The 56,378-nt window shown below is 36.6% G+C and overlaps 1 protein-coding gene and 1 long non-coding RNA gene across 3 annotated transcripts; one reads left to right on the forward strand and one right to left on the reverse strand.

Moving 5' to 3' along the window:
• Positions 1-19,775: 19,775 nt before the first annotated feature.
• wnt4 (wingless-type MMTV integration site family, member 4) lies at positions 19,776-49,760 on the forward strand. 2 transcript variants are annotated; one of them, XM_084100045.1, is made up of 5 exons: positions 19,776-19,949; positions 47,363-47,598; positions 47,685-47,816; positions 48,748-48,890; positions 48,974-49,760. In XM_084100045.1, exons 2-5 carry the CDS (start codon positions 47,475-47,477, stop codon positions 49,442-49,444), a joined length of 870 nt encoding a protein of 289 aa, XP_083956171.1. In that variant the 5' UTR covers positions 19,776-19,949; positions 47,363-47,474; the 3' UTR covers positions 49,445-49,760. The 2 variants fall into 2 exon arrangements, with proteins under 2 accessions (XP_083956171.1, XP_083956170.1); XM_084100044.1 differs by lacking the exon at positions 19,776-19,949 and adding an exon at positions 35,183-35,687.
• Positions 32,696-35,029, reverse strand: LOC311073930. The gene is made up of 3 exons (XR_014604227.1): positions 34,972-35,029; positions 34,446-34,512; positions 32,696-33,658 (listed from the first exon to the last, which is right to left on the reverse strand). It is a non-coding gene; the product is annotated as an uncharacterized lncRNA (long non-coding RNA).
• Positions 49,761-56,378: the final 6,618 nt, after the last annotated feature.

A 56,378-nucleotide genomic window follows, 5' to 3' on the forward strand; every position in this document is an offset into this window, starting at 1 on the left:
TGAAAACGATGACGCATGTTTAGTCATGCGACGCATTGTACTGATAGATGAGCCTGCTATGTGCTGTTTATTTTCACAGTGTTGCTATACTAGATTAACGTTACTTTGTACAATCATATTCCATTCCTGCAAAGAAGACTGAAAAATTGCTGTCCTGTTTCAAAACATGAAGGCGATTTTGTTTTAGACCAGACATGGAATTGCGATTTCTTGGCGAAGTAGTGGGATCCTTTGATAATAAAATGACCAGAAGAATAGCTTGAGAAATGTATTCTCTCTGTATCATCTCACTGAGTTTTACACATATGCAGTAAGATAATTTAAGCATTTTCTGATGCTTGAATTGCTAATGTGGACAGAGAGCGTTTTGAAACAAAAATGCTACTTCAAAATGTATTCGTAGACGTAGCCTAACTTGAAGAGCTTATCCATCATGCTATACTGTTTACATCAGCATCACCGGGTTAGTTGAGCAATGAACGCCATCGGTATCGACAATGAAAACACAACCGCAGGTATGTCCGTCACCGCATGTACCAGGAGGTTTGGAAACACTCTCATCATTGAGTGAGCGCTTCTAATCCTCTGGTACATCGGAGGGGGCCAAAAACACTCAATCCCTCTTCTGTGTTGGCCAGTGGGATTTCCCTCTTTAATTAATTCAGGATTTGTAGAGAGTGCAGAGGTCAGATGTGAGGAGAGACGCAGGATTGATTTTCGCTTGTAAGATCTTGAGGCCTATTGTGTGCCATGCTTAAACGGGGGAAATGTGCGTTTGTATGTTACACGTCTGGGAAGATGTCAGCGAATAAAACACACTTCTTAAATATACAGGTGAAATGGAACTGTAAAAATATTGACTATAGGTTTCTCGACACTTTACCCGTTGTCCATTGAAACTGAAAAATGACAGACAGTAGGCCTACATCAGTTTTTAAAATAAAAATGGACCATTCTTTCAACTTTTTTAATACATTTCCTCTTATCATATTGTGCATGTTTCACCCAGTGCACATTATTATAAAGAGAAATTTTGTTTTTGTTTTTATTAACACATATCAAATATTTGAATTTGTTTCAATTAAAGGATAGACAGAAACTGAATTTGGAAAAGCATACTACTATAACTATTGTTGCCATATTAAGATACTGAATTCCGAATTCACCCTTTATTAAAATATCAGGCTCAAAGAGTAATTTACTCAAAAAAAAAAAAAAAAAAAAAAAAAAAAAAACTGTATTATGAATTTTTAAGGCCAGACAAATAGTTTATTGAGGGTTGATTTGTAAAGACGGACTACATGCCTGCGCACATTATATTCAAACGCGCCTACCTTTGGACTGAACACGTAATGCGCATGTGCGCAACGTCTGCGTTTTTGCGGGTTTGCGCAGGGATAACGGATAATCGTTTGCACCTTCGAACCTATTTGAGGGAGTGCGTTCTCGAGACACCAGGCACTGTTTTGTGCGGATGGGCGGCCGGAGCGCGTTAAGGATTTTGCTGTTAGAACGGTGTCATGTTAGCGCCCCCTAAGTTTATAACTAATGATCTTCACAACGGAAGTGAATCAATCAATCAAAACTAACTTTAGCTGGACAATAACTTTATTCTAGAGCTGTTGTAAAGCCTAAACAATCTGTTAAGGTAATTTCCTATTGTCTCTGTAAAGCTGCTTTGAAACAATCCATATTGTTAAAAGCGCTGTATAAATGAAGGTGACTTGACTCATGACTACACTGGTTGAGCGGCATGTTTTTGATTGACTAAAAGATCCAGTCACTAGGGCTGCATTCAAAATCGCATACTCTCTTTAGCATGTACTTATTTTGAACAAGTAATTACTCCACAACCGTATGTAGCCTATAGAATGCGTGTAGTACACTGTAAAAAATTGTGATTTTAACGGTAAAAATGCTACAGTGAAAAACTGTTAATTGGTTAACAGAAAGTTTCCGTACTATATACGGTAAATAACTGTGATAGATCTAATGGTACATTTAATGTAATTTTACTGTAAAATACCATTAAATTTACAGTTTTTGAAAGTGAAAAAGAACAACTCATTGTAAAATTTACAGTGAAAAACCGTAAATTGACATTCCCACAATTCCCTGCGTGACACTTCACATTTGATCTATTTTTGTTAAAATAAATATGTTTCTTCATAGTTTTCTTAGTTTGTTCTAATCAGTTATGTACATTAGGGTTTTATGTTACATTTAATGTTGTTAAATTAATGTTTATTGCATTTTTTAAATTTCATATGTGTTACCATGATGGTGTTTAATGTTTGTGTGAATGACACTGTGCAGCTTCTATTATATTAGTATTACATTTCTTGTGGAAGAGCTGCTTGTGATGAGCTTTGATTGATCATGTGACTCTCATCACTGCTGTGATTGTTGGTTATCAGTGTATTACAATGGTACAAAACAGATATTAATACTTCAATAGGACGTTAAATTCACATTATATCAGATAATGAATTACGGTTTATTACTGTAAATTTTAAGTTAAGTCTGTAAAACCAATAACATTGCTACCGTATTTTTGACGGTAAAGTACTGGCAACCACAGCTGCCGTTTTTTGACCGTAAAAATCACGGTTTAATTTTTTACAGTGTATGAATGTAATCTGTTGTCATTGTCATGTGACCTGCCAGTTTCAGTTATGTTGCTTCACTGCCATTCACAAATCCTCTCCCATGGCCTCATGGGATAATAAAGTGTCCATCGTATGGGAATCTCAAAGGAAGTAGTAGGTCATCCGGGTCCTTTTCGCCTTCTCTTTTATGTGAATTAAAAAGAGTAGGCGAAACTCGTCCACTGTGAATTCGGACATAATTTTGTTGTGCTGTCTGTTTTTTACTCACTAAAACCCCCCAGCTCATTTGCTTTTGAATTTCACTACACGATGATCTCTATCTATTACTATATAGGAAAGGCGGTATTAGGACAAGTCAGCATACCATTTATTTATTTATTTTTTGCGGTGCAGGAACTGAGTGAGTAACAATGCGCATGTGCAAGAACGGATGCTTTTTGCCATTAAAGTTGAGAACTGCAATGTTCATGATTCTGACTTAATGGCCAAGATAAATGTTCTTTAACAGCTGCTCTATTTTGTGGTCAGTATGGGAGAAGTATTAAAAAATGATTGTAAAGAATGTTATATATAAAAAAACAATCACAATATGGGTGCATGATACAATTTATAGCTAATAATAACAATAAAAGTGAACATCTAGCTTGCTAACACAGAATTGAAGGTGCACTAAATTAATTTAAAGGGGACATGCATATTTTTCTTTACCATATGTGATAACCCTACTGATTTGGTAAGAATGTAATTGCTTCCTGTTTAGTTGACCCATGTTGCCCTTCTCTCTTGCTTCACTGAAACATCAGACAATGTTAAGGTCAGAGGTCAAAGCTATCAAGGGCACTTGTAGAACGATACTGTTGGTCCTCGAGAAAACTGAGCCAAAGATCACAGGGTTGTTTCTTGGAAAGACCCAGTCAGTGCACCAAGCACCGCTTGATAAATACAGTGATTTACGTTGTTAATGACTAGCTGTTAATTAAAGGATGATCAGGTGTTTTGATGTAACAATATCATTTATGTAATGGCTCTACTTACAATTGGGGGTAAACCGACTCCGAAATTCATAAAGTCTATACATAGGATATTAATTAGTGATGTTTTGCCATGGGTTAGAGATTTAAAAAAAACTCCAAGTGTCCTGTCCATGAATAAAACTTCAAATTATGTTATTTATGGAGCCAAATTCTGATATATACTGTGATCAGACTTAAACTTTTGACTTGCGGCCAGTAAAACTGATGAAACAATCTCATAGATTTAGACTGAAGGAGGGACCAGAGATGAAAATATTGCAGTGGCATGTCTCATGTTAATCTTAAAAGGCTATGAAAGACAAATCCTCCGCTGTGCCTCTTCGGATCGCCCATTAAGCGTAACTTCTGGGAGGTGAGGACCACAGAACGTGCAATAAAACACGACAATGCAAATATACACAGTAAGAACATAGTGTTTCCTGAGGGCCAGGTGAGGTCTGGACTAGAGGAGGGGTGAGTTAAAGCTCTCTAAATCATATCAGGCGCCCCTCAAATGCCAGTTCACCCCCATTTTCTTGCTCTCCCAGGTTTCAGGTGTTTTTTTGTCGTGTCATTTCCCATGAAGCCCTTGTCAGTTATTTTGCTGACTGATACGCTACCTTGGGCTTACGATCCCCGGCGTCTGCAGGTCGTAATGCTTCATGCTGAAGGAGGGCAGAGTTACTGCTGTTTGGAGAGTCGTCACTGGTCAAATATGAGCTCAGCCAGATCCACTCACACAATTCACTGAGATTTATGGGAAGTTTGCCAGTGTTGTGACATTTAGGAAAGTATTTAAAGTATCAGTCATGCTCAGGACCTTTTTTCTCCTCTCCTCTTATGGCAGAGAATAGAAATAACCCCAAATCGGTTAAATATTTAAATAATATGTATAGAAGTCTCTGGAAAGAAATTATGGATGGAACCAATTTATATTAATTTAATTCTTATTTATCATATTTTGTTATTGTATATAATAATATTTTTAAAAAAAGAATTAAGATATTTAATTAATTTAGTTATTTAACTGTGTTTGCACCAGTAAACTAAAGGTTTATGGAAGCAACTAATCAGAAATTATATTTAAATTTGTATAATCATTATTAATTTTAAACTTGTGAATGTAAAATTATTTATAACAATGACAAAAAGCATGTTAAAAATAGTAATTATTGTTCTTGATAATATATTCAAATTACTGGTTGGAAACCATTAATTTAATTAATTTAATATTTATTTAGCATATTTAATGTCCTTGTGAATTTATTATATCAGAAGTAATAAACTACTGAGGTCAATTTGGGGTCAATAAGGTTTTTTTTTGTGTATTTTTGAAAGAAGTCTCTTCTGCTCACCAAGGCACCATTTATTTGATCCAAAATACAGTAAAATAGTAATATTGTCAAATATTATTAGTTTCAAATAACAGTTTTCCATTTGAATAATTATGTTTTAAAATGTAATCTATTCCTGTGATCAAGCTGAATTTTCAGCATCATTACTCCAGTCTTCAGTGTCACAAGATCCTTCAGAAATCATTCTAATATGATGATTTGCTGCAGAAACATTTCTGATTATTATCAATGTTGAAAACAGTTGTGCTGCCTAATATTTCTGTGAAAACCATGTTATATATTTTTTTTCAAGATTTTTTGATCAATATAAAGTTCAAAAGAACAAAATTTTATTTGAAATAGAAACATTATAAAACATTGTAACATTATAAATGTCTTTACTGTCACTTTTGATCAATTATTGTGTCTTTACTGACCCACATAATAGTGTAGATTTTTGTGATTATACTATATCAAAAATAATAGCTGGAATTTTGAAACAATTTGAATCAATATTTTATTTATCGTATTTGCTGTTCTTGTGCTTACAAATATTATTTTATTAACATTTATTATTCATATTTCCTATTTTTATGAGTTTAGACTCAGTGGAAATGCTATTTATTACCACTGATGCTCAACCGTTTTTGCTCAAAATATTTTTTCTGTATAAAGGCCAGTTTGAAAGAATGACATAAGAACTGCTTATTGTTGGTGTAGACCAGGATGTAGATGCGTGTCTAGAAGTGAACAGGTGATCCTGTGGACTCCAGCGCTGGAAGTTCTGAGTCTGTTTGGAGTGCAGGAATGTTTGCAGGGCAGTGATTGGGAGATAAGATCAGCGAAAGGGGCCAAGGCGCTGAGAGACAACCAGCGAGGAGATGAAGCTTGAATTAGAATCACCCATGCAGGCAAGTGTGGGGAGATTGGAAGAAAAAGAGAGAGAGAGAGAGAGAGAGAGAGAGAGAGAGAGAGAGAGAGAGAGAGAGAGAGAGAGAGAGAGAGAGAGAGAGAGAGAGAGAGAGAGAGAGAGAGAAGGCGCAGGCACGGGTTTAGGAACAGCTTTCTTTAGCTCACTATTCATTTCCTTGTGACATCACAGGCGCATCACACCTCAAAACTACGCTCTCAGATGTCGAAATGCTGTGATGATCGAGCTCACTTAAGAGGGATTATCTTGACCTGTCTTCGCTGTGCTACCTTTGAGAAATTAATCTATGTTTTTACAGCTGAGGAGCTGCTCGTTGGAAATCCTAAAGATACATAAACCATAAATTACTGTCAGCACCTCTTGTGGATTGTGAAAGCACTTACGGTCTTTATTCACACCTGCTCCGTCCTTCCTCGCACTACCTCTCATGCCTCGCATCTCTAAATCTTACAATTGGGATGCAATAAAAAAACATGTCTTCAATCCCAAATGGCTAAATAAATTCCTAAGTACGGCTCAGAAGAAAATCCTTTTCTGTCTAGGAAATAATGGAGTCACTCTCAGTATGAAATACTAACAAATGAACCACAAATTCATGCAAAGATTTGAACACGGACAATCCCAAACCCTTTACTTGCAACCAATTAGAAACGATTCAACAAAAACTAAAAACAAACAACCGAAACGTAACAAAGGAAATCCCTTTCAATTGTTTCAGAGTAGGGTTTTTTTTAATGCTGCCTCCTAAATCGCATACTGTCTGAGTAGGTACTACATTTGAATTTGAATTTACATTGCATTCGTTAAAAAACTTACGTTCTATATAGTATGAATGAAATTCTGACATACTCTATCAGCCATGTTGTTACTGTCACGTGACCTACCAGAGTCACCTGTTCATAAATCCTCTCCCGTGGCCTCATGGGATAGTAAAGTGTCCATCGAATGCACACTCCAGAATCTCACCAGAAGTAGTAGGTCATCCGGGGACTTTTTGCCTTCTGTTTTTCGAATACTATGCATTCGGACCTACTACTCTGTTGGCACACTGTTTTTCACATACTATAGGAAATGTTCGATTTCAGACGCAGCATTAGTTCACAATGAAGTGCATGCAATATATGCACACTGAATTGTGATTGGACATCATGCTCGTCTTTATTTGCATACTGAATTGTGATTGGTCTTTCCTTTCTTACATATATAGCTGCATTTACCCTGCAAATGCAGTAGACAGAAATTAAACCGCATGATATTAGTCATTATAATAGCAACAGTGGTTCTAATGAAATTTCATATGCCTAAACCTAAGCTTACCTAAACAAAGCATTTGTTATTGCTTAGTCTTACTTCATTACCCCAAACACTGAAAATGATGCATGTGAATTTACAGTCATGGCGTTTGACATTGGCACTGTGTGGTCCCGTGTTCAATTTCACCTCAGTCTAAGATTTACATTTTTGAAACCTGACGCTCAGCACAAACCCTCTGGTGGCCGGGGGAACCTGTGGTCCTCACTGAAAAAAAGCCAATCTCTCCGAATGGAGCAGATGCAGAGTGTTGTTCTTAAATGAATACTGACTTATAATGCGCAGACCTTGAAACTGGCCAACTGTACGACGCCTACACACCTCCTCAGACCGCTGTTTACAATATATGTGGAACCTGAGAGCCAAAAATCTGAACGTTTGCTGAAACACTGTTTTGGGAGGTGAGAGGTTGGAAGTAATGTGGAAAGCTGTCAGGTGGCCGTATCGTTACCTGGGAAGAAGGCAGAGCTCAAATATTTGTGTTAATCCCAGCTCATGTGAGTCCTGGATCTGGTTTCCCTGCGATTGAGTAGACCCGGCTTTTTGCCTGGGATATCGGAATCAGGATATCAGAAGACAGACCTACTATAAGCTCTTGAGGTGGTGTAACAACCAAAGTCCCTGTGAAGACTTACACAATCCATTATCCTCAAGAGAGATCCACCAATCAGAGACGTTGCTGTAACCATGGAAACCAGAACTGTGGCAAAACAGCTCAGCAGTGACTGCCCAATCCCATAATCCACTGAAAATGACGTAATCTCCTGCATCACCGATAAATGTATATATGGGAATATTTTGTAATAAAATTCAAATACTAATCAAGTAATGAAATGCTTTATTTAATGTATCATTTTGAAAGGCCAAATGAAAGTCCAAGGTCTAAAATTATATGTATATATATATATATATATATATATATATATGTGTGTGTGTGTGTGTGTGTGTGTGTGTGTGTGTGTGTGTGTGTGTGTGTTTGTAACTAACACACACGCACACCTTTGTTTCTATATGTAAGAAAAAAATATATATATATTCTTATGCTTTTACATTTTTTTTTCCATAATTTATAATTAAAATCTTGAATTCATAAATTGTTTAAATCATATATAACCTCTATTAGAATTTACAGTTTTTGCTTTGAATTAAATTGTGCAATATTCCTTTTTTAAGATTTGATCTACTGAAGAACATTTTGAATATGAATGAGAAAACGAACGAGAAAGCGGTTCTGTGACGGGCTTTGTGCGTATTTTCCTCAAATCGACCTTGCCTGTTAATAGCAGCGCTAGCATAAAAACATGAGCGTGTCACGTGAATCCGTCTCTTCGCAGGTTAAATGTGTTTAACTGATGAACTGTCCACTTTTCAGAGCTTTAATGGTTTTTGTGTCCCCACGTGAAAAGCCCTTTCTTCCAGTTTAACGTCAATACCTCCCATGATCCTCCTCTCGCCCGCGGCTGCCTGACCCACACGGAGAGCTGGGTTTATTTGTGTGGGCTGCCTGGAGTGTTAAAATATTGCATTGTCTCCCTGCAGGGGGAATGCTGCCCCGGTTTCCCAATTTGTTTTAAATATGTCAAGACTCTGGTTCACGTAAGGGGGCGTTTGGAGGGGCCTGAGACACTTTAAATGTGTTTAATGTCAGACAGAAATGTGCCTGTGGCATGTTGTGATAGCATGAGCCATCCAAACAAGCCCTTACAGACATGACAGGGAAAGAACTTCAGGTGTTTAATGCAAAATAACTCAAAGTACAATTCAATAAAAGCAGCGGTTCTCTTGGCATGACAATCTAAAGTTCACAACTGGCCCATATACTTGTCAAATGTATATATAATTAAAGTGGGTTGCACTTTATTTAACAGTACGTGCACTAACGTCTACTTACAGTGTTCTTATCTAAGAAAGGGTAATAAGGTAACTACATGGATTAAGGTTAGGTTTTGGGGTAGGTTAATAATTATTCCCCTGTTATTGCAATTACTATAATAACTATAGTATGTACACGGGGAACAGGACTGTAAAATAAAGTGCTACCTTAAAGTGTTTTTTTCTCTGATAATCAACATTATGCCACAGATGCTGTCCATAGAGCTTAACGTGAGCCTGGAACATTCCTTTAAGGAGTTGCGTTTACATCATACGCATGTGAACCTGTCGACCCCGTTAGGTTAACAGAAGCTTTACTAAGCGCAGACCAACTCCTTTGTCCGGGCTAATTACACTTGCACTGTCTACAAAACAGCACCTTCATTTTTCATCTGATGAGCTGTTCATACCTGTCTGACAGTGGCCACCTTCACGAGTCTCCTGCTGATCCTCCTTCCCTCCTGCTGATGGCGAAACGGATAAACAGAAATATTTCAGGACTTTGCTGTGCGCAAATGTGTGATACTCTTTCTGATAATCAAGATCATAATATACTGTATCTAGTTGCATTTCATTGCAAATTTGTTGCTTTTAGCAAACCACAATAATTTAGCTATTCCAATCAAATAAAACCTTAAATTTTGGCTTTTCACTGACAGAAAGAAATAACATTCTTTATCATAAATTACTCATGGTCATATCGTTCCAAACCATTCCAAGATCTTTTTGATGAAATCTGTGAGCTTTCTGTCCCTCCATTGACTGCTATGCAACTACCAATTTGATGCTTCAAAAAGTTCATAAAGAGGTCGTAAAACTAATTCATATGAATCGAGTGGTTTAGTCCAAATTTTCTGAAGAGAATTGGTCGCTTTATATGATGAAAAGATTTCATTTAGTCTTTTATTCACATATAAACATTGATCAGCGTACATAAACAGAAGCTCAACCCGAGAATGAACCTCATTGGTTCTTGCTGAAGCTCAAACGTGCTGCGTAACAAGAATGAACCTCATTGGTTCTTGCTGAAGCTCAAACGTGCTGCGTAACAAGAATGAACCTCATTGGTTCTTGCAGAAGCTCAAACGTGCTGCGTAACAAGAATGAACCTCACTGGTTCTCTCACATCTAGCGAACATGCTTGAGCTTCCGTTTACCACAACTGATGTGTGCATTGATGAATGTTTATGTGAATAAAAGCCTAAAATGAATCTGTTGGCAGCTCACTATGCACTTTTATTGGTCAATTTACACAGAAGAAAGGGTTTGGAACAACATGAGAGAAATTAAATTTTTGGGTGAACTATTCCTCTAAAGCAACAACACAATGATGCATAAAATTTACAGAAAGGAACTTTTTGCACCTTGACTCATTCTTTAGCGTGTAAACTAAGTCAGACAGTTAAAACTGAAGCAACTCCTCACACTGTTGTCTAAACAGGTATGTGTCTCCGACTCTATGAAAGGCAGAAGCCCCAGGCCCTGCTTAGCTCTACCACACTGTTTAAGAGTAACCTCATGCTGACCCTTGACCTGCCGTGTGGAAATATGTCCCTCCTCTCTCCCTGACATCACTCATGCACCTTAGACAAATCAGTCATGTTTCACCAACCGCCTGCAGGCCCAAAACACACATCAGCTCATTGGAGATCCAGCGGAGGTGTGATAAAACTGCTGAATGGATCTCAAAAGAGCAGAAGGGAAGCTGGCGAAGGCACCACAAACAGGCTCTCAAAGTCGTGGCCTGGGGATGTTTCAGCGTCCTGGGTGGCGACGTCTCTGGTGGCGACAGAAGCCAAGAAACAGCACCTGGAGTGAGAGATGCTATGTTATCCCGACCGGTTGAAATGCATTAGACTCATTGGGTTTCAAAGTGAAATGCGAGATGCGTTTAATGTGCTATCGCCACTGTTGGCAGGCCCACCCAATAGCTATATGCCCCAAAGAAAAATATCCGAAACATACCTGTACACAAGTGCATATAGTCCTTCTAGCTACGCAAACTTGATTCTGTGCAAAATTCGTAACGCAATGCAAATAGGCAATGCAATCTTTTCCACACACAGTTTGAAGAGAAACCAGCCACTGAAATAATAGCATATCCGGTTTATTAACCGTTAAATTTGAACTCTATCGCCCTCTTGAGTACTGAGGTTTTTTACCGCAAATTTGCAACACATTGCCCAAGCGCATGAAAGGTATGTCAGTCAGTCAGTCAGTGGGTAAGATGTGTCACCTCAGGAATGATTACTGCCTGTGATTGGAAAAAAAGCTATTTTATGCTTCAAACTGTTTTTTTTCCCTTCTTCATATCAAAGTATTTATCTAGGTCTAATAAATACATCATATCATGTTTTGCTAAATGTGTAAAACTACATAATTTACACTAGAATTCAAAAGTTTTTTATGTTTTTGAAACACAGTAAGTATCTTCTACTCACCAAGGCTTCATTTATTTGATAAAATAATACAGTAAAAACAGTAATACTGTGAAATATTACAATCAAAAGAACTGTTTTCTATTTATTTATTTTTAATGTAATTTATTCATGTGATGCAAATCTGAATTTTCAGCATCATTACTCCAGTCTTCAGTGTCACATGATCCTTCAGAAATCATTCGATTTGCTGCTTTCTTATTATTATTATCAATGTTGAAAACAGTTGTGCTGCTTAATATTTCTGTGGAGACTGTGATAAATATGTATTCAGGATTTTTTTGATGAATAGAAAGAACAGCATTTATTTGAAATAGAATTTAAGTATTAATTTATTTAAAAAACAATCTTACTCCAGAATTCTGACACAATTTGACACAACTGACAATTATGATGGGGCAATGGACCTCATTTTCATATTTGATAAAATGTTCATATTTGAATGAAATATTTATGCCATATTCATGTAACTCTATAGAATTTCTTCTAATTTCAGTTGATAGCAGGAATCCTGAAATAACTTGGCATATTAGTTTACTTGACAAAGGACTGCCTAAGTAAAAAAAAAAAAAAAAGAAAAAAAAAAAAAGAAAGTGTCATAGTTTACCCCACAACCCTCTACTTGCGTAAAGTATGTTTCTGGCCTAACTATTCAGACACAGTAAATGTAGTCAGTCCCTTAGACGACAATAAAAACAACAGCAGTGGTTTGGCTCTCAGAATCATCTCTGTACGCTCTTTCCCAGCTGTCTCACAACTCATTGTGTTTTCCGATCCTGTGCTAATCATGTGGGTGCCATGTCAGGGAAAAGTCCTGAAATGAGCGTCTGACCAAGAATGCTTGCCGCAAATCGTGTTTTTTGCGCATTCCGCCGCATTCCAGAATGCTAACAAGCGGAAGGAGCTCTTCACAGTTCTCAGCTATAATAAATGGAAAAAAGAAACGGTCTGTGGTGTAAGCATTATCCCCAAGACAGCAGTTTGGAGGGTGACCGCAATGCTGCAATGAAGCCCTGCATGCTCGTTTTCTTCTTAACAAGTCATCGAGACAGGGAGACCATTAAGATCGATACACAATCAAAACATCAGCGAGGTCCTGCACCCTAATGCTCTCTCAAACCCGAGAAGAGATAGTGCCCGAGGGTGTCGTCACAGAACAAGGGATATATAGGAAATTCCACATGGAAAACTGAGTGTGGACGCACAACAGAGACTCTAAGAGCCACCTGGACATCACAACACACACCTGCACTGACACTATAGGAGGAGAACAAAGTGGAAATAAGCGGAAAATGGAACTAACTCTGCAACATCTACACCATTACTGAACTGAATTGAATCACTGTTGAATTAAATTGAGCTTAATTATGACACTATTACCTTAGAGCTGCTTCATAGTTGAATTGAACTTGATGAACTTTGCAACATTTACTCTGTTTTTCAATTGAATTGAAACAACGCTGAACTAAATTGTGCTGTATAATGATAATATTGTCTTCTGTAGAGCTGCTTTACAGCTCAGACTGAATTTGTTTCATAATTGATGCATTTTACAACATTTACACTATTTTTAGTCGGCATGAAAGCAAGTTGCAATAGTCTTTTCTACCCTATTGTGATGTATATGCAAGTGAAATGGATCAAGAAAAAATAGGCAGGACTTGATTTTGTCCATGGGGAATTGATTGGATGGTTGTGGTTTGCTATTGGTCGATCTCATGTGAGTGACAGGTCGCCCCGCCCCGTCAGAGGAGAGATGCTGCAAGAGGGAGGATAAGTTATTTTGATTAAAGATTACGAGGGCACATGAATTAAAAAAAAAGAGATATGGTCCAATTCTCACTATTAACCAACTATTAACTATGACTTTTGCCTCAATAAAATGCAAATTGCTGCTTTTTAATAGTTAGTAAGGTTGTTGGTAAGGTTAGGTATTGGGTAGGATTAGGAATGTAGAATAAGGTCATGTAGAATATGGCATTAATATGTGCTTCATAAGTACTATAATAAACAGCCAATATCCTAGTAATATGTATGCTATTAAGCAACCAGTTAATAGTGAGAATTGGACCCTAAACTAAAGTGTTACCAAAGATATGTATGGATAAATAATTTCTAGTAAATACTGCAATATTCCATAACAAAAATAATATTTGTCCATTTTGATTTCATGATGACTAATGTGAAACTGCTCTGAAAAAAATCTGTATTGAATAAATCACTATAGAAATAAATTTGACCTGACTAAACCAGCAACAAACTTAACATCACATCTCACAGGAATCTGTTTTTATCAGGAAACAAATGAAAGTTTTTAAAACACATTAAAGGTACAGTTTACCCAAATACTAAAATCATTCACTCACCTTCATGTCAGTCCAAAGCCCTTGACTTTCTGTTTGCAATCGAATACATCAGGAGATGCTCTTTTCCATGCAATAAAAATGAATGGTGACCACTGGTTGTCAAGCATTAAAAATTACAAAAACATGCTTTATTAGTATCACACAAGCAGTCCATTCAAGTCTACTGAAGTCATACGATAGCTTTATGTATGAATCAGACTGATATTTAATTCGATGTTCACTGAAATGATTGACGTGGTAAATTTGACTGTACTATAGTATATTGAATATAAACTGAAAATATAAATCAAATGAAATTTGAGAGTGTAGCGGCAGAGAAGATTGTCAGTATAACGAGCTATTCATTTTATAATAATGGCTATGAAGAACAATACACATCCATACTTTCCCAGCAGATGCCACTCTAGGCAAACAGTCCCAACTCATATTAAAAAAGGAAAGTCTCATCCGGGAGAGAGCAAATAATCATTACCCCAAAATAATCGAACAAACGAACCAGACTTTTACGTCCTGAATCAATGACACTTATGCCTTTGTAATGGACTTACAAACTTTCATCATAGACTTTTCCCAAGTCTAAAGACCAATTTCTATGACATTCTGGTGTTTAGGTATGACTCAGATGCCTCCTTCAAAAGCTTGGTGTCAGATTCAGTTTTTTTGGGGGGAAAAAATCAATACTTTTATTTAGCAAGGATGCTTTACATTGATCAAAACTGACAGTAAAGACATTTATAATGTCACAAACAGTTCTATTTTAAATAAATGCTATTCTTTTGAACTTTCTATTCATCAAAGAATCCTGAAAAAAACTGTTTCAACATTGATAAGCAGCAAATCAGCATATTAGAATGATTTCTGAAGGATCATGTGACACTGAAGACTGGAGTAATGATGCTGAAAATTCAGCTTTGATCACAGGAATAAATGACTTATTAAAATAATTTTTTTAAATAATTTTTCACAATTGTTTACTGTATTTTTATTGATCAAATATATGCACTGGTGAGCATAAGAGATTCCGTTCAAAAACTGACTCTGAAACTGTAATATTTTTAGCCTGCTTTATCGGTGAAATCAAAGTCAAAGTACGATCACTTTGTAAGTCACCGGTCATTCATTCTGAGTGACGCTTTCCTCAGTAACACTGAAATGTAATATTTACCCATTCGCCTAATTTTGGAAATTTCCTGGCAATCAATACTGATATTAACAGAACAAAGAGTCTAACGTTAATAGTGATGTTCCATCATCTCTGTAAAGCAGTCGCTCGTTGCCAGGAATATGAAACATGGCAGCAGAAATATGGCAGTATCATTTACACCTTTAATCTGCTTCCTGTGGAATAGAGTCGATCTGAACTTCTGCCACTTCTTTGAGTCACCGGTTACTCACTCTCACTGCAGTTGCTCAACTCAGCGGGGCCTTCAAACGCCCACAATATTGGGTGTTTAAGAGCTTTGCTAGTAAAATTCATTGCCATTGTAATTTATATAGTCTTGTTATCTTAAGTGATTGTTGATTTAAGCCTCTCACTTGAGCAGATGTGAAAATTAGACTTCCCGCTCGTGCTGAGAGGCATGTTGTTGGACCTGCTTCGTGTTGGCTGCTCCTCCGCTCGGCGCTGAAAGGAAAATGGGAAGACAGATAAAAATAAGCAAAACAATTAGCACAGCCAAAAGCTCCTGTGTGAACATCGGGATGGATTTGAGATTAGCAGTCAAAGTGCAAGAGTTCATGGAGGGCGTGCAGCTGAAACCATGGTTCACCAGATCCCGAAATAAACATCTTGGATATCCAAAATAATTTTTTGAAATATAATACGTGTTAGCTGGAAAGATTATGACGAATGTTTCTAATGAAATAAACAGAGAAAATCAGCCATGTGTTTTGTGTTTGTGATTCATCGGATTAGTGTAATTGTTCCGTGCAATTACGTTCAACAAACCCTCTTGTTGTTCTCGGACGGTAACGCTGCATTTCGTCTTCCTGACATCTATCTCAACTCTGATGTGTTTCCGAGATGGGAAGGCACATTGTGAAAGCCTTCTGGGTCGAACTTCAGCCAAATATCTCTTCCAGATGCACACAGCGCTCGGACCCCCAGGAGAGACACGGGACGCTCGCTGTATTGAAGGCCCTGGAGACTGACTTTTTCTCAGTACTTGTCGTTTTGCCTCGGTCACACACAAACATGTTTTCTGGAGGCGGATTGCTGGGTGGTATAGATCGGAAAAGAAATAATTACATTTCCAGTATTGTACGATTCATCATGTGCTTTAAAACTATAAAGAACTGTTGGTTATAAGTAATGGTTTAAGTCATGTGGTATACATTACCTTTACTGTTAGAGAGCTGGTCATTGTTGTCACACAATCCCCACGTGTGTGATCTGGTATCTGTTTTTTTCTTTTCTTTTTTCGTTTCTTCGAAAACTCATGTCAGAGGTAATTAAGTTCCACTTGACTTGTACCACCCCCTCTTACTTATTTAATAATTTACTGGTACATTAGTCAGCAGACATCCAACAGGGCAATGATAGATCAAGGCCTTTGGATTATCCAGCCCCAACAGTCCAGACGAAGATGAGAAAATACCACAGATCAGGTTACATCCCCCGTGATTTATTGAGAGCATATTTCATGTCTGATGAGGAGGACCATTGTTCACCTGAGCGTGGACCCTGCTAATTGGGACCACTGATGATGATATCTGCTACTGTTAATTCGATTCAGAGTATTATATATATATATATATATATATATATATATATATATATATATATATATATATATATATATATATATATATATATATATATATAAAAAAATATTATAGACTATATTATCTATCTATATTATCTATCTATCTATCTATCAAATATATATATATATATATATATATCTGTAATAAAATATATTAATTATCATTATACATATTTCAAATTATTTAATATTTTGAAAACATCAGCACACCATATATATATATATATATATATATATATATATATATATATATATATATATATATAATATAATTATATATATGTGTGTATGTATATATATATATATATATATATATATATATATATATATATATATATATATATATATAATTATTATTATAAAATGTTGAATTTATAATTATTTTATTAAGTGATATTTAATATATTAATATATATTAAATATTTATATTATATTTAATATTATTATAATGAATATATTTATAAATATTATAAATTCATATATTTTTTTAAATATAAGTTATAAATGTTTAAATGAATATTAATTTAATTTAATTTAATTTAATTTAATTTAATTTAATTTAATTTAATTTAATTTAATTTAATTTAATTTAATTTAATTTAATTTAATTTAATTTAATTTAACTTATAACTGAATTTAATCTTCTTTTTTATTTATTTTTAATTTAATGGCAATCTGTTCCGGGAATATTTTAACCAAAAATGTCTTGTGACTGATGACTGTATATTAAAACTCCTTACAGAAGACAGATGCATGCTGTTAAATCATTCTCAAAATTGGGAACTGGTGAAATATAATTTATAATTAGTGCTGTCAGTTGATTAAAATATGTAACAATTTATTGCAAAGGTTGAAGCTGAATTAATGTCAGAATTTCATATCAGAATTAGTATTAATCATGTTTTTAAAAAATGTATGTGTAAAACATTTTAAATGAATCACAGTCAGATGAACATTGCATGTTGGATCGCTTAGAAAACTACCAACAAACCATGTGATTTGAGCTATCATTCTTGTCCGAAGCACAAACAAGTTTAATACTTAGGGTTAGATTTGTTTAAATCCCTAAACCCAAGAATGAGCAACAGAACTACACAATGACTCCAAACGGCACGAATAAAAACATTTCTAAACCTCTAGCTTGTAAAATAGTAATTTTGGAAGCACGATAATTCGTTTGAATCTCTGTTGGTACAGCAAAGTCACGGAGCGACATATTCTCCTGCCAGACCCTCTTAAGCTGGCCTATCACTTGCCTGAGCAGAACAGTGAAAAGAGAGAATTTGATATTGATCCAACTTCCCAGACACCCACAGTCAGGGATCTTGTTAACAGGATTAGGACACCCTGAATAGACTTACACCAGACACAGAAAATGCCTTCTTGTTGAAGAGGACCCTCCAGCAAATCTCAAACAACAATCTGTACTTCTGCCTACACTTAAGGAGAGTCCTCGTGTTAACCAAGAAAAGTAGAAACGGGATTTGGGGGGCAAAATTTGCACTCATGTTTCCACTAAAGTTTGTACGTGTTGATGTCACAACACAATGCATGTCTCAAACACAACACCGCACAGAAGGAAAGACCTAGATCTTACGTTCCCACAAGACAACATAGAACAACTGCACAGCAAGTTGGACTACAAGTAGGAACAGGAAGTGTTTAGCAAATTTCCCTTGTGTGGTATCAATGCTTTGCAAAAAATAAAAAATGTTGCACCCTGGTTCAAATCCCACTCATGCACATTATTGTTGTTTTAAAATTCATGTGCCCTCTTCAAAAATCTAAATAACTTGCAGCGATATCTCTTTTCTTCTCTGATGACGTTTACTGGAGCGAGGGCGGGACAACTTGTCACTCACATAAGATCGACCAATAGCAAACAACAACCATAGACAAAATCAAGCCCCATCCTACATTTGTTCTTGTTTGAAAAGCCGTTTCACTCGGATATACATCATATATGGCGACTTTTGTTTCATGCCAACTTTTTAGGTATTTCTGTTTTCTGAAAAATAATTTGAGTAAGTCCTTAAAACAAGAAAAAAAATATCTGTCAGTAGGGGAAAGAAAAAAAACTTTAATCAAAGGGAAAACAATGTTATTTTTCTTACCCCTTTGAAACTTGATCTTTTTTAAAAGCATAAACTCACTTAATTTAACTTTATATCTTAAGTAATTTTGCTTCTCAAGTAAATGTTTCTTAATTTAAGAATGTTTAGATATCTGGAGTTGAAAAAAGACAAAAATACTGAGTAAGAAAATAATTTCTTTGCAGTGTACTTGCATATGTACATTTACACACTATACTAAAAGCAGATAAGGTTACACTTTATTTTTGATATTCCACTTTTTACATTCTACAAACTATAACTAACTACGTGTCAACTAACTCTCAGAGTATTAGTAGACTGTTAGGGTTTGGGTTAGTAGAATAAGTTGACATGTACTTGCAAAGTCAGTAGAATGTCTTTTGGGGAGCATCAAAATAAAGTATTAGCAGATATTAAGCAGAAAGTCTACTAATACTCTAAGGACTGCTAGTTGACATATAGTTGCAGAATTACTCATAGTCAGTAGACTGTCTAAAGTGGACTATCGAAATAAAGTGTTGCCGCAGCCCACATTCATTCAAACACTTATTTGAAAGGTGCATTTGAATGAGTGTCTGATGTTTCTTCGTGCTCAGTGTGGCCTTAATGTGTCTATAAGCGTTCGGATGACTCATTCTTCTCCGCTATACCCGTCAGACATCCCGGACCCAGAACCCTTTGACTGGCACCTCTCCTGCGGGCTGCCTCTGCGGTGATAAATCCCAATTATGACCCCTTCCATTAAAGCTAGTGAAAGGTCATGTGACCCAGACGGCATTCTCAGGCGTGATTAGGATTAGCAGGCCATCTTTCCTGGACGGAACTGTCGCCAGTAGCTCTGCTAGTTACTTAGCGCCTAGCCATCCCCGCCAGAGAACAACAAGCCAGTGTCTGCTGCCTCTAAAACCCTCTGGATTAGAGGCAAGACCCCACCAGAGCATGACAAGGCTTTTGTCACTGGACTCCATTGGCTTTAAGACAGCTTGTTGTCTTCATTTTGCTCCCGCTGTATTTTTAATTCAATCACTGGAGAGCTTGGAGAACTGGATTAAGTACTATCGCCGAAAATAGATTTTATGCTGTGGCCAAAGGAAGTGGAGATCGAGAAAAAAAATCTATTTAGGGCACAAGGAAGTTCTTTAAGGTGCGGTCTGTAAAAACCCTGGTTGTTGATTGCAAAGGATATTTGTGATGCTACTTCATCTATTCGTCTAAAGGTAATTGATTATTATTATTTAAAAAATTTTTTTTGGTCTTATTGTGGCTACGTCTACATATGTAATCTTTTTCTCTACATTTTGGCCTAATGTGGATAAAATTAAGTTTGGACTGTGGAAACGGAGGTATTCGAAACGATGACGCATGTATAGCCATGTGATGCATATTGTACCTAGACATATCTATGGTTGTTCTGGCATTGCTGTGCTATTCAATTTCAGTGTTGCTTGCAATATTCCTGCAAAGATGACAGAACACTGACTTGCAATTGCTGTCCTGTATCAAAACATGAGGGCAATTGACCAGACATGGAATCGCGATTGAGTACGATCTGTACGAACAAATAAGTGGTGCTAATAAAATGATCGTGCCAGATAAATAGCTTGACACCTATTATTGTCTCTCGGTATCATTTCAGGGAGCTTTTAATATGTTTTACAAATATTTAAACATTTTCCAATGTTTCAGTGTGGCCGTGAAACTTTTGGAAAACACAGCAGATGCGTTTTGAAACAAAACTGTAATTTTCAAATGTATCTGGATTAATGTAGATGTAGCCTGTGACTTTTATTGATAGAGTATACACAGGGCATAATTGAATCAGGAAGTCATAGCAGATTTAAACATATGTTGCCTGCAACAGCACAAATTGTCAAATGAACAAACAGGAAAACATGATGATGTGCAAAAAATGATGCTCATTCAGTAAATGCACAACTTCTAGTTCAACCTGTCTCATTTGGGGTTGGGACTATACCTACAGTATCTGTGCAAACCAAAGAGTTTTAACGAACATGGAGAGAGTTATCAGTAAGCATTCCCATTCATCTTGATTGGCTGATGCATGCAGTCCTGGAAGTATGAATCCTTGGTTTCTTCCATCTATTGGCACTCTTTGTAGCCGAAAATGTCTTATGACTATCAATCTATATTAAAACAGAAGACAGGGAAAACATGCTGTTAAAAGCCTTCTCAAAATTGGGCACTGGTGAAATATAACATTTATTTTTAGCGCTGTCAGTTAATTAAAATATCTAACAACTACTAATTGAAAAAGGTTCAAAATTCATTAATCATATTTTTTTTTAAATTGTGTTGAAATTAATCACATGCATTCCTGAGTCAATTTCTATAGCTCTAATATTAATTTCAAAATAATAGTGATTTATATGTTGCTTGCAAAAATTGCGATTTTTTTTTTTCAGAATACTGTACATGGATACTTTGAAATGGCTGTCAAATGAGAAAAAACACAAATTTTTTTACTTCTTAATGTAGTAGTCAAGCAGGGGTTAACTTGACCTCAACAACGGCTCGAACCGGTCATTATTTGGCATTTGTTGTAACAAGTGATGCAAAAATTACACCTTTAAATATACTAATATTATCTGGATCGTTCTGTCAACTATTCAAGAAAATGTAGACACAATCTGAATCAGTCAATCAAAGAGAACAGATTCAGCAGATTTCTTATAAGCGGACAATAGAAGTTCACAGAGAGGCAATAATAACAAGTTCTGTTATAACCATTCATGACTTGCATCCATGTCAATCAAGTCTCTCCGTGGGACTTCAGAGGGTCCGATCCGGCCGGGAACAGAGACACACAGCCTCACCGTCGGTGAGCTCATCCCTCGGCCCATTCCACTCTGATCCCTCTTGGCACCTCTTTCTGATGGTATCTTAATCTTTCCTGTGAACGAAGGTCTCCCACCTCCCCTGATGGGGTCTGTTAAAAGGCCTCTGCTAACCTATTTTGGGGACATATGGTTTCAGAAGCCTGATGGTATTTCCAACCTCATTGTTGACTCGCAAGAATTGCATTGAACCCGCATCCCATGGCCGCATTTTAATAGGGAATGGAAGTGCTGGGTTGTGTCACATTTCCACAGGACTCCGATTCCACTGGGAATTCCAGAGGCATGAACTAATGTATCAGAGACTGTGATCAAGCTATTGTGGGCTGCTGGAAACTAGCGTGGTCTGGTGTAGTGGTTCTAGTTTAAGGCTGGCAACCAGAAGGTTGTCGATTTGAGCCCCAGAATGGGCCACAATTGTGCCCCTCGAGGAGTCAAAACATTCAAAACATATACACATACACAACTTTATACCGAAATGTAATATCTTACCATCGGGATGCGTCGAAATGCTCTTGAGGGTGAACTTGACCTTCAGCCTCCACGTCTTGGTCAAAGGCTTCCTCAAAAGTGAGTGCAGGTGGCGTTTGCGATCCAATCATTTTGTGATGGGTTAAATCAAGTCAACCCTGCACTTTCTATCATTGAATATCCGGTTTCATTTGGAAATGTCACATTATGGAACTATAAGCCCTAGGTTGCTACTGTAAGGTGCTGTAGATAAAAGCACCTGTTAAATAATTATATATTGCATCAACAAATGGGATGAACATTAAATATTCCTGATATAACTGGCAAATAACTGTAAGATGCAAGATTGTGTTTGTGTGTCCTGGGCAGTTAACACCAAAACTAAACTGTACTTAAAAAAATAAAAAAATAAAAATCAGCTAAATGATTTATTTATAAAAACAGATACTCAGAAAATGTTTGACTTCTATCATAAACTCTGGTTCATACTGCAGGTGCAAAAAATTGGCTTTTTTACCACAGCCATATCTGTGCTGAAGAAATTAGTGAATGTGTGCAGGCTTTCAAAAAAATAAATAAAATGTTTAACTGTAACAGGTGCTGATTATTTCACTGTGCTCATAAATATCTTCACATGCTATTAGGTGCCCAAATATGTGCTGATGTCTATAACAGGCTTCTTAGCTTAATGGGATAGTTCAACACAAAATGAAAATTCTGTCATTTACTCACCCTCAAGCTGTTCCAAACCTGTATGGATTTCTTTCTTCTGTTAAACACAAAATTATATATTTTAAAGTATGTCACTAACCAAAAATACTACCTTTTTTTTTTTTTTTTTTTTTTCATATATGGAAGTTAATGGGGCCCATCAACTGTTTAGTTTCCCATATTCTTCTTCAGAATTTTCATTTTTGGGTGAATTAATTCTTTAGCCATAAGAGTTCCACAAAGTTTTTTGATCACGGTCCCCAGCTAGTTTTTTTTTTTTTTTGGCTAATCTGATCCACCAATACCCAAACTAGATCCAGGATTCATGGATTCAAGAATTCATTTTCTTTTTTTTTTAAAGCAAACTAATCCCAGTTTTTGCATTCTCATACCAGCAGCATCTCTTCTTCCAGAGACATTCACATTCTTGCTACAGACGGGGCATGTTTCAACTAAAACTCTTATTTCATAAATTCTCTAATTTTATGAGCCTAAATTATGGTTCTTTTCATGTGAGGACTAGAGATAATTCCAATAGATTGATTGATCTCGTTAACTTGGATTCTTGTCACATTACTCATGAGCTAACACTGAATCATGCACTTCAAATAGTCCGTTAAGGCAACCGTGATAAAACATGACTCCTTGCATTCCTAGAAACGCTCTCCGCTGATGCTGACCCACCTAAAACTTCCTAACACTGCAGCGTCGAGGCGTTATGAGGTGTGACGCGCAGCTGGGGTCTATTCTCTCAGAAATACGGTGGTGTGTTCCTCGGATCATTGGGCAAGGGGATATAAGAGGTGGTGTTGCAGGCACAGAGCACTCGCTCAGAGACAATCAGCACCTGTTCCCTCCCTGATCGCTCTAAGCTCAGTGTGTAATTAATGGATGTTCTTGCTTTTCAAAGGGCTTATATTATGTTTACAGAAATAACAATAACTCTCTTTATCATGTCATAATTCAAAAAGGACTTGCATACACATGGTGACCAAAGCTACATCTGAATTACTGTACAAGCTGTGTATCTGAAACCTGCACAGTTTTAATCTACAGGAAAAACTGCCAGCTGAGCCAGACATTCACTGCGAACAATAAAGGGATAAAGTGTAATATTGCAACTTGGTGCCTGCGTATTTTATAGTTAATGTATAATAACCTGATTTAATGTTCTTACTATTGCAAATGGTAAATTGCATGACTTGCACAACTACTAAAATGCAATAAAAAACTACATAAAATCCACACCACATACATATCTGATAAATGCAGGTTGTTTTGGAAGTAACATGCATGGTATTAATACTGTGAAATTACAGCCATTTACTGTAAAAAAATAAATAAATAAAAAAATACATGCAGTACATTTCATGTATGTATGTTTTTTACAGTACATGGCTGTAATTTCACAGTATTGATACCGTAGAATTACAGTATATTGCTGGCGTCTCGGCTGCCAGTATTTTACTGTAAAATAAAATAAAAATACAAGAAAATATGCTGTAAATATTATATGCGGTAATATATGCGATAATATGCTGTAAAGCAATTTCACAGTATTCATACCGTAGAATTACAGTAGATTCCTTGTGTCTCTGCTGCCAGTATTTTACCGTTATTTTACAGAAAAATATTTAAGACTCCCAAAAAGAGATTTTTATGCCAAGACATAAAAAGTCACTTTGGGAACCTTCAGTAACAGAAATGCTGAAATAAAATGTATTCAAATTATGCATCAGCTAGGGACTTATTAGGAACTTCTATCTGTATTTATCACCATAAATTATAAAGTTACTAATTTTTCCTTCCAAAACAACCTAAATTTACACGAATGTACAGTAAAATTACATGTATTATATTGTTAAATCTTATACAGTTTTTCACCATATTCGTCCTTAAAATTAAGAAATTAACGTTTTTAGAATTTTTACAATCTTTAATGATAATTTTCAATAAAATTCCAAACATTTTTACACTAGGTTAAAGGTGAAGCAAGTGTGTACAGGAGAGCCAGAAACTGGGAAATGTAGGTCACAAATGTGTTAATTAGTGAACTCGAAGTGAATCATATACCATGAGGCCGACGGCACTGAATACGAGGGGAACAGAGACCTGGGGGAGGGCCGAGAGCAAAGGGAGTCTACCGCTGGCAACCTCTGGCCCTCACTATATCACAAACACTGAATAAAACACAGTCTCAGCGCAAAGCTTATCTTAATCATTAATTTGACAATGTGTGTGAACATCTGCTTGACAGCACTTTGCTGACATCCAGTCTGAAAAGTGTCATTGTTCTCTGTTACACATTTCTCTAATGCTCCCGCCCAGAACCTCTCGTCAATCGACGGCAACACAGGAAAGAGTTTAGATGTGTTTTGCTTCTCTTTTTCATCGCAAAAGTTATTCAGGTAAGATTACTGCACTAATGATTTAAATAGTTCAATTATTAGTAGCTGTCGCTAAGGCTAATTATTAAACTTCCCCCGCACTGTTTGAGCGACATACATTCACAAAGTCTTGCTGAAAAGAGGTGTTATATTCATTTTCATAGTGATCAGACTGACAAACGATAAAACGCACCAAAAAAATCCCACAGACTTAGTTGACAGGACACCGTTTTCAACAGAGTTTTGGTCGTTCATTTACACGACAACAGTGTTTTGGGGACCTGAAAATACAAACTTCTGAATACGGGTTTCAAAGTGCAAGTTTTTGAAAACGATACCGTTATCGTCTTAGTGTAAACCACATCATGCGTATTACATCTTCAGTCTGTAGGTGTGTAGTGTTTCTTTACAAAGAGACATCGCCATCTACTGGCCTGGCAGCAGAATACAGCATTTTTAATCAGTTTGTTAATCCGTGTGAAAGGGGATTGTTTTGACATCGTTGACAACATTTTCTGTCCTGACTGAAAGATAATTCCTTTTATTCTTTGTGTTATAAAATACACTTCTGTTTGTGTCACATTTTAAAGGGATAGTTCACCCAAAATTAAAAATTTTGTCATCATTTGCTCATCCTCATGTCGGGGAAATATGTAAAAAAAATATGAGATGGGAGGAAAAAAATATATTTCAGTGCTTTTGCGTTCTCTCGCAAAAGTTTGCCGTTCCCCTGAGAAGCTTTACGTTCGCTCGCAAAGAACTCAACGTTTGCGAGAGAACGCAAAAGCATTGGCATAATGTTTCCTCCCATCTGTAAGTCCATCACCATCTCCCTTTACGGGCTCCGTACATTTCTGACCCTTAACATGAGTGGAAAAGATCCATTAATTGAAACAAATGTAAAATAGTGAGATGTAAGCTATATTGGGTTGGTTGTTGGTGTTTTTACCTAATTGCAGTGAGCAAGTAGTTTGTGATGATACATTTTACAGGTTTATTTAATTCAAATTTGGAAATGTCACATACAGCAATAAGGCAATAACGAGCTGCAAAGGTAATGTCCCAAAAAAAAAAAAATGTATATGCACAATATTATCTATTGCATTTCTATATCAATTTTACTAGACGTGTACATTTAATTTCTACAAAGTGGCCGGCATGCAGAAGGCCATGAGAGCTCTGATTGATACCCCCAATTGAGTCGGGATCCAGCTTTGTTTTGAGCTTCCCTCAATCCCATTCAAACAGCCTCTCTTTTCAGGAGAGCTGTGTATTAGGGATGCTCTTTGGAGCCATTGACTCCCCATTGTCTGTCGAGGGGCCCTGCTGTCCTGTTCCTTTGTTATGACAGTTGGGCGGCCTTTATACAGACTAAATAAGATAACTCAGCTGTTCATTTGAGGGCCTAACCCTTCAACCTTGCAACACCCCCCATCAACCACCCAAACCAGCATCTAGAGAAGCCCTTAAAACCCCCCAAAAGTGCAGATCACAGTCTGAGTCTGAACACATCGCACCAGCTCAAGAAACTAGACCAGTTGGTTATCAACTGGTTTTGCTTGAGGAACAAGATTTTACATCACGTACTGACTGGGTACTAAATATAACCCATAGAGTCTGGGTCAAATATTATTTTACCTCATGTAGCATCTACCTGTCTATGCTGGAAATGACCTACAGTACAGTCATTTAACTAGCTTTTACTTGGTGTGAATTTGTCCACCATTTAGCAACAAAGTTGACCAATTTATTCTAATGCAATATACTGTATGATTTGTTGCATTTCATTGTTTTTACATTATTTGGTTGTCTGGAAACTCAATGACCCCAAATGGCTATAATAATATGTTTATAATATGTAATATGTTTTTTTGTTTGCTGCCTATTGCAATAATGATCATAATATATATATATATTCTCCTGAGCAATGAAAGAACAACCTCTGAGAAATATAGGTAAAATGCATCTGTTCAAGCAATATGCACAATCCCTAATGTCTCCATATGCTCTGGGCTCATTGTTGTGGCTGTCATGATGCTCATACACAACTGTCAGATTATAGTTATCATTTTACGCCATTAGCATTCCAGCGTTTGAGAGTCTGGTCTCTGGTAACAACAGGCTGTGAATGTGTGAGGACGGCTCTGCTCAAACACTGCTATCCCTGACCCTGACACTGAGGCTGACTGTGGACTAACATTTACTCAACATCATCCGTCCTGCTGGTTTCCGCCTTAACCAAAGAGTCAATACAGAAAACATCCTGACGGGAGAGAGAGTGCACATAAACAGATAACGGAAAAACATGACACGATACACATTTAAGTGAAATGCGTGTGTGCCAATCTGCATGTGAAAGAGAGGATGAGATGAAGTTAGATAAAAAAGAACAAAACCGAATTATATGAATAGACTGGTGAGAGAGGCTTTACGAAATAAGATCTTCTTAGAAACAGGAGTGACTTTTTATGTGTCGATCTAATCCTGCGCTGGTCCAAAACCCCGCTGTGTGAGAGAAAGAGTTACTGAGTAACTCAGCTTACTGCTCATCTCCTACAATCTCTACGACTGACCCCTGCGTGCCCTAACCCGAGTTTACAGGTCACATCCCCCTCTCTCACTCTCACCGGCAGTGTTGGGGGTAACCAATCACACAAGTAACATGCATTACATTATCAGATTACTTTTTTGATGTAACGAGTAATGAGATTTGGGTTACTTTTCAAAATAATAATGATACGGGATTCATCAATCACCCTCATGTCATTCCAAACCCGTAAGACTTTCGTTCATCTTCAGAACACAAATGAAGATTTTTTGTACTCTCCATTGACAGCCTACGCAACTACCACTTTCAAGGCCTGAAAGGTAGTAAAGACATGATAAAGGTAATCCAACAACTCCTGCTCTCGCGTCAACAACACGCATGCATCGTGGTGCTCTCGTGAACGTGCGGGAACAGACAAAAAGTACAAAAGTTACAAAACACCCATAACATTAAGAGATCTTTTGCATGGCAAACATAGCTCTAGAGGTCAGGAAATATTCAGAGTGCTCAGAATATAATAATATTTGAAAATTAAGAAAATGAAGATGTATGCTATTATAGGTGTATGTTCTTTAATGCATTACCGCATTAAAAAACAAGAGAGTGAGAGCCATGGTGATAAAAATAAAGCAACACATTACTTACGTAACATAATTAGTTATATTGCAATATTGTAATGCATTACTTTTAAAAGTAACTTTCCACAACACTGCTCACGAGCATTCGCACGTACTGCTATAGGTCATGTGCAACAGAAAGTCATTGTATATGTATTGAAATGCACATTTAGTAATTGTGCCAAAAGACTGAAATTTGACCAAAGCTAAAGAAAATAAAAACCTATTGATCAACCACTAATCTTAATATCAAGGAGGACGTGCCCATATCAGTGTCTATGGTGAAAAGAATAGATCAATAAAAGAAACCAAAGAGAGTTTTACAGCCTGATGCCACTGGAAAATCACAAAGAACTACTTATTCTCAATTTCTGGTGCATTGAAGAACCTAGAAAGTAAATCATTGATCTAAAGACCCAATAATGAAACATCAAAATCTTATTCTCCAAAGAACCATTTAACCTACTTAAGAACCCCATTTAGCTAAAATGATTCTTCATAAAAAGGCTTTTGCTGATTGTAATCCAGAAGTATTACAGTATTATTAAGTATTATAGTTCAAATGCTATCAGTAATGTTTGGATGAAGTATCTTAAGAGAAAAATTGTATACACACAATAAGCATTACAAAAATCTGTGTTCAGTTTTTAAAGAAATTAATATTTGTATTAAGCAAGGATGCATTTAATTAATCAAAAATGCATATAAAGACATTTATAATGTTACAAAGGATTTCTACTTAATATAAATGCTGTTCCTTTGAACTTTATATTCATCAAAGAATCCTGAAAAAAAGCAGCAACTGTTTTCAACATTGATAATAATAATAAATGTTTCTTAAGCAGCGAATCAGCATATCAGAATGATTTCTGAAGGATCATGTGACACTGACGACTGGAGTAATGATGCTGAAAATTCAGCTATTCCGTTATTTTAAATGGCATTATTTCACAATATTACTATTTTTACTGTATTTTTGATCAAATACCTGCAGCCCCGGTGCGGATAAGAAACTACTTTCAAAAACTTTTATGAGAAATGTTCAGATTACTGACTTTTGATAGCAGACTTATCACTATCTATGAGAAATAATGTTGATTTTAAGTGATCTTATTTGAGTTTATTTATTGTTTTATTATTATTATTATATTGTATTTTCCATATTCTTCTAGTTAGCTTGTTGTGGTCATTTGTACCACGTGAATTGTGTAGACCAGTTTTCCAGTATTACAAACAGTCTGGTCAATATTTGTGCAGTATTGACTGAAGATCTGCTTTATGTTTGAAGGCAGATGTGAAAGGAGAACAAACTTAACCTGTTGTGATCTGAGATAGAGGAACCCGTAAACACTTTCACTCAGATGACACCCGTGTTGTGTTCATCAGGATTTCCAGAGGGAAGGGTTGCCATGATCGATGCTAGGAGCAAACACACACACACACACACACACACACACACACACAGACCAATAAAAGAAATTACAACGTTACTAAAGTAAAAAATAATGTACATTGAACTGGGTCTTTACTGCAAAATAAACCCAAACAGGGTTAACAAGTTCAGTTATTAACCAGCTATTAGATAAATAAACAGTCGGGCATAGCATATTAATTGTAGTTTAATTACCGTAATTACGAGTTTCTGATTTGTAAAAAGCATTCAAATCCTCATATAGACCTTATGAAGCCTTATGATATCCACTTCAAACATTACAATGCTCATGATAACTTTTGTCACCGCTACAAACAGTAAATCCACTTCACCAGCTTAATATTCAAAAACAGCGATGACATAGAAATATACAGAGCTACCGCAAACACAAAATTCTAAAGATGGCTGTGCTTGTTTCTCTGGCGCATAAGGTCTAAAACTTGCAAATTCGGGATTTTTCTCAGAATTCCGACTTCCACCTGACCGCTGTACCATTATTTTGACATTGATAATGTTCGAATTCCGAGTCCGAGAACAGCTCAGAGTAGAACGTCAGGAATTGTCATCTCGTAATTATGGTAATTATGACATGGCGTGAATGCAGCATAAAATGCCAGGATGAACCAATCAAAATCAAGAATTCCAGAGAGCTGCATAATAGAGTGAAAACGATTTTCTTGCAACTTTGAAAGTATCTTGCATCACTTCTAATGTTAATCGTGTGTGTCCTACTGTGTCCCTCTGGAAAAGCATCCACCAAATGAATAAAAAAATTCTGACAGTCATTTTTATTGGCTAAATCTTTGCGATAGCAGGCGTTATTGTAAGAGGCCGGAAAAGACCCTTGACCGTAATACGCCATAACTCACAGTCAACCGAACGCAAAGGGGAAATGTTTATGGTACCCAACGCTCAGTGTAAATGTTAAAGGGGTCCGGTGCACCACCATTAACATGCCATTGGGAAGCCGTTTCCTTGGCGACGGCTCTGCAAGCACAAGCTGTATAAAATCTGTTTGGGTTCGGAATGCCATTGTGATCAGATATATGTGCCAATCCATGTTGCCATGGAGGGCGGGACGGCTCAGGAACACCTTTTCATGACTAAGCCCTTTTCTTCCCTTTTCCCAGGAGTCATTCATTCTGGATTTAATTTATCACAGACAGGGATGATCAGATCAACCTTCTGTTGCCTAACCTCTGTACCTCTCCGCTCACTTCTGACTAACTTCAACACTGATGGCCTAATGCTAGACAGCTTGCTTTGGTCTGAAAAGACAACAATATATGTATTCATGACAAAGAATGCAGATCTGATCAGCACCCTTAGATCTGATTTTAATTTGGGCTCAACGTCCTCTCTTGAACTCAATCGCAGCAGATGGGCCACAGATACTGATGTCATTTCCTGGATCTTTCCAAAGTATGCGCACAGTAAAACGCAAATGCCCGCATAACTCTTTCCATGTTCGTTTCATTTTAAAACTTTACAGTCAGAACAAGCATCTATTTTAAAATAAATGACAACAAATGGATAACAAATGTATTAAAGTAGGCTACATTGGTTCACTGATGGCATCAGGTTGTAATAAAATAGGACTTTGATATATACTGCTTACATGATATGGAAATAAATAAATAAATACAATGCAAAACTAAATTATGAATATATAAATACAATGCAAATTATTAATATTATAATATTATAAATATTAATATAAATAATATTTATAATGTAATTGAATAATTGACAATGGCTGTTGAATTATTAGAAAATAATGCACACCCGAGGTGGTAATGCCACGACGCTATATTCATATTAATTGTGTTCAAGAAATTGTTCAGATGTTCTTCAAGGTATATTTGTAGTTTTTGTACTTAATACGCTCTTGTGTGTAGGACTAATTTCTAACGTATCTCATCCCAAGCCTCCGTTTCTAATTCCAAAACATAATTTTAGAGGCTTGAGCCATTGATATCAAGCTAATACAGTTATTAAGAGAGAGAGAGAGAGAGAGAGAGAGAGATGTCTCAGCGACAACAGCGTCTCTACTAATAACAATACTGTTAGTTTATTTGCTTCAAGAACAGCGGCGTAATAACCTCTCTAGTGACAAATGTCATGTAGCTTTTAAGTTGCTAAACTATTTTACTGATAAAATCATCCGAGAAGCGCTGACGACGCATTTCTGTGTGAGTGTGTGTCCATACTGTGTATGTGTTTGTGTGCGTGCGAGAGCAGGAGAAGGAGAGTAGGCCTATGTGCTGTCCATACATAATAAAACGTAATTTTGTGGCAAAAACATCTAAAGAATTTGTCGTTTTCATCCCATTGTTTACTATATTTATTTGCTTAGTCAGTGTCGATGTGGGTTTGAAATAACTGAAATTATTTGGCGAAGTGATACGGACATGTAATGCAGTCAAGGTCTGCCTGGAGCTAATTTAGCCGTGCATTTCCCTGAAAATAATTGCACACCTTACAACATTCATCAACCAATCAGATTCAAGCATTCAGTAGTACTGTAAAGTACTACAGTAAAGTACTGTTTATCACAGGCTGAAATGTGAAAACACAGGCTGACGTATAAAGGACAATATTATTTCACAGTGTCTTATGAACTGAAAACTAAAGCATTGATAAGGGCAGACAGACTAATTAGAAGGATTCCAGACGGAGGAAGAACTTTAAGCAGGAGTCATGTGAAGGCACTGCAGTCTGCTGTACAATGACTGTATGCACTTGCATGTTCAGCGCATGCTGTGAAGAGCCTATCCAGACGTCTGCAGCGCTCGCGCCGCAAGAATGGATTCATTCACTGCTGGCACATGTCTATAATTTCTCAGTTGTAAATCAGCATCTTTGAGTGCATGTTTATCCATACACACACAAGTCTAGAACGGTCTTGTTGCTGAACTGGTCTGGAAAAAAGACACAAAATCAGCAGGGTAAAATCACATTTTTATAAGAAACTGGAAAAATTACATCTTTTAACTAAGTTTCCAAATCTGTAAAACAGTGGTTATAGGATAATCAAATATGTCATAACCTGGAGTAGTGGCTTGTTTTTTTCTATCAGCTTATATTTTAAATCATTTTTTAAGTGTTTTTGTGCCAATATGTTTCTGTTTACTATGTGCTTTTGTATGATTCTTTAATGTACTATAGAGTCATTGTTTTACTAATTATAGGCATGTGTAATTTGTGTTGTTGTGTTTCTTTTCTTCTTCTTGCCATCAACCTGCCATAGACCGCAGATGAAAATGTGCCTGTATGGCTAAATCTGGCACATTTATATGATGGACATAAGTGCCAATGTCAATTAATCTGCATTAAAATAAAATAAACATAAATTAATCATACTTAAGTGGCTGGAGAAAAAAAAATGCATTGTATAACTTTGACACTGCAGATTTCAACAAACCTGTTTAGCAGTTACATATGACAGATTGGAAATCTGTGGAAGATTGACAAACACATATCATAAGTCTCTTCAGATCAAGACAGAAAAAGAGGGTGGCAGCGTTCCCAAATGAACACCAACACAGAATTCAGCACTTACTCCGAGCAATCGGCCTCCACTGATTGTGGTTTTACGGCTGCTGATTTGCTCAGTGTGAAAGAAAGAGTTCAAGCACAACAACTGTGAAAAACTAGTGTCATGTAGGTTGTCCACTGTCCAAACCTCGTCTCCTTGGCTCCATCCAGTCTTGCTCTCATCGGTGGCGTCGGTCTGTGAGGATAACAGATCACACCTCTTTTGTGAGTGTGGGATTGCACACGGGCCAAGGCTCAGTAAATCAGCACCAGTGAGGCGCAGAACTGAACAGAACCGGCAGCAAGTGTGTTCTGGTCCCTCATGAGTCCAGACACTGAGTCTGAGCCATCAACAGCACTGAAAAGGCCTGATAGGAGGGAAATTATACAATTAGAATGTATATAGTCTTTTTTTTTTTTTTAGCAAGGAAGCATTAAATTGATCATAAGTAAAGGCCTTAATTGTTACAAAAGATTTATATTTCTTATAAATGCTGTTTTTCCATTCATCATGCTGAACTTTCTATGCATCAAAGAATCCTCAAAGAAAGTATCACGGTTTCCACAAAAATATTAAACAGCACAACTGTTTTCAACACTTACATATCATCATAAATGTTTCTTGAGCAGTAAATCAGCATATTAGAAGGATCATGTGACACTGAAGACTGGAGTAATGATGCTGAAAATGCAGCTTTGATCACAGGAATAATTTACATTTACATATCAGTATTTTGACAAATTACATGTATCCATTCATTTTAATAAGTGATATAGAATACAATAATAATTCTACCTAAATTTAGCTTTTAATGAAAATGAAATATCAGTTTAAAAAAAAAAATGCATAAAAAATATATGGCATGCATATAGATGCATATGGCATCAAGTCTGAAACATTTTGAATAGTCCTTCATGAAAGCATGTTTTAAAAGAGAAATGATCTGATTCTTTAAGCTGTGATGCTCACCTGGGCTCAGAAAGTTCACATTTTGCAACATTAAGTTACAAAAAAGGGCAAAAAACTGACAGCATTTGGTAGCATAATTTAAAAACTGAAAGATTAATCAGTACAATCTCCCAGATCGAAACCTAGAAGTCCTTCAATTAAAAAAAACACCAACCTTGACACAAGCATCAGTCATTGTTACTCACTTTCTCCCTCTGTTGGTCAACAGGGATTCTGAGTGAGCCAGTCAAACACTTGTCTGTCAGTCCTGTACTAGGCAGATAAAAACAATTACACGTAAGATTTACCAGCATAGAAAGATGATTGTGGTTTCCTATTGCATATGTGAAACACACAAGCACACATATATGATGAACTGTTGCTGTTACTGTACTGAAAGGAAACAACCCGAAGTGAACACACCAGCGACTGATTTCAGCCCAGTGTTCACTACAAAACCTGGCTTCAGTTGTTTATGTAAACCTAATAAATGAGATCTTTGGGGATGATGTGTCTCGAAACGACTCTTAAAATGCATAAATCTTAATGTTCATTCAAATGACAACTATAGGTTATATAACAGCATTAATGATATGCCATAATGTCTATTTTTATACAAAGCTGTCAAAACACAAGGCAGTCTATAAACAGCATCTTAACCACAAAGTACTTGCGTTTGGGGGCACCGGGGCCAGGGAAAGTACACCTTGCCAAAAGTATAAGAGGTTATACCTCGAGAACGGCGAATAGCTGCCGCATTGAGTCCCTCTGGAGAACTCTAAAAATACTTGGCAGCCAAGCGCGAGAGAAAACATATATGCATGCACTAAACCCGCCTTTATCTGCTTTCTCACACATCAAAACCTCCCCCAAATGACGCGCCGCCCCTACCAAACCCTTCAGGAGTCAGTAAATTCAGCATTCACTCTCAGACTGAATTCAGAGTGGCATCTACAGGGGTCACCAAGCCGAGCTGAACTTCACGTTTACGTGAATCAACTGCATGCGCAGGTCCAGGACTGTCATTTAGACTCACTTTACTGGCGGGACCGCGCGTGGTTCATCTTTACCTGATGCTGCGTAAAAGTGGACCGTGGAAACCGCTGCACGCGCTCTGAAGAAATCGCATCAGAGGATACCGCTCAGTGTGATTTTACTGCCACCATACAAACTATTTGAGCACTTGCGCTTGTTTTTACGCGGAGGCAAGAACTGTTGATCCGGGCAGACCCGCTTCTCATCCAAATGGATGCGCAATGATGGATTAATCGCTTTTCGATGCAACTTTTCAGCGCAGTGCCCCTGACAAACTCCTCCTGAGGATTTTATCCCGGCAACCTTTACCTGATTGTATCCTCTCTTCCTCTCAAGATGTCATCGGAGTATTTGATAAGGTCACTGCTTATGCTCTTTCTAGCACTCTTCTCCGCCAATGCGAGCAACTGGCTGTAAGTGAATATCACTTTCTTCATTCATGTGATGTTTTGACGTCTATGTTGTCTGTTATGACTAAAGTCAGTCAGATTCCCAAAAGCAAATGTGCAGCGTGTCAGTGCACCACAATTTATGAGCCATGGCAATCACAAATCTGACGGATGATGATATGATCATATAAATGAGAATATTCAGCACCTACCTTTGTAGATCGCATACCTTCCTTTGCTGCACATTTTTGAACGCGCAGAAGACATGAAGTATAGTCACAAAAACTAAGTGTAATGTGGCCTAGAATAGAAATAAAGTCAGTTTAAACAAAAGCATGCATTGAAGGGAAAGCACCAAATATAAGGAAATGAAACTGGTTATTTGGAGACTGACACAAACTTTCAGTTCATGTGCATTTGGCACGGCTGCGCTTGGCGCTGGTTGCGCGCAGCCTGGAGAGCAACGCATGAATATGACAGCAGTAACAGCACTCTTCATCATACTTACAGTGCTGAACAGAGCTGTAGAAATCAATAATTCCATAGTAGTTTACGATTATACCAAGGAAGCAATGGTCTGATTTAGACATTCATATTGGTTAAGTAGCAGAATAGCAGGCTTGGTTTAGGTCATATCAAGATTTCTGTTCTGTGCTTGCATTTCTGTTTAAGATTATTTATCTGTATCCTCAGGGCAGAATAGCACATCATTTAATCTATCCAGATGCAGCTGAGTTTTCAACGGAAGAGTGTTTTTAACTAAAGGCGAGGTGACAGGTTTGGGGCATGTACAGACACGCTTCACACTAAAGGAAAACCTCCTACCTGTCTACAAAATATGATCATTCTGACAGGAGCCTGTTCACTATTCCAACCCCATCCCAGGACAGGTATTAGCAAGTAGCCAAATAGACATTAGACAAGTTTTCAAGTTATATGAGCAACACGTGGGCATTGAGCTGTACTATTAAGAAACACTTGATATGAAAACTAGTAACTAATGTCATAAATATCTGACTTGTCCTGAAGTAAAACGTTTGATAAGAACTCAAAGGTTAAGTTAATATTAGTTTTAAGTAGTAATTAGTATTTGATCAACAAGGAAAGGGCATAGGTCTTTGAGAGACTCAATGTAAAAATGTAAAACCTGCAATATCCACACACACAAAAAAAGTATTTTAATGTTTATTAATTGTAGAAAAGATATATTAGTAGAAAACCAGCATGACAACTGACAATAAATAGGGTGAATTGAAAACATTTCAGGAAATCCACTGCATGCTTTTTAACGAAGACCTTCTTCAGACATATAAATCTTCTAAGCAACACTGTTATTCTAGTTTAAATGAAATCAATAGTGACCTCGTCTTATAAAAACATGCTGCACTTTATGTCTGATCTCAAAATGAGATGTAGATGTAAGGTAAGATTAAGAAAACACACTGTTTGTTTAGTCTCACTCATTTAAAATAAAATCAGATAAGATTGAGTAACCAAACTCATTCTGTTTAGTTTCGTATTTGTTGCATGTAAGAAGCCTGTGAACTATTATGCATTCAGTTCAATAGCACCCGCACAACTCTTAAAATTAAAGGATCTGCAATGGTTTTTCTGTTTAAGTTCAGCACAAACCTCTTCAGAGATCAAAAAAGATTTATGTTTCATAGGTTCTTCAGATCAGTGATGCTTAAAAAGTATATCAAGCTGCAATAAAAGTCCACTTTTACTCAACAGTCACAATTAAATGTTTTGAAATACAGCTGAAAGCTTTTGATTTGTGGGATGTGTGAATGTATTATTGCTGAGCACCTGTGTGGAGGTGCAGGTGCAGGTCATGAGAGCAGTTATACTGCACCTGCACATCTTCAGTCCTTCAAATCTACAGCATGTGCTTGTTCATGCACATATAAGCTTACTTTGCTGGATCAATTTTTATCAATGGCTATTTGCGGTTGTTTTGTGTTAGAAAGCCAGGAATGAATCACTAATTAGAGAGCATAAATAACAGATGGTAGATGTTATCAAACAAACTCTTTTCTAAATAAATACTGCAAATGATCACTCAATACTTATTCTAATGCATTTTGACAAGCAGCGACTCTTGCTTTCATCTCGGCTTGGCAAAGAGAGCATACTGTTATTGATCAAACTTCAAAATCCTTAAAGGGATAGTTCACCCAAAAATAACTTACTCACCCTCAGATAAACAAAGATTTTTAGGAAAATAATAGTCCGTATAATGCCATTGAACGGCTGCCACTCGTTTGACGCTTGAAAAACCACACCCAGCGATCATAACAGTAATCAATACAACCCCAGTGGACGAATCAATGTCTTCTGAACATCAAGGGTGGCATGAGAGAGTAAATGAGAGAATTTTCATTTTTAGGTGAACTGTCCCTTTAAGTGGGGACCAACATTTCTGACTGAAACTCCTAGAGCTTTCAAATTAAATCCACCAAACTTTGCACAGTCTGTTCCAACTTATGCAGGGTTCAGACTACACAATATTTGTGTCTGTTACGATAGTCACTATTTCAGATCATGCTATTTTGGTTCCTAAATTCATCGTGTCGTACACGTTGCTTCTTGACCAATCATCGCTTGTCGTCTTTAATGACATGCATGATGTCATCGAGAAGGCGGAACTAGCGACTGATTTCCGTGAACAAGAGCGTAAACAAACAATGGCTACCGAAGCGGCGTGTTTGCTCCTATTGGTCAACGTCACAGATGTGACGGAACCTGTCGTGGAGGACCGGAAAAAAATTAAACATGCTAGTCTTTCTTTCAGGACATCGTGAAGCGTCTCAGGCATGGTGTCGGTTGGCATCTATGACACTATATAAGATAAAACGATCAATGCCCATTGTCATTTACGAATCACTGCGACACCCTTCGTCAAACTGATCATGCCAAAATCAGTCTGATAATGTGTAGTCTGAACCTGGCGTTAATGCACTGTCTTTAACCGATCGTACAATTTCGCATTTCCAAATATCCTCCAAAAATATCCATAGACTATACAAATCCTGATTCTAAATTCATCCAATCTTTAAGTATAAGGCCTGGGCAACCTTCACAATTCAGTGGTTTTTAAAGTTTGTCTTGAGGAACTTTCCTATTATAGTTGCATTATGCAATCATTTCAGAACTAAAGAAAGAGTTGCACTCTGTCAAATACAGAAGCTGAGATGGGTTTTAAGATGCTGAGGTCACAGACGGTTCACTAATGCAACTACTCGATTGCAGTTATTATGATGAATATAAAACAATAAAAAACCATGCAGTCGTATTTGTTTAGGATGTGACGCAGCGTGACTCTCCGCATGGGATGGAAAGAACGGCGGTGGAGACGTTTGCACATGGATGGTCAATAAATAGTTCACAGCTGATGAGCAACATGAGAAGAGAGAAACCTCTAATGTGAAAAACATTCTGGCGCCGAGGGCTGATAACACAAATAACACCAGTGACAACAGGGTAATGAAGCTGTAAAACCTGTTATCACATACCTCCATTCATACAACAGCCTATTAAAAGGTTAACTTAATAAAACAGGTCAGCTTTTATCTTTTTCCTCTTGAATATCCTCATTAAAGTGCCCCTGTTATGTTATTTTAAAGGTTCCTCATTGTGTTTTGGAGTCTCATACAGAAGCTTTACATGCATCTAAAGTAAAATATAAAATAAAAACTTTAATTTTCTTATAATGCACAATTTTTATACAAATATATCTTGTAACATACATTTTCACAGTGTCTGAAATGGCTTGATAAAGGGTCTCTCTAAACCCCTCCTTTCTGAGAGCCAGCTCTGCTCTGATTGGTCAGATGGCCCAGTCTGTTGTGATTGGTCTACCACTTACATCGCCCGGATCTTTCTCAGCATTAAAACAGTAACGATAACTTCGGTTTTAGCGTATTAATTTGAGTCCCTAACCATTGGAAGTGCATGCAAAGTGGATTTGCTTTTGCAGAGCAGAAAACAGCATGTCGACATCACGAACCAAACTCAGCTACAAATACTGTGTTTAAGGGTCAAGACGTTCACGCAGGAAGAGAGACTGAAATGACTGACGACTCGTTTCATGCACTTCAGAATCTCTTCTTTCTTTTGGGAAACAATAACTAATTATCTACACTTTGATCTCTGAAACTTTGCAGACCTTTTATGTTTTCAAACAATATTACACATTACATGTAGAAAAACAGGTGATAGACATACACAGTAAAAGAGTAAAATTTGAGCAATCTCTTATTGACTGCCTATTAATCAGGATTAACTTTCTTGCAGTAATAATGCTTTTCACAAATGCTAATTGAGATTGAGAGCCACATAAACCCTTCTGAGAAGCCATAAGCCTTTGCTTTTGTATTTTTATGAAAAAATAAAACTTCATAACAGAAAAAAGTAATTTCTCTTAATTTTTCCCTACTGTACCCGAGTGCATTTCCTCCAGCCTCCTGTCTATCCATCTTCACTTTTACAGATCTGCGTTCTGGTCAGATGTTTAGGATGTTCTTTAGAGATCAGAAGCTGGGATGTCTTTATAATATACCTATAAATGCACCCACTTACTTCTTGAATTGATGCAAATTATATTTTACATAAGTATGTATGTGTACTAATGTTTTTCATTTGGTTTTAAGGCTTATACCCAGCTAACAGGGAACGTTCTCAGAACTTTGGCTGAAGTTCTGATAAGGTTCTCTCAAAGTTATGGGCAAAAACTCTTCCAGTAACATTAACAGAACTCTTATTCAGAGTTATCTGGTCTCTAAAAATGTAGCACAAAAGTGGTATTTATACATTGGTCATGGAACATCTTTTTTTAATCTAAAAGACATTAATCTAACATTTTTTAAATGTTACTACATGATTTAGAACGTTCAGCAGACATTCAAAAGTAACATTCACATTATGTTTGCAAAATGATGTTAACATTACAAAAAAAGTTTTTTAAACGTTTAAAAAAAAAATGGATGTCAGAAATAACATTGTCATAACTAAATAGGAATATTAGCAAAATGTTCTTAGATATTTTTGTTAGCTGGGTATGATTCAAAAGGTCCTATCCTGTATAAGCAGATTCATATACAACAATTAGAAAAGCTGAATTACTGCGTTTAATTTACATGTTTTCTTACCGCTCTGAAAGACTTTTGGTGCGCTGAAGTATCTTCATGATGTACATCTGGTACATATTTAATCTGTTAGAAGAGATAGAAACAAGCTTAAATAAATATTAACAATTGGAATTGACATGTGATATTTTCTTGGACGCCAAATGAGATCCATATGATTGATTGAAATGACCATGTTCAGTTAATTGTAGCGCTAATCTTTTAGGATACTGTCAATAAATGAGATAACACTGCCCTCTAGAGTTAAAGACAGATCCACTAGACCTGCAGATATGCAGAAATGCAACTCTAAAGACTGTCTTGTGGCTCCATTTGCCTGGCAAATGTGCATAACTAAAAGCAAATGACTTTTTGGTACATGTGCTTTTAAGAGTCTGCAAGAGTTAGAAATGCCAATGAGTCACTGAGGTATTGAGGAAACTAGAGCTGTTTATCAGAGAAACACAGTTGTGCAAGAATGACACATCTGTTTCTGAAAACATGTCGCATCCCGTGATGGATGTTTGATTCACATTTTGGGTCCTTTCTATTGGACATCTGAATTTTCAATGTTGTGAGGAGAAATGAAGTGTGACTATCGTCATCTTTACACTACGGTTCAAAAGTTTCAAAATTAATACTCATATTCAGCAAGGATGCATTAAGTTGATCGAAAGTGACAGTAAATACATTTATAATGCTAAAAAAATATTTTTTATTTAAAATAAATGCTGTTGGAAACTTAAATTTGAAAAGTAAGACCAACTGCTAGTAGTTATTAAGACTCAAGACTAAGTCTTAGTGGCCAGGGTGGTTGCATATGTAATGAAATTCATCATCTTCCAGCTGAAAATCAAATCTGATTGCTCTTGTAAAAGGAAATTTATGAACAAGTCACACTACTTAATATATCATTCCTGTCTGTGCCACAAACGGTGCAGGATGAGTTACCCACAAAGTTTTTTGGAAAAGTATGAGCAATGCCAACAGCCATGCATTATAGTAACAGCAATAGTGTTTCTGTTCAAAACAAACTTCTTGGTATTGCTGAGGGACATTTAATGTTGTTAAATGTAGGTGGTTTAATAATAATAATAAAATGGAAATACGTGGGTGATGCATCAGTTTCGTTAAACGCCCCTAACGCTGCATTTATGTCAGACAAACAGCTTTTAATACACAGACGTGTCGCCCTGTGACGCACAGCTGACAAATGTAAATATCAAATATTTTTATAAGCATCGTGAAATTGTGGCCCTTGGACGCCGCAGCATGCATGTTTACTTGCTGTCGTAGCTTGAACAGGTCCGATATTTACCTTCACCGATTTACCACACAGAGACAGGAAATGTCAACAGCCATCGTTTGATTATTCAATAAACTCACAAAAAAAGATGCTGAGAGGAAGTGAGGCGTATATGTGACCCTGGACCACAAAACCAGTCACATGGGTTTTTTTTTTTTTTTTTTAATTGAGATTTATACAACATCTGAAAGCTGAATAAATAAACTTTTCATTGATGTATGGTTTGTTAGGATAGGGCAATATTTGGCCGAGATACAACTATTTGAATATCTGGAATCTGAGGGTGCAAAAAAAAAAAAAAAAAATCGAAACATTGAGAAAATCGCCTTTAAAGTTGTCCATTTATGTTCACGATTGTGCTGCATTCACTCACAAAAATAAATGTTTTATATATTTAGGAGGAGATTTACAAAATATCTTCATGGAACATGATCTTTACTTAATATCTTGATTTTTGGCATAAATCAATAATTGTGACCCATACAATATATTGTTGGCTATTGCCACAAATATACCCGTGCGACATGTGACTGGTTTTGTGATCCAGGGTCACATATGGTAAGGATTTTACTGTAGCATTTTTACAGTATTTTTTCTGTAAAAATTATAAACACTTTCCACTAGAGTGTCTACAGTGATTTATATATACACACACCTTTCAAAAGTTTGGGGTCAATAATTTTTCTTCTTTTTTAAAAGAATATCATTTTACTCGATATTTCTGTTTTAAAATTCTTTCTATTCATCAAAAGAATCTTGAAATCTCGGTTTCCACGAAAGCATTACGCAGCACAACTGTTTTCAACATTGATAATAATCAGAGATGTTTCTTGAGTATCAAATCAGCATATCAGAAGGATTTCTGAAGGATCATGTGACACTGAAGACTGGAGTAATGATGCTGAAAATTCAGCTTTGATCACAGGAATAAATTACATTTTAAAACCAATTCAAACAGAAAAAAAAAGAGATCTATTATAGAAAGAGACTTCCTTCAAAAACCTTACCGACCCCAAACTCTTGAATGGTAGTGTATATTATATAACTTTAAGTTGTAGTAGGAGGCGAGCGGATATATAGAGCCTGGTGTGTGTATGAGCTGGCGATTTCTTTTTTCTCTCTCATTCTCTTCCAAACTCTCTCGAACAGCCTGGTTGCGTGCTAAGTCGCGCTTGGCTAAGCCATCTGGAGCCAACAGCGCTCGGAGGCCAGGGTTGTGTAATTCAACACAAACATGACACAAAAGGAAGAAGGCACCGTGCTCCAGGTGGAATGCTCCGCAAAAACCTCCCAGAAACACACAGGAAGGCATCTCCCATTCTTTTACAAAATCCCACAGTCGCGTCGGCTCCCCTTGTTTTCCCAAACTTAGCGTTGCGATTAGCGAGTACATTTTTTGGGGGAAAATAAAGTAGAAGAGAACGCTAGAAATGGGGAGCAATGAAAACAAGATTCTCTCAAGGTCTCAGACAATCTTTTTCCCAGACAAATATGCAGCGGGCCGTTCTTCAGGTGCTTGTTTGTCAAAATCCCGAGCTCGATACGAGCGCAAGTCTTATGAGAGCATCTGGCACTGATATATTATATTCCAGCGCTTATCCCGGCAGAACGGACGGGCCTCCGCTGCCATTTGGCTGCCAGATTCATTATCAGGTCAGGATCACAGAGCTAATTTACTGGTGTAACAAACAAAAGCTGTAAACACGCATGCAAGAACATGCAATCGTCAACAGATGCCACACATGATAAAAAAAGAAACTCGATCACCCGCCATGCGTCTGCATCTGGCCGGTGATGTCATGCTTCATCTTCTGTCCGGACAGAAGTGTGTTATCAAAGCTTGTGAGAGCAGAGATGGTCTTGTGAACAAGGAGGTGTTTGTTTCTTATCTGCCCCAGCCTTGGCCTTCAAAATCAGCTCTTGTCAACAACAGAGAGGCTGAGATGCAGCGCTGCCAGTCGCCCTTTTTAACTCTCTGAAACAAAGCAGACCTCAAGACTACTATAGGGAACATTCACAAAGAACAGTTGGAGTTGGAGATGCAGGTCAATAATATGAAAAATAAGCAATGTCTAGAGAGATGAGTTTTTAATTTGAGCTCCACGTTTTTAGAACATTCCCTGTGTCTGAATATGCTTGCTTCCACATGATAGGCGAAAACACAGCATGTGAGCCGAGTGGTTTGCCCAAATACATAACATTGATAAAACGATAGGCGAAAAGTACCCGGAAAACAACCGTTGAGATTCTGTAGTGTGCATATGATGAACACTTTCCTATCCCATGAGGCACAGGAGTGGATTTTTTTGAATGGCAGTGAACTGATACTGGTAGGTCACATGACAGTGACAACATTGTGGATGTAGGCCTAGTACAGTACGAATGTCATTCATACATACATGTGTACTATATTGAATGTGCTTTTTTAACAGTCGTGAAGGACGTTTCAAACCAAATGTAGTATCTACTATACAGTATGCGACTTTGGATGCAGTGGCCGTGTCATGAATAAAAATGAAAGAGGCAAGTGCAACGGTATGACATAAAATAAAATAAAATAGAAAACAGTACATTGGAATGTAAAAACTCATTCTCTGTGAACCGCCTCTTAAAAATAAAGGTTCTTTATTGGCATCTATGGTTCCACATTCATAGAAACTTTCCATTCCATAAAAGGGGAAACGATTTACTATAAGATCCCATTAGTTATCATTAGCTAATGTATTTTTTTTTTGATAACATTAGCTAATAAAAATACAACTGTTCACTGTTAGTTCATGTTAGCTGAGGTCCATGAAATAATGTCAACAGATACAACTATAGATTTTAATAATGTATTAGTAAATGTTGAAAATAACATGAACTAAGATTAATAAACAGTTTAGAAGTATTTTTAAAGGGGTGGTTGATTATGATTTCACTTTTCTAACTTTAGTTAGTGTGTAATGTTGCTGTTTGAGCATAAACAACATCTGCAAAGTTACAACGCTCAAAGTTCAAAGCAAAGGGAGATATTTGCTTTTAAAGAAATCGCTTTTTAAGGACTACAACAAACGACTGGTAGAGACTACACGACATTCCTCCCGGGTTAGTGACATCACTAACCCTAAAATTTGCATAAACCCCGCCCCTTGAACACGATTTAGAGATTATCAAGACAGAATATGCTAATCAATGACTAGAAGATAACTACACATAAGCTACATTAGTTCATCAACTAACCATTCAGAAATGTCCTGTTACATTCTACATGTTGTAACAACTTCTTGAGTCTCTCCATCATTGTCTGACTCCGGATTGAACATAAACATTGACATTTTCAATCTGTTGAAGCTCCGCCCCCTGTGCTGAGAGCAGCAGCTCATTTGCATTTAAAGAGCCAGACACAAAAATGTGCATTTTTGCTCACCCTCAAAACGTGACAATTTTAACATGCTATATAAACGGGTATTCTGAGCTAAAACTTCACATACACACTCTGGGGACATCAAAGACTTATTTTACATCTTGTGAAAAGGGCATTATACCACCCCTTTAAGTATTTTAAATGTTAACTAGTTAACAAATTAATCCTTATTGTAAGACGTCACCACAAAAGGTTCTTTATAGTGGAAAATAGTTAGATAGATTGTTTTATTTAATGCCATGTCAGCATCTAAGGCTATTTTTTATAGTGGAAAAGGGTTCTTAGAAATTTAAGATGTTCTTTATAGAAAGAAAATGGTTCTTTTAAAAACTGATCATTGAAAGGTTCTTTGGGGAACCAAAAATGGCTCCTCAATGGCATCGCATGTGATCTCGTAACTTAAATGAGTATTTACAGCACAGCGCCTTCAAAGCCATTCTGAGACTTTCATCCGCGATTCATTTGGACGTACTTTCGAATTACTCACTACCACACCAAAAGACCTTTAGACACAAATAACACAAAACAAAGCCATCCGTGACCACTCTTGCAAACATCACCTGCACGCAACCCACTAAATGCATGTGTGCAGAACTTAAACAGTCAAGACTTTGATCTCTACCCGTTCTTGATGATAATGAGACCAAGCTTAGTGTGTATGGAGGAAATCTGTGCGCTGCGTTGTAGTATAGGACTATTTTTATAAGGTGCCTTAAAGAGATGGAGCTCAGCAGACCCATTAAAGCGATGGTGTTGCCCCGACCCCCTGGCCCTGGAGGTGATGGGTGAAGATAGTCTCTATCCGCCTCTCTCAACATCACCCTTACCTCTTCTGTCGAGCACAGCCTTCCAAGAACATCACAGGAGAGCCACAGCGTTTACATCTGTGCTGTTTGTGCTATTGAGAGTCAATGGAAAAACCTGTTAGCGCCACAATGCAGTGTTAGTGTTAACGGAAACTAGAACAACTACTAAATTAAAGCATTTAACTTAAAAATAAATATATAAAGCATCATTTGGTGGGAAAATTACTCTAACTAAAACCCGAAACTAGCTAAAACGTAAATAAATAAAATGACCGTGAATTAAATTTAGTTTTATATACTCAGTATATTAAAAAAAGATACCTTTATAACCTGCCTTCGTTAAACATGAAAATGTCACTAAACTGAAAAGTTTAACACCATTGAACTTATTTTAATAATATCAGTTAAACTTCAGAAGCCTTTTGGAAACAACCATTTCCAATAAGTTGAAAATTGTTAACATTAATTAATGCAATAGTTATCATAAACTAATAATGAACAACATTTTTTTTTTTTTTAACAGAATAAATATAACAACAAATATACAATATTTAATAATAATACACCAATATACTAAATATACTAATATAAATATACTATTGTTCATTTTTAACTTGTTTGTTTAGAAAAGATTAGCTAATTTAACTGGAAATATTATGTATTTGCATATGTGGAATCTGAAATTAAAATGTATCAATGTAATAAAATGATTGTTTATTTTTAGTTCATGATAACCAGTGATATAACTAATGTTAAAAAAAAAATAAACTTACTGAAAACTACAAAACTCTGGAAAAACAACTAAACCGAATGTCATAGGATGAAAACGTAATGACAGCTAAACTAATAAATCTTTTTTTTATTTTTTATTCTACAACATTCCTTGCATAGATCACTTTATTCAACCTGCATAGTCCATGTGATATTTATGCTTTTCCAGCTCCAAAAGCATCCAGCTTCTAGACACAATGTCAAAAAATGTTCAGTACAATAAATGTCTGTTAATGAGAGTCAATGAACACGTATAGATTACCAGTCTCTTGGTTTGTCCTCAGATACCTGGCAAAGCTGTCCTCAGTGGGGAGCATCTCTGATGAAGAAACCTGTGAGAAGCTCCGAGGACTCATCCAGAGGCAGGTTCAGATCTGCAAGCGTAACGTGGAGGTGATGGACGCGGTCCGCAGGGGAGCCCAGCTCGCCATCGACGAGTGCCAGTTTCAGTTCCGCAACCGACGCTGGAACTGCTCGACGCTAGAGAGTGTTCCTGTGTTCGGGAAAGTGGTCACACAAGGTAAGCAGAGTCCCATTTAAAGGAGCATGAAGCCAGCTCTGCTTAAAAGCATGGGGATGCTTAATGTTTGCTTATTTCTGCCACAGGTACCAGAGAAGCTGCGTTTGTGTACGCTCTATCCGCTGCTAGCGTAGCCTTTGCAGTGACCAGAGCCTGCAGCAGTGGAGAGCTGGACAAGTGTGGCTGTGACCGCAATGTGCATGGTGTCAGTCCAGAAGGTGTGTGTGCTTTATCTGAATAATACTTATGATGATTAATCAGTAGCATTGCTATGAACCCACAAAAATTATTCTTGCATACCCAGACTGAAAGTAACTTATCCTGATCAAGAAATGCCCACTTTGATAGGAAGAGTTGACATGTGAAGTGATCAGTCACGATTCACGTGTGCTGTTTATGAGCAGGATCTGAAACATATTGTAATACAATAATATAATACTATACAAATGATTGCACAATATCTATCTATCTATCTATCTATCTATCTATCTATCTATCTATCTATCTATCTATCTATCTATCTATCTATCTATCTATCTAGTAATCTTTAAATGTTTATTGAATGTGTCAACTTAAGATATTATGTTTAACAGAATAATTTAAAAAAACATTTATTGAATATTTCTATGATATTATTGTTTCATTCTGCTTTCTAAGAACTGGGCAGAAATAATTAGATAGTGATTTATTATTATTTTATTATATTGCTAGCTATAGTTACTTTAACTAAAAGTTTAACTAAGATAAAAAAACTAAACAAACATATTTTAAAGATTTATATACCTAACATTACACTTTCAATAGATAGAAAATAAATATGCTATCAACATAATACAAAATAAATAGTTTCCATATAATATTTGAATGATTTGCTTTAGTGTAGTCAAAAGTCATAAGGTTTGACTTTATGGTAGACTTTTTCATATTCATTACTAAAATTAAAAAATAGCTAAATATACATATCCAATTCTAATGGATATCTAGTTAACTAAACTATAAATGACATTCAAATATTTGATTTTACGAACCTGGAAAACTGTTAGAATGATGATTTACCGATCCAGTACCTTGTAAACAACTTTGTTTCCATATAGACTGATAAAACTCCAGATTACACTTCTCCACTCTTGACCGTCTTTATCTCAACAGGTTTCCAGTGGTCAGGATGTTCAGATAATATTGCATACGGGGTTGCTTTTTCCACGTCCTTTGTGGACATCAGGGAACGAAGTAAAGGCCAGTCCTCCAACAGAGCCCTAATGAACCTTCACAATAATGAGGCAGGGAGGAAGGTAAGAGGCTTTACAAACATCACCACTGAACGTTTTCACACTCATGATCTGTTAATAAATGACATTTCTTTCACCATTCCAAGGCGATTCTGAACCACATGCGAGTGGAATGCAAGTGCCACGGTGTTTCAGGCTCCTGCGAGGTGAAGACCTGCTGGAAAGCAATGCCACCGTTCCGCAAAGTGGGCAACGTCATCAAGGAGAAATTCGACGGCGCTACAGAAGTGGAGCTGCGTAAAGTGGGCACCACCAAGGTCCTGGTTCCACGAAACTCGCAGTTCAAGCCGCACACGGATGAAGATCTGGTGTACCTGGACCCGAGCCCAGACTTCTGCGAGCACGACCCCAGAACGCCGGGCATAATGGGAACCGCGGGGCGCTTTTGCAACAAGACCTCGAAGGCCATCGACGGCTGCGAGCTCATGTGCTGCGGTCGCGGGTTCCACACCGAGGAGGTGGAGGTGGTCGACCGCTGCAGCTGCAAGTTCCACTGGTGCTGCTACGTCAAGTGCAAACAGTGTCGCAAGATGGTAGAGATGCACACGTGCCGGTGATCCAGGCGGCACAACTTCCCCTCAACACTTCCCTACATGCACAGGGAAACTAGGCAAATACACACAAGGGAAGACAGAGACATTCCCAAGCATTTCATGCAACGAAAGAGGAACATGTCATACATGAGACTATATATCTGACGTCCCAGTTGAGAGTATTTTTCTCTCTCCTCGTTCTGTTTTTAATTGCAGTTGCTCTCTTATTTTTATATATATATATATATATGTATATGTATATGTATATGTATATGCATATGTATATTTTTTAACTTATTGCAATTGAATAGAGAGTGAATTTTTAATGTGACGCGCACCAGAGGAGTGCCTTTGGGAACGGGGTTACTGACAGACGGTGACCCGGCGGGATCAGGGGCACATGAATATGGAGAAAGGTCGATGTTTGAAAGCTGCTGCTTTAGGGCTTCATCTTGAAAGATGGACATGGGACTAACCGAACTATCGAGATGCAGTCCAGGCGTACATGTACTTTCCATACTCGTTGCCATTCGTTCCTGTGATGCTGCTTGAATTCAAGAATCACTCACCGATAGCGCATACAGCTGAGTGTTAAAGTGAGCCCTGCTTTAGAAGAGATGCAAACCAACTCCAAACAAGACGGAGTGGAAATATTACAAGTGTTAACAAGCCGTTCAAAGGGAGAGCTTTGAAAATAAAGTCGTAGCTAGTGACGCAGACAGATCATTGGTGCTGAGCTGTAACCATGCATCTGGCACAAAACTGACAAACATAAATTGTTTACCCGCTTGGGATGCTTGGACCGACCATGGATTCTGTGCACGATGACTCTAGCACTTTTCCTCTCCAGACGCACATACCACAAATAAACAAATCCCCCAGCATTCCCTGCTCCATTAGTCAGACAGAGTGACTGAATTATTTATGCCGACTATGTACGATACCATAACTCCAAGCTTCTCTATAGTACAACTTGCTATCCAGTATGCTTTTAAAAGAAACATAGGTTTGTAAAGACTTATACACTGAAGAGGACTATATTTCATATGAATGTATGTTAAATTGAAATATATGCTGTGTCAAAGACTGACATCCTTGTGCTTGTGCTTATTGCTCTTTGCAAATGACGGTATGTGAGAGTAGGCATCCTTAGTGAACTAGCTTCACCAAAGAGACCACGCTGACCAATCTGGTCATTTTTTTAGCAGGGTACAATAGTTTGGTCTTGTTTGATGGGTTTCACACTAGGAGAAGAGTCTACATTTTGTAAAGTTTGGTTTTGCAATCTTGCTGGAGTCGATGTTAAAGTAATATCCCGGGTTCAATTCAGTAATGCTGATTACCACAAACATTAAGTTGGACTCGTCACTCCTTTTCATTATAAAAAAATGTAAATTAAAATTCTAGGATACTTACAATCACGTTAATCTGAATTATCTAGGTTAATAATGGGTGTTAAAATATAAATGTTTTATGAAAATATAAATGTTTTATGAAAATATAAATGTTTTCTAGTCCCAGACTAAAATGCAGTATTGAGCTGTTTTAACTAAATGCAACTTGCACTGATATATCTTAAAATATATATCAGAGCCTTTGATTTGTCTCAAGATGCACCAGTAATGTTTTTGTTTTTTTGTTTTTTTTAAGGCACGTTTTATAACTTAAATACTTTACCAATACTTAATATAACTTTAGAACTTTAAGGACTACTTAAATGTCCGAATTGCACTAAGGCCTAATCCTGGATTAATCTAAGCCCTGTCTCTGAAACCAGACCAAAGTGTGAAAAAACTGTGGTCATTAACAATATGTTATGCCTTGTACTAAACCCGAAATATTGATTTAAGTTACAGTACCATTCAAAAGTCTGGAGAAAGTACGATTTTTATTATTTATTACAGTACATGTACTCACAGTGTATTTACCCAAGAAAGTACTGGTAATATAAGGTAACTACAGGGGTTAAGGTTATGGGTAACACTTTATTTTACAGTGTCCTTGTTACATATGTTACATGTACTTACCATAGTAATAACAGTAAATTATGCATAATTACATGCAACTAACCCTCAACCAAATCCTAATCCTACCCTAACCCTATAGTAAGTACATGTTGTTAAATAATATTACAGAATATTTGGTTACACTTTATTTTAAGGTGTCATTGTTACAGTGTAATTATATATTTAAGTACTGAGTAATATTAAGCAACTACATGTACTTACTATAGGGTTAGGGTAGGATTAGGATTTGGCTGAGGGTTAGTTTCATGTAATTATGCATAATTTACTGTTATTACTATGGTAAGTATGTAACATATGTAACAAGGACACTGTAAAATAAAGTGTTACCAAGTATTTAAATATATCATTACACTGTAACAATGACACCTTAAAATAAAGTATAACCAGGTTATGTTTAGGAGTAGGTTCAGGGTCAGTATTACCCAGTTATTGTAATTACTGTAACAAGTACATCGTATGTACATGGGGAACGGGACTATAAATTAAAGTGCAACCAAAAATTTGTAGAAATTACTACTTTTATTTTATATCATCAAGGCCACATTAAATTGATAAAAAAAAATTGTAAAGACATTTATAATGTAACAAAATAAATGCTGTTCTTTTGAACTTTCTATTCATCAAGGTTCCCACAAACATATAAAGCAGCACAACTGTTTCCAACATTGATAATAATAAGAATGTTTTCTGAAGGATCATGTGACACTGATGACTGAAGTAATGATTCTGAAAGCTTTTCTATCACAGGAATAAGTTACATTTTCTACAAAATATATTAAAATACTAATATCTTAAGAAGAATATCTTATCTTAGAATATCTTACTGACACCAAACTTCTGAACAGGTACAAGGTTAAAGGGATATTTCACTGCTGGAAGGATGAATTTGTATTTAAATTGGGTCATTTATGTAGTAGAAATGTGAATTATTTTAGAAGTTGGTGCTTTCTAGACTGAGAAAAGCCAGAAAATGTATTTTTGGCTCATGTGGATGAAAGACAACAACTCCCAGAATGCACTTGCTTCGCTGCCCTACGAGGACACTCCCAAGCCACGCCTACCGGTTACAGAGGGCAGTGTCGGGAGAAATGATACAACTAGGCTACCAGTGACTCGGAACTGAAAAGACGGCGTTTTATCGTGAGATCCCCCTATGGGCGGGTTGAAAACATGCGGGACGAGCTCCTCCTACTGGCTGTAGTCTCTCGCCTCTGGACAAAAAAGCCTGAGATGACGCTAAATGACGATTTTTGCATCATCTGAGGGTTTTTTTCCAGACACACAATACAGAAATCTCTCGTCTCAGGGGGACATGAGGGAGGGAAGCACGGTCATTCCAAAATACGACCGAGTTTCTACTGATACAAAGCTTAATGCTAATCGGTGAAGTATCCCTTTATGAGATCACCAGGCTAACCACACCTACTACGACAGAGATTCTCCGAATAAATTCAGTAACATTTTGAATGGCATCTTCCTTCTGTATTCTGCTTTAGAGACTCATGTAATGGTTTAGGGATCAGGGCAGTGTCAGGCAGCTGCTAGTGACCCGGTATAGGCTGAACTCAGAGTCATGCCATCAAGCCAAGAACAATAAATATTTATAGAAACTATTCATGGATTACTGACAGGAATGAAGGTTATCGGACATGCATAACAACAATGCGGCCCCAGAGATGACTTTCGTAAGCACCGCTTTGCTGAGCTGTTGCCCAACAGCTTGAATTAAACGCCACTTTCCACAAATAATAATTAAATAAATAAATATTCCTTTATCATGGAACACACTACCACTCAAAATGTAGGGGTCTGTAAGATTTTTTATGTTTTTGAAACAAAGCTGCATTAATTTAATTAAAAAAAATACAGTAATGTGACATTTTTTAAATAAATTAACATTCTATTTAAATATATATTTTAAAAATGTCATTTATTCCTGTGATGGCAAAGCGGAATTTTCAGCATCATTCAGTGTCACATGATCCTTCAGAAATCATTCTGATATGCTGCTCAAGAAACATTTCCTATTATTATCAATGTTTATAATATAAGGTTATAATTCTTTTCAGAATTCTTTGATGAATAGTTCAAAAGAAAAGCATTTGTTTGAAATAGAAATCTTCTGTCACATTATAAATGTCTTTACTGACACTTTTTTGATCAATTTAGTGCATCCTTGCTGAATAAAAATAGTAATTTCTTTAAAAACACACACACACACACACACACACACACACACACACCTGACTGACCGACCAAACTTTTGAACAGTATACACAGTAATTTGAGAAACTGTAAAATTTATTTAAATAAATTCTTGGATATAATGAACATTAAACCATTCAATGATACAGACTGACTTTTTGAGCTGCATAAATATGAAAAAAAAAGAAGGTCTTCCATGATTAAGACAAACTCTCACTCTATTGGCTGAGCAAATGTTGTGTCCATCCCAGTCGGGCTGCTCAAACAAACAGATTGGTGCAGAAATAATAGACTTCACCTTTAAACACATATAGAAAACATGGTAAATATACACCTGAATAATAAAGCATCACTGCATAAATGTCTGCTACATCTAATGTTTCTTTCAGGAGCGATCAGACTACTCTACTCCACCCTTGCTGTAGGATACTACAGTCCTCCCTATCAAGGGCCTGACAGTCTGACGGGTAGGTTACACCCTCAAACAAGCTGACGCATTTCACCTTTAATTGATGTTGCAAATGTCATCAAACCACCTCTGGCTTTTTTTAGTTAACCGTGAGAGCGTGCACACTAGTTTAAAACAATCCAACCATGTCATTTTATATGTACATTTTAAAGTCGGCTTCCATATTCCTTGGTAATACCGATGTCTGTTACTAATAAACTGCTTTGAGGAACAGGAAGATGTGGTTTAAAGAGAGGAGAGTTTGTCTTTTATTGTGCACTGGGATATTAAAGCAGGGGGCATATCTGTGGACGCAGACTGGAGAAATCATGGAGAAATCCTCATAATATCCAGCACATCCTGTGTTTGTGGAAGTAGAGATATTGGGGCCCAAAAGCATAGTTTTGAAATTCTTACTGTAATATGCAGACATGCTTTACTAACATGGATGTTTCAGGGGGACTTTTTAACACCTATAACACGGCAATCTGTCTGTGACAGTAAGACATTTCTCCTATGGCTATTTTGGGACAAATATATGGGCCTGAATGTGGAAAAATCAGTGTGTATGAGAGTAGATGTAAAATGCGCTTGAGGGAGATTTCACTATGAGAAATCTAATCCTGTCAACAGAATGGCCCTGTCACCGCCTCTTTGATGGAAAATACCACACAGTAATTTAATATTTGGAAAGGCTTTTCCAGGGACATAACATAATTATCAACCTACAATTCAATAAAGGAACTCAAAGATCAGGGGCTTTAGCCTTTCAGCTACTTTTAATATGACTTTGGTCTCTGAAGTAATCACAGAAACATTTGTTTGATAAGCCAAGACATTAGTCAATGGCAAATATGCTATTTGTGGTCAATGGTAAATATGCCATACATATATGTATTTATACATGAAAAATAAATAAATAAATGTTATATATTATATATATATATTATTCTTATTTAATTATTTTTTATAAGGGATATATATATATATATATACACACAAAATACAAAATAAATGTGAACAAATATAACAAAAAATAAGATAAATTATATTTATATATACATAAAAGTAATTTTTTTATGAAATGTGTATTATAATTTTTTTTTATTTTATTATTATTTAATTTCATTATTAGGGATAATGAATATATATATATATATATATATATATATATATATATATATATACACATATATATATATATATATACATATATATATATATATACATAAAAGTAAATTATTTATTTTATAAAATATGTATTATAATGTACTTTTATAATTTTTCATACAAAAAAAAATTATATATATATATATATATTTTCCATAAATGTAAACTATAATGAGTACTGATTTATCCACTTCCATTTCACACTGTATACATAAACTCACCTGCGAGGACATGAGGGAGGGGGGGGGGGGGGGATGAGTCTGCAGAGAAAGGTCTGGAAGAATGAATCCAGGAGTGAAACGAGCGCTCCTCTCTCCTCCCAGGCCTTCCTCAAAACTCACAGATCTCTACCAACATACTTCTCATATTAAAAGAAAACAAGTTACACAAATGAGACAGATGTTTCTTGTTTGTGATGACAGTTGCCATACTCCAGCCCCCTCTTCCTTTATTTTTTATTTTTTTTGTAAAGCATCAGGTTGTGCAATGACCTGGGCCCATAAAGACATCATCTAGATACCAAGTTCTGGTGCAGAATCTATTAGAATTCCTCATTCATTTTCACATTTCAGCAGGAATCATCTTTGCTCTATATCTCAATTCATCTCGGCTCACCCTAGCAGCACAAACTGGCTTTTTTTAGTCATTTACACACTAAAGTTTGTTTTTCTTTGGATACATTTATCTTTCTTGTATCTAATTTGATTATATCACTATTCTGCTGTAAACTCACCCATTACTGCCAAGTATCAAATTCAATATCAATTGCCTTTAACATGAAAGAGATGAAGTAATTTACAAAGGATGTACAGTAATAGTTCATACAAAAATGAAAACACTGTCATCATTTACTCACCTTCATGTCACTTGAAACTCGACTTCTATGGAATAATAATAAAAAAAGTTGTTTTGAAGAATGTTGGCCAGTCAATCTATATATACTGTATATATATATAAAAAAGCAGTAACATGCAGCATCTGCACTATATTCATTCATTATAATGTCACTTTGGTGTGCTCTTTTCCCCAAAAATGCTAGTTAATGTTATCGCCTTGGACTAAAACTTACAGACTTTGCTCACACAGGGTATAACAACTCCCCCCTGGT

This window comes from Abramis brama, assembly GCF_963993115.1.
Source record: "Abramis brama genome assembly, chromosome: 23".
NCBI classification, from domain to species: Eukaryota; Metazoa; Chordata; class Actinopteri; order Cypriniformes; family Leuciscidae; genus Abramis; species Abramis brama.

Coding starts and splice junctions, on each gene's coding strand:
- wnt4 (XM_084100044.1), top strand. CDS start 35,611: ATGTCATCGGAGTATTTGATAAGGTCACTGCTTATGCTCTTTCTAGCA. Junction 35,688..47,362: donor GCCAATGCGAGCAACTGGCT/GTAAGTGAATAT, acceptor GTTTGTCCTCAG/ATACCTGGCAAAGCTGTCCT. Junction 47,817..48,747: donor GCATGGTGTCAGTCCAGAAG/GTGTGTGTGCTT, acceptor TTATCTCAACAG/GTTTCCAGTGGTCAGGATGT.